The sequence below is a fragment of the Plutella xylostella genome, chromosome 14 (genome assembly GCF_932276165.1).
Source record: "Plutella xylostella chromosome 14, ilPluXylo3.1, whole genome shotgun sequence".
In the NCBI taxonomy this organism is placed as follows: domain Eukaryota; kingdom Metazoa; phylum Arthropoda; class Insecta; order Lepidoptera; family Plutellidae; genus Plutella; species Plutella xylostella.
Window position 1 is genome coordinate 8,803,177 of NC_063994.1, and position 72,089 is coordinate 8,875,265.

At 37.0% G+C, this 72,089-nt stretch overlaps 4 protein-coding genes and 5 long non-coding RNA genes across 9 annotated transcripts; 5 read left to right on the forward strand and 4 right to left on the reverse strand.

Annotated features, from left to right (window-relative positions):
• Positions 1 to 2,874: 2,874 nt before the first annotated feature.
• Positions 2,875 to 11,410, reverse strand: LOC105389223. The gene is made up of 6 exons (XM_048625572.1): positions 11,393 to 11,410; positions 11,036 to 11,096; positions 10,409 to 10,563; positions 7,697 to 7,874; positions 3,764 to 3,847; positions 2,875 to 3,266 (listed from the first exon to the last, which is right to left on the reverse strand). Exons 1-6 carry the CDS (start codon positions 11,408 to 11,410, stop codon positions 3,061 to 3,063), a joined length of 702 nt encoding a protein of 233 aa, XP_048481529.1. The 3' UTR covers positions 2,875 to 3,060.
• Positions 11,411 to 19,614: 8,204 nt separating this feature from the next.
• LOC105390306 (protein ALP1-like) lies at positions 19,615 to 21,997 on the reverse strand. The gene is made up of 2 exons (XM_048625503.1): positions 21,495 to 21,997; positions 19,615 to 20,535 (listed from the first exon to the last, which is right to left on the reverse strand). The coding sequence occupies exons 1-2, from the start codon at positions 21,809 to 21,811 to the stop codon at positions 19,659 to 19,661; spliced, it is 1,194 nt and encodes a 397-aa protein (XP_048481460.1). The 5' UTR covers positions 21,812 to 21,997; the 3' UTR covers positions 19,615 to 19,658.
• A 2,565-nt stretch (positions 21,998 to 24,562) lies between these two features.
• Positions 24,563 to 25,609, forward strand: LOC125489451. Its single transcript, XR_007267007.1, has 2 exons — positions 24,563 to 24,923; positions 25,575 to 25,609. It is a non-coding gene; the product is annotated as an uncharacterized LOC125489451 (long non-coding RNA).
• Positions 25,610 to 25,686: 77 nt separating this feature from the next.
• On the forward strand, positions 25,687 to 30,811 carry LOC125489450. The gene is made up of 2 exons (XR_007267006.1): positions 25,687 to 26,008; positions 30,767 to 30,811. It is a non-coding gene; the product is annotated as an uncharacterized LOC125489450 (long non-coding RNA).
• An 827-nt stretch (positions 30,812 to 31,638) lies between these two features.
• LOC125489449 lies at positions 31,639 to 32,873 on the forward strand. Its single transcript, XR_007267005.1, has 2 exons — positions 31,639 to 31,777; positions 32,275 to 32,873. It is a non-coding gene; the product is annotated as an uncharacterized LOC125489449 (long non-coding RNA).
• An 8,839-nt stretch (positions 32,874 to 41,712) lies between these two features.
• LOC119691726 lies at positions 41,713 to 44,989 on the reverse strand. The gene is made up of 3 exons (XM_048625505.1): positions 43,661 to 44,989; positions 42,630 to 43,566; positions 41,713 to 41,976 (listed from the first exon to the last, which is right to left on the reverse strand). Exons 2-3 carry the CDS (start codon positions 43,555 to 43,557, stop codon positions 41,957 to 41,959), a joined length of 948 nt encoding a protein of 315 aa, XP_048481462.1. The 5' UTR covers positions 43,558 to 43,566; positions 43,661 to 44,989; the 3' UTR covers positions 41,713 to 41,956.
• A 32-nt stretch (positions 44,990 to 45,021) lies between these two features.
• Positions 45,022 to 46,335, forward strand: LOC125489505. The gene is made up of 3 exons (XR_007267052.1): positions 45,022 to 45,077; positions 45,244 to 45,345; positions 45,618 to 46,335. It is a non-coding gene; the product is annotated as an uncharacterized LOC125489505 (long non-coding RNA).
• Positions 46,336 to 46,812: 477 nt separating this feature from the next.
• Positions 46,813 to 49,055, forward strand: LOC105390071. Its single transcript, XM_048625573.1, has 6 exons — positions 46,813 to 47,035; positions 47,229 to 47,415; positions 47,859 to 47,948; positions 48,077 to 48,179; positions 48,458 to 48,511; positions 48,871 to 49,055. Exons 1-6 carry the CDS (start codon positions 46,947 to 46,949, stop codon positions 49,011 to 49,013), a joined length of 666 nt encoding a protein of 221 aa, XP_048481530.1. The 5' UTR covers positions 46,813 to 46,946; the 3' UTR covers positions 49,014 to 49,055.
• Positions 49,056 to 55,717: 6,662 nt separating this feature from the next.
• Positions 55,718 to 56,855, reverse strand: LOC125489499. Its single transcript, XR_007267047.1, has 3 exons — positions 56,693 to 56,855; positions 56,362 to 56,501; positions 55,718 to 56,275 (listed from the first exon to the last, which is right to left on the reverse strand). It is a non-coding gene; the product is annotated as an uncharacterized LOC125489499 (long non-coding RNA).
• Positions 56,856 to 72,089: the final 15,234 nt, after the last annotated feature.

Here is a 72,089-nt window from a genome sequence, read left to right on the forward strand (position 1 = left end):
CTGCTCGGTACGCGAACTGCTGGTCGCACAGGATGCGTGACTCACTCAGGAACTCAGTCAGTCTAGCGCTAATTCCATTCTCTAATACCTTTGCGGGAGTGGGTATGATGGCTACAGGACGGTAGTCATTTCCATCTTCTTTTTTACCTTTCCCTTTGTATACGGGAGATATTTTCACGCGCTTGATGCTTGTTGGGAAAATACCTTCCCGTATGCATCGGTTATAAAGAATGGACAGCGCGGGACTGACCGAGTCCGCTACAAGACTCAGCAACTCACATGACATCTCATAAATGTCTTTACTCTTTTTGCGAGGTATTTTTTTTGTGATGATGTTGAGTACCTCTCGAGCGCTGAAGTGTTTGAATCTAAAAGATTGGTCAAGAGAAGGGCACAGCAACCCCAGCCTGGCCCCGGAGGCCGGCAGGTCCGCGCGGGGTGCGCCGCACGTCGTCGCCGCCCCAACAAAACGCTCATTCATAGCGTCCAGCAGATCTCGCTTCGAAGCATACACTGATCCGTCAGGTGATTTTACTAAATCAGTAAAATCGAGTGAGCTGCGAGTTGCGCGGCCTAGTTCTGCGTTTACAACGCTCCACATTGCCTTACACTTATTGTCACTGCCATTGATTTTGGTCGATAGGTGTTTCGTGCGCTCCTGCGATAACATACGGTCGTATCTGTCCATAGTCATACTCACCATCCTTTGCAGGTCTGGATCGTCAATATTAGAATTTATGTCAAGTAAGTTAAATAACAATCTTTTCATATTAAGTACATCCTGGGATATCCAGTTGTCATATTTAAATTTAATTGTCTTATGTTTCATCGGAAAACAACTTATATACTTTTTATGGAGTATATCAACTATACAACTTGCAAGGTCGTCTATGTTTTCACGAGGTTTGGTGTAGACGGCCTCCCAGTCGATACTTCGTATTCCTGCAACGAATCTCATTTTGTTAGCCCGCGACATATCCCTGGCAGTGACGGTGATCGGCGGGGGGTCGCGCTGTGCGCAGTCCATGCGCGTGCGCACGGCGAGGTGGTCACTGAGGTGCGTGGTGACCGGCGCCGCGAGGGCCGCGCCGCCCGCGCCGCGCCACACCATTACGTGGTCGAGTGAGGTGCAGGATGAGCCAGATATGCGAGTCGGGAAGTCTACAATGTTCACCAAATCGTGAGACGAGAGTACATCGAGCAGTCGTTTGCGATGGTTCGATACTACCATCGTGTCTATATTAAAATCGCCAACTATGGCTAGCTTGGCAAACTTAAAATCAAATATTCTATCGAGCAAGCTCTCAAACACGGGGAAGAACTCATTACAGTGCGTCAAGTTCGACCTATAAATACACACAATTACAAAGTCGATATCAATCAGGCGAACAGCTGATACCTCGCAGACTTGCTCGACTGACATTTTGCATAGAAGGTCAATAGGCTGCGATCTAAAATTATTTTTTACAAAAATACAAGTCCCGCCATGTTCAATATTCGGGCGACAATAATTAGATGTCATCGTGTAATTTGAAATAGTAGTCAATTTTAATTTATCTAATGTCAGCCAGTGTTCACTAATTGCTAGTACGTCACATTTTAAATCCTGTAATAGAAGGGCTTCAAGTCGTTTCGTTTTATTATTTAGCGATCTAACATTTTGATGACTAATAGTAAACATTGGTCGAGTATCGGGGCAGGCGCTAGATGCGCCTCCGGGGTGCTGCGGGGGCGGGAGGCGCGGCGGCGGCGGGGGCAGGGGCGGCCGCGACCGGTCTGGCGGCGGCGGCGGTGGCTCGGCTCCCGTGCGTCGACGATGCGTCACTAGCGGAGGGCGATTCGCAATCGCGGTTGGCGGTAGTATTGGCGGCGGCGCCCCGCTGCTGGCGGGGCCGATATTGAAACCAATCTGCATATCTGACACCTGGAGGCCAAATAGCTGGTGCTTTTAGTTCATCAAATCGGTCCTCATCAATGCCAATCACAAAGGATGCATGTCTGTTTGTATTAATGCTTCGCTTTTCAATGTAGTATTCGTTAGCAGGAATTACTTTCTGTAGAAATGTTCTCAGGTCTTCAGTTGTAGTGGTAGCATCGAACATCCAAGCTTGTATGTACTTTTGTCTTTTAACAGTTTTTAGGCCATAGTTGTTTTGACCAGTCCCTTCAATAATAATCCGTCGTGGATGGATGCTCTGCGGACGTTTCTTTTTTCCCACTGTTTGCCACTCGTTTGCGGCTCCATTGACTTCCTCGTTATGATCATTGCCTGTTGTGGCAGAATTGCCCAACGCTTTGTTCGTTGGTGCGATGGCGATGGGTTTATTCAGCGCTCGGCTGACGTCGGTGGTGTTCGGGGAAGATTCGGCGTCCGGCACGCGTACTGTTGGCGTACTTTTTGAATTTAAAGCGCTTCTTGAAACTAAACATTAGAAACTTACCAGCAGAAAACTGTGCCTTTATGAAGCCCCCCAAACTCAACCCAGAGGTGAGGTCGGCGCTACATGACCTTAATATAATAAAGAAGAATGCCTACTGCGAGAAGAAACAAAATGTCATGGCTAGTTGCCTCTCAGCAATTGGAAAAGCTTCAAATATGACATTAACAGAGAGGCATAGTGATCAAGAACTTATTAAAATACTAAGGCTTCCTGCACACGATGCCGTCTCCGCGCTGCCTACCCTCTGCTGTTTCAGGGAGCTGCTGTAAGTTGGGCTTCAAGAAGACGGTTTACCGTGGCCCTATCGTCCACAGAGGCAGAATACAAATGTCTCTAACTTCTTACACCGTGACCTCGGGTCTAAACAAACGGTGGTCAGTGTGATTGTGGACTGTATCTTCGTAAGGATAGGTTGCTGATATTAAAGAATTTAGACTTTAAACAGAGGTTTATTGTAAGGTCACAATATCGAGCTAGCCACCATGATAGATGTAAATTGAATGAATGAATACATGAATGAACGATTGAATGAATCTACTGAATGAATCTACTGAATGAATATACTAAATTAATTATTAACGAAACACTCCCCGGCGTTGATAAAGTCAAAATCTAATTTTTAGGTAGTAAGCACAAGTTTTGATATGCTCGGCGTAATAGTCCTTTTCGCGTGTTGACTTGGACAATTCTTGCAAGGCCGTCGCTGGATGGTTCGATGGCAGTGACGCGTCCCATGAGCCATAGGAGTGGAGGTTGTGAGGCGTCCTTCAGTAGAACCAGGTCTCCTTCTTGCAGCTGGCCTCTGGAGCTTCTCCATTTGGATCTCTGTTGTAAGGAACATACATATTCGTTAGAGAATCTACGCCAGAAGTGTTGTTTTAGAGCCTCAACCCTTTGGAATCTCTGAAGCCGGCTGATGTTTGCATTGTCGTCAATGACATTGTGCGGTACCGATAACAGTGGCCGTCCAATCAGGAAGTGGGCGGGGGTTAGGCAGGAAAGATCTGATGGATCAGAAGAAATGGGGACTAAAGGTCTCGAATTCAAAATGGCCTCTATTTGGATAAGACATGTGGTCATCTCTTCGTATGTGAGGTGAGCAAGACCAAGGGTACGGCGGAGATGATGTTTGACCGACTTAACGGCAGATTCCCACAGGCCTCCGAAGTGAGGTGAGTAAGGAGGAATAAATTTAAAATCTATACCTTGTTCATTCATTGATGATTGAATTGCGTCTGAATTATTTGATAAAAATGAATTAAGCTCATTAAAACCGCCTACAAAGGTAGTACTATTGTCGGCATGGATACAGCGGGGTTTACCCCGACGAGCCGTGAAGCGAGCCAGCGCAGCCAAGAATGCTTCCTTAGACAGATCGGTGACAAGCTCCAGGTGCACGGCCTTAACTGCAAAACAGACACATATTAAAATATATGATTTCAATAATGTGCATCCTCTACCCTTTCGATTGGCAATCATCACTGGTCCGGCATAGTCAATTCCAGTTGTAATGAAAGGAAATTCTAAGTTTGTCCTATCAGTTGGCAAGTCGGCCATTATAGGCTGGATGTACTTAGGCCTGAATCTAGCGCAACGCATACATTTATGCAATATCTTTTTTGCCAGGTTTCTTCCACCTAGAACCCAATAAGTGTGCCTTATATTTGCCAATAGTAACTGCGGACCACCGTGTAACAATGTTGAGTGATACATTCCAAATATTAAATGAGTGAGATGGTGTTTGGAACAGAGCAGAATGGGGTGTTTTGTATCGAAAGTGTAAAAGGAATTCTTGAGTCGCCCACCGACACGAATTAAGTTGTTTGAATCAAGAAAAGGCGATAGTGATGTTAACCTACCATTTTTTGGTAATGATTGCTTTCTCGTTAACAGGTCATACTCTTTAGGAAACATTTCCATTTGAGCAATATGAATAAGGTTATATTTTGATGTTTGTAAGTCGCTAAATGAAAGATAGCCATGTTTTTTATTAAGTTTATGTCTGGTATTGTAAACAAAACGTTGTATATAACTGTATATACGTATGAGTTTGTTGAATGAGGAAATCTTGTGTATTAGAATAGATATGATGTTTTGTGTTTTATCATTGTTGTTGGTTTGTGTATGTAAAGATATTTCAGGTAATGAATTTTGTTGTAAGTTGGGTATCTGTGGATATTGTATTTCTTTGTGTTGAAGGAACTCTGGACCTGACCACCACAACGAAGAAACATTTAGTTGGTCAGCCCCAACCCCTCTCGAGACGAGGTCCGCTGGGTTTTGTTTAGAGGGCACGTAGCTCCACTGTGAGTTACAGGTAACATCTTGAATCTCTCCAACTCTGTTCCTCACAAACTGCTTTAAGACGCTGGGCGATGTAGACAACCATGCTAGTACGATTGTTGAATCACACCAGTAAAAACAGTTATTTATAGGAATTGTCAGGGAACTTTGAACCTTGCTAGCAAGTCTAGTGCCTAATAAAGCTCCACATAGCTCCAGGCGCGGAATGGTAGCTGCCTTTAATGGAGATATTTTATTTTTTGAAGTTAGAAGACGAACGCAAACCTGCCCCTCTCTGTCCACCGTCCTGACGTACACACACGCGCCGTACGCGCGCTCCGACGAGTCTGAGAATGTATGTAACTGTATGTCAACAGCCGCATCTGAGGATACCCAACGAGGAATGGAAGTTTTATTTAAATGTGACAATGATTTTACAAAGTCTAGAAAAGATTTCTGAATATCAGCTGGTACTATATCATCCCAGCCACATTTATAGATCCATATTTTTTGTATTATCATTTTAGCTGTTACTATGCATGGACCAACCAGTCCTAAGGGATCAAAAATCTGACTAATGACCGACAATATGTGTCGTTTTGTAAGTTTTTTGGGTGCACAAATAGAAACCGAAAAGGTTAAGATGTCTAAATTAGAATTCCAATATAGACCTAATGTCTTAGAAGGTAAGGCTTCCGAAAGATTCATAAAATGATTGTCATCACAATTTAATGAATTTATTAAATTTAAAATTTCTGGGCAATTCGACTGCCACTTACGCAAATTAAATTTAGCGGACATTAATGTTTGAATGACGGACTTGCACATATCGACTACTTCCGGTATGCTGTCACCACCGCTTATAAAATCGTCTATATAAAAATCATGCTGTATAGCACGCGCACCATCGGTATTATCACACTGATCGGCGAGGGAAACTAAACACCTCGTAGCTAGGTACGGATGACGTACCATATGAAATTGTATTCAAGGTGTAATTTTGAATCGGTTCGTTTGAGTTGAATCGAAATAAAATTTGTTGTAATGAACGTTGTGACGGAGTAACAAATACCGCCCTATACATTTTTTCAATGTCACTTGAAACTGCATATTTATGTTGACGAAACCTAAGAAGTATTGAAAAGAGGTCGTCTTGTACAGTCGGTCCAACTATTTGTATGTCATTAAACGATTTTCCGGTTGATGTTACGGCAGAGGCATCAAAGACCACTCGTAACTTTGTTGTAAGGCTGGACTCTTTAATTATTCCGTGATGCGGAATGTAGTTATTATTATTGGAATAATTATGTTGAACTGGGGTCATGTGACCTAATGAAATATATTCATTTATGAACTGACAGTACTTCTTTTTGTAGTCTGGATCTCGCTCGAACCTGCGCTCCAAGCCTAAAAAACGACATTTAGCTGTTGAGTATGAATCTCCTAACACGTCTGGTGATTCTGATAGCGGTATTGTGACGACAAAACGACCGTCGTCATCACGCACAGTATTTTTTATAAAGTGTGACTCACACGCCCTTTCGTCGGCGGACAAACTGTACTTAGGAGACACTGAGTCTAACTCCCAAAAACGGGTTAAGTTTTGTTCTTCGTTGGAGGTGAAGTAGCAAGAGGCTGTAGCTGCCGGACTACTAGAGTATATGCATCCAGATAACAACCAACCTAACTTTGATTCATGTAGCTTAACATGTTTATTTAAGTCCATTACATTGGAACCAATGACGTTGACAGACAGCTGTTTATTACGGGGAGTATATGACAATTTATGCTCGTCTTGTAATTACCAGAGTGAGATTCAATCACAAGATCACAACATTCTGATGCAAAGGATGTTTGACCATTGATACCTGTCACAGTGGAGCTGACGTGACGTCCATCCAGTTCCAGCTTACTAAACAAGTCTTGTGTCACGTAGTTGGTGGTGCTACCATTATCAAGTAACACACGGGCAGTGCGCAAGCTTCCATCACGCGCAGTCACCTTCACCATGGCTGTGGATAGCAACACATGTTTGTGTGAGTTTGATGTACTGGCAGGCTCAATGTTAGTCGAGAGGGATACAGTATGATCGCTAGGAATGTCAGATGAATGGTTGTGAAGAAGTGTGTTGTGTTTTAATTTGCAATATTTGCAATGAGTAAGAGTGCAATTACTGTCCGCGTGACCCGGCCGTAAACAATTTTTACACATTGGGTACTGGCTTACGCGCTGAATGCGGTCAATGACCGATAGGTTACGAAACTGTTGACAGGTGAAAAGGTAATGATTGTTTTTACACATTGGGCAAATCATTGAATTAGGTTGTGATTTCTGAATGTAGTTATTTTTCTGAATGTGCTTTGTAGGTATAGTTTTGTTCTGAAAGGTTATTGTGTTATTATTAGTTTTATTAGTATGTAAGGTATCTAACAAATCAGCTCGATCACTAATGAATTTTAAAAACAGCTATAATGATGGAAAACTATTCATTGTGTTCTTTTGTTCTTCCCACTGACGCATTGTGTTGGAGTCTAATTTGTTAGACATGATATGAATAATTAAAGTATCCCAGTGATCCGTCGGTTGACCTAGGGACGCTAAGGCACGTAAATTCTTATTGGTAGAATCAATGATATTGCGTAAAGCTGAGCTAGATTCTGAGGCAATAGGCTTAACGTTAAATAAGTCGTTAAGATGATTGTTTATGAGCAAACGTTCGTTATCATAACGATCTGATAAAAGCTGCCAGGCAATTGCATAATTTTCGGCACGAAAATCAAGGCTCTGAATGATAAGAGCAGCTGTGTTTTTTAATGACGCTCTGAGATAATGAAACTTGTTAATATCATTAATGCTGTTGTTATTATGTATCAAAGATAAATACGTATCTCGAAATTCCAGCCATTGATTGATTGACCCATCGAAATATGGTAGGTTTATTTTCGGCAGTCGGACAAAGTCGTGCTTGTAACCGTGTGGTGCACTGGAGCCTGCCTCCGACCCCTCCTCAGCAGGCGGCGGCAGCGCGGGCAGGCTGCTGCGCTTGAGCAGGCTGCGCGCCTCCGCCACCAGCTGGTAGTACAGCTGCTCGAACTGCTCGCGCTCGCCGAACGCCTCGTCGGGTACCTCCGACAGAGTCTCCAGATCCGTCTGCAACACATCGTAATCACTGTATAAGGAGTCTATTTTATGTAAACGGCACTCGAGTTCGTACACTTGTGGCTCACTAAGCGATTCACAACTTTTAACTAGGTTTAGGTATTGATTAAATTGTGTTACCTTAGCTTTTATGCTACCACGTTTTCTGGTAAGCAATTTTATACGATCGTCACTATTACTCATTATGTTTTTTATGAAAATACGACTGACTGATTAGTGAACCTGCCGCCGTGCAGTGGTTCGTGGCACTAAGAATGTACTCGATAAACCAGTTACGTGATGTGTAAACTGCGTCTTTGTAACTTTGTACTTATGTATACTTGTTTACTGATAGCTGCATTAAGTTATAAGACAGCGTGAGAAAAAGGGATTAGCTAGGTATATACCTATGTAGATGTAAGTAAGTGATGATGATTTGATGATATAAGTAATAAGTACCTACACCAATTATGATAAGAGATCACGATGTTTGATCCAAATAGGTGCAATTCTGAATTGGGAAACGATTTAGAAATGGAAATAGGAATTGAAGATGAGGAATTGGAACGGACTCACTGTTACGGCTTGTTTTTGAAGACCTCTCTCCGGGTGATGATGTGATTGTGCGGAGAATCTGGAAACTGTGAGATGAAGTCGCTCCTCGTGGTATCTTCTAACCACTGCGGCACCTCCGTCTGGTGAACTTGAAGGACTGTTCGAAGACCGTCTGGAGATGAAGACCCGCAGTTTTGAAGGATTGTAGTGAAGATGCTCGCTTGTTGTGAAGACGAAGACGTGAGATACGTCGCAGCCGCCGGTGGAATCGATGAAGAGACCCACGTGGCACGTGGCGCAGTATCTTCCCAGGGTGTCTTCGCTGGTCTAAGATTCTTTTCTTCGGGAGAAGGACCAAATTGGTCAGTGTGATTGTGGACTGTATCTTCGTAAGGATAGGTTGCTGATATTAATGAATTTAGACTTTAAACAGAGGTTTATTGTAAGGTCACAATATCGAGCTAGCCACCATGATAGATGTAAATTGAATGAATGAATACATGAATGAACGATTGAATGAATCTACTGAATGAATCTACTGAATGAATATACTAAATTAATTATTAACGAAACAAACGGACCAGCCATTTATCATGTATTGTGATAATCAAAGTACAATTTAGCTTTCAGGTAGTGATGTTTACCATGCCCGCAGTAAGCATATTGATGTGAGGTACCACTTTATCCGAGAGAAGGTATCCAGTCGGGAGATACAAGTCCACTACAAAAGTACTGACGAGATGGCTGCTGACGTCCTCACATAAGGACTTCACCGAACAAAACATGAGTTTTGCTGTAAAGCCATGGATTGCGATCAGGAGAGGATGATAAAAGAATGAAATGCAACGCACCATGAAACGTCATGCGCGTCAAGCTTTTCCAATTGCTGAGAGGCAACTAGCCATGACATTTTGTTTATTCTCGCAGTAGGTATCCTTCTTTATTATATTAAGGTCATGTAGCGCCGACCTCACCTCTGGGTTGAGTTTGGGATCATACGGAGACACAGCCCCTGCCCTTCGCGGGCTACTCTATGCGTATCCTTGTGCGCCCGGGGCCTGGGACTATGATTCTTTCGACAGGAGATTCATCAGGAGACAAAAAGACTCAACGAGGTCTAGTCGGACGGTGCACATACATCAGCTTGCACAAGCAGAGCGCACCGTGGTGTCCGTGGCTGCCGTGACCCTGCCCGCACTCGCGTGCCATATAAAAAACCTTAACCCTCTGATGTCAGCCGCTGGGGCCGTGCCACTCGTGTCCATGGATACAGATTGGACAATAGTCCCCATAGAGTCGGGGCTAGTGGGGCAGCCCTGGCTTCTTAAATATCTTCTATGCTTCACCGACACATCCCTTTGGGCCGGGAAAGTCTCGATGTGACACCCATATTTGATTAACTGTAAAACTTAGTATTTCATGAGTTTTTATCAAATATTTAATCTTATTCCACAATATTATTGTAATAAACAATTATTAAATGAAAAATTAAAAATAAATAGTAGATAAAAAAATGAACTTATTTTAAGTATCTAATCGTAAAAGAAGAAAATTTAAAACGAAATGTCATTGTTTGACCTTACATAAATATAACATCAAAATCTCTTATATAATATAACATCAAAATTAGCATCCAAGTTTATTTTCTCTATGATTGCATCTAAAGCAATTGTAGATTGTGGTCCATTCCCTCCTACAATGAAAGTAATGGCTAGTTTACACAGTGCGAGCTAGCGTACGAGTCAGACTTCAGCTGGACTGCAGTAACTCGCACTGTTTGGACGTAACTTACGAGTAACTCGTACGTGCGAGTTGGTCAGTAGCTCGCATCAGCTCGTTGACACAGTGCGAGCTAGCGTACGAGTCAGCCTTCCGAGTAGCTACACTGCAGTAACCCGCACTGTTTGGACGTTACTTACGAGTAACTCGTACGTGCGAGTTGGTCAGTAGCTCGCATGCGAGTTACTTCAACATTTTTTGTTTTCACTCGCCTCGCCCGACAGCAACTCGCCCATGACAGCGGCTCGGTCGTCGCTCGCATCGTTTGGACCCGTGGCAGTAGCTCGCCAGTGCCAGCCGGACAGTTGTTTAATAGGATTTGAAAAAAAATCCTTTTTAACGGCTTTTTTCTCATGAATGCCTTGCACTGATTGGATTTTACAAATTTTACATGAGACAAAAAAAAACTGTTTATATTGTATACTTCTACTTAGGATACCTCCTTATGTTTTTTTATTACTAAAAATGTGGTTGCAAATTCAACGGAGTTATGAAAAATTTGCTTGAAAAATTTGCTATTTTTATCGTTTTGTATATAAAATGGACTTACGATCTTTTCCCAATCTCTATGTGAATACTATTATTGGAGATTCGTGTTTTTCCTGCAAATGCGAGTTTTTCGGACTACGATTATGCAAAATATTTTTCTCTTTGATGGACTTACTCTATTCAAATATAGATAAATCTCCCTGCCTTTTCCTATTACTTCGAACGTAGAGTGAAAATGTTTTTTTTTTATGAAAATTTAGTATATTAGTATTATTGATGTACTTAATCAAATGATTATATAATCAGCAATCATCTTTATAAGCAGTAGAAAACATAAATCAGTACTAGACCTGCGTCCATGCTCCCGCCGTAGCCGTTGAAACCCTGGTGGTGGTACGCTGTGATCATCATCTGACGAGCAAGAAGTGATGGATTGAGAGTTGGAACGGGGCGCAAAAGACTGTTATGTCATGTAGTTAAGTGCTGACTCCAACCAAAATATACAAAATAATTTGTTTGGGATATACGCGTAACTTTTAATTTAATAACATAATATTGCTAAAAATCTGCAAAATTTAACTATAATAAATAAATAAGAATGTATTGTACAAGGTATAAATTGATCAATAAGAATGTTAAGTACTATAATTTATTTATGTAGTAGGTAATAAAAAAAGTCAAATCATAGTTTTATTGCAAAAACGTACGTTCACTTCCACCTCCATCGCTCGTTGTATGGTGGTAGGAAGAGTTACGAGGTTTTATTGTTTAAAAATCACGACTTCGAGTTAGGAGGAAAACGAAAATTTAATTTGCTCAGAGCTCAGTTTTTTTATCGATTTACGAGTAATACGAAAAGATGCGCCTTGAAAAGTCGCTTCTAATGATACCAAAAAGTCGTTTTCGCCAAAAAGTGGAGTTAGGCGGTTTACGATTTAAGGTGAAGATTTTTTTATCGCCATTGTTATTTAAAATTTACTTAAAATGTTTAATATTTTCGATTCTATTAAAAAACGATTATATTGACTCGAGAACTCATTGCATGCACTGGCTGTACGTAAAGTATACTCTACATTTAAAAAGAAAAAAATATTCAAGTAAAACAACTGAATTCCGTGTTTTTTGTGTGCTACGCCTACGTACGAAATCGAGTTCAGTTCGAAATGGCTGCGGATATATGGTCTTCTGACAATAATATTTCATACATGAAACTCTACAAAGAACAAGAAAACCTATGGAATTGTTTCGATAAAAACTATCGAAATAGAGATATGAGAAAAGCATCTTTGGAACATATCGCAAAAGAAATGCACCTAGACAGCACCAGTGAGGTAACAAAGAAAATAAAAAAATTACGATCTACCTACAATCAAGAAATGAATAAAATCGAAAAAAGCAAGAAGAGTGGCGCTGGCGCAGACGATGTGTACAAACCATCCATAAAATGGTTCTATTCTATTCTATTCTCATAGGGGGTGAAGTTCCTGTACGTGGCTCTCTCGAGTGGAACCTTTGTACATATCCCCTTGATTTCAGCTCAGCCAGCCTAGCTCCCGGGTAAACTGGAGTAGCAGGCCTGGGTGTTGTAATAGCTGAGGTAGGCGCTCTGTTGGTCCAAGAATAGATAATCTTGTTTCTGTAGTAGGTGGACAAGCTAACAGAATATGTTCAACCGTCTCATCTACTTCCTTACATGTCCTACATAAGGGACTAGTTGAGTTACCTATGGTATATAAGTGTTTATTCACGCAACAATGTCCTGTTATTAATCCTACCATTAATGATATATTACTACGGGACAGGTTGAGTAAGTAGCGTGTAAGTTTGTGGTTGTGTGATACAATAAACGCTTTAGTTTGTCTGCAATCTACACGATTTTTCCACTCCTGATTGTGTTCAGATAGTGTTTTATCGGTGAGACATCGCCTTATTGCCTTTGATGACAGACTAATAAATGGTTCTGGCCCTATTGGTAGGGTATTTGATCCCATTCTTGCTAGTCGGTCAGCCTCGCAATTTCCTATGTTGTCGTTATGACTTTTAATCCACTGTACTGTTACATTATTTGAAATGCTTAGGTTTTCCAGTGTATTCAAAATGGTTTGATATAATGGATTATATAATGAAAACAATTTATTTAAAAGAAAAGAAAACAACATCCAATCTGGTAAGTACCTAATTGAAAAGGTTAACTTTTTTTCGGTATTGATATTATATTTATTCGCGAACGGGCGATACTCGGTAACGCATTTATTTCTGATCTCCACGTTCCAAGGTTGACAGTGAAATTTGAAATATCTTCATAATCTACACTACCAGGAGGAGTGTAGAATCTACACTGTAGATGTGTGGTGAAGTTTTTCGTAACCAGTTGTGTAGTACGCATGTAGTTCGAATAATTTTTATTATGGTGTCCTCTTGCAACTGGATAGGTTTTCCCAAAACACGAAAGCGAGATGCTAAAATACCGAATCCATTTTCTACTATGCGTCTTGCTCTAGAGATTCTGTAATTGTAAGTTTTTTCAGCTGTCGTGGTCTCATTAGGATAGCGTTGTACGTCTTAAGAGGAAAAGCATCATCTCCCACTATAAATCCGCCTTCTGGCAATAATGTTCCATTTTCCAATACTGGATATAATGAAGAAGCTTGGAAAACACCACCGTCAGAATTTCGCCCATATGACCCTATGTCCACATATTTAAAGTAGTAATCATGATCCACGATCGCTAGGAGCACCAAGCTGTTAGTTCCTTTATAATTGTAGTACTCACTACCACAATTAGGGGGAGCTTGAATCACCACATGTTTGCCATGGATGGCTCCACAACATCCTGGAAAGTTCCACCTGTGGTGAAATCCTACTTTGGTACCTGAAAAATATATTAATTTTGTATTCTAATTATTGCAGAAAGATAACACACCGGTGGATTTGGAAAATGCTGTTATTCAAGACATGAATGATAACACTGATGAAAATATCGATAAAACGGGTGATAGAAATCTAGATAAATCTGATGATAGATCAATCAACTCCAGTGACAGCACATTGACAAAGAAAAAAACCCGGGTAAAACAAAAAAAAACACATAATACTGCCAAAAAATGGAGCGGAACTGCAGCAGCTATTAATGAGCTGAAACAACTAAACAGTACTATAGAATTTTCCAGCTCTTCTCGACAAGAAGACGAGTATGATGTTGTTGGAAAACACGTTGCTATTCAATTGAGACAGCTCCCATTACTGGATTTTTTAGATGCCAAAGATGAAATTCAACAAGTACTTTCACGATACCGAAAAAGAGCTTTATACACCCGGAATTCTACCCTTGCCTCATACAGTGCTTCGTCACCACAGTCCTACATATACTGTCACCATCACTCAACTCAGAAACAGTTCTACCACAACAATCATCAAGTATGCAGCAGCCAGTTCAACCAGAAGAATCATCAAGTGCGTCATACAACATTATTGACTTTAATGATCCAATAGTCAGAGCGTTGATAAATGCTAATGTAAACAACATGCAATAATGTTATTAGTTATGGTTTAATTTGTTTTTGAAAAATAAATGAACGAGTCACACGTCTTGTATTATTGAATTACTTAACTTGTACTTACTTGAAAATGATCGTCCAAAGCTTCAGAAATAGCATCACAAACTTCTGGTATAAATTTTGATATAGAAGCTTTAGAAATACTGATAGCAGTCTGAATGATATTCCCGAGCTTAGGAAACACAGGGTTACTTCCAAGTTGACCCTTGCTGCTATGGCATCTCTCATCAATGTGTCTTGACGTTATATCTTTGTTTTTATCAAATTTAAAAGTCTTTCGACTTGTTCAGGTGTCACTCTCATGACTGCTTTATATTCTCGGGGGTCTTCATGGTAAAGCTCGTTGAGAATCATACTTGTCGCCCCTAAAGATCTTCTAGCCATCCAATCTCTAATCCAAATCCTTTTCTTTCGCTCTTTTTTTTATTATATATATTGGCTATGGTTATAGATTTTTTCCAATTCCTGAGATAATATTGTTGTAATAGAGCGTATCACCGTTTTTTTATTAATACAAGTTCACCCGACATCGCGACTCGACTCGCACTGGGACTGGGTGTCGTGTAGACAGCAGAGGCGAGCCGAGCTACTGGCGTATGAGTACACAAACCGAGTAGCTGTCTACTGGCCAGGCAGTAGCTCGCACTGTGTCAACGAGCCTTAAGTACAAGTGGGACGCAATTCAATTTGATGATTGAATTTATGGAACGGTAAGTAATGTTTTTCTCAGTTATTTTCATAATATTATTATGGTTATAAATGACCTACCTAATGTGATCAAAAGTGTTGCGATTTAATAAACAAAACTATCTCTCATTTTAAAGGAATGGTGATCTATCCAAGCCGGCCACCCACATACAGCATGGCCGGCCGTGGGTGACCAAAAAGTGGCAGGAGCTCGCTGCCCTTTTGAACAGTGACCCTTCAGCAAGCGAGAAGTCGGAGGAAAAGTGGAGGAAAGTAAGTAATTAAACATTTATTTACTTATAGATTGTTTGGGAAATTGTATGTTGCCTATGCTGTGCTATTCGTCATTACTTTATTAACTAAAAAAGGCACTATAATCCTTTTAATAGCACTGTTTTAGCATAATAGTTTGAATGCATGGCATGTTTTTATTTTTGCATTCCTTTAATTTTAGGTTTGGAGCGATTTTAAAAACAGCTGCAAAAAAAGGTGCCTCGCATTAATAAGTCTATTAATGGGACTGGTGGTGGCCCTGCTCTTACCTCCCATTTAACAGATGCGGAACAGCGAGTGGTGGCGATGGTTGGGATCCAGGCAGCCATTGGGCTTGATGTTGAAGAAGTAGGCTTTGGACAGGTTACTTAACATTTGGTCTTATAGAAGGCATGTTTTAGAAGAAGTAGGAAGGTAGCTATTTACTTAAAGCTCAGCGTGTTTTCTAGAATTTCAGTATGGTATAAAATGTAATGCAATCCCTGACGCGGAAGGAGAAAGTGCATTGCTGCATTACATTATTTTGTAACCCCCCACGCTAAAGAGGGGTGTCGTATTATGTTATGTTTATACTTTAACTAACTCTGCCATCATGCTCGTGGGTGCAGAAATATGTACCTATATATAAAGTGTAATTGTTTAGCTTGAAATTTATTTCATATTTAAATATTACAAGTAGAAACGCACATTAATGACACTCAACCTCCAACAACGACTTGTGAACCTGCACTACCTGGCAAGTGAAATATGTTTGCTTTATCTTTGGGTTTTGGGTTATTTCATCATCTATTCTCCTTGGGGGTACCCTCCCTGCCCCTGGCTCACTCAAGTGGAACCTTTGTGCATATCCATATATATGTTATCCTTCACCGTAGAACGATGGTATACAAATACATGGTACATAAATTCTGAGCTACCACCGCTCCTAATTCATCATCATTTGTCACTATTTATTATGAGTCATATATAATTCATTACAGATCCGGAAGATTGGAACATGCCTGGGACCAGCCAACCGCCACCACACTTTCCTGGGGAGGTTGAGTTAGAGCCACCACCAGTCCCGGAGGAGAAGGCATGGGAGCCACCAAAAAAAAAAAGAAAAAAAAAAGAAGACATTGCTGATTTATATATTCAATGAGAAGGATGCCAGAGAGCGTGAAAGGGAACGGGATGATAGAGTTTATGAAATAGAGAGAGAAAGGATACGGCAGAGGGACATTGAGCTGCAGCAGAGGGACAGGGAGCTCGCGCTGCAAGCTCAATGGCTCCAGTTTATGAGAGATGGGATGAGTTTGCTAGAGAGATTTTTGCATGAGAGATCATGAATGAAAGAGAATGTTCTTGTGAGGTAATAAAAGTTTTAGTTTAATTTAATAGATAGATAGATAAAGCGTTTATTTGATCCACTTTCTTACATAATACGAAACACTTGAAATAAAAAAAAACACTAGGCAAATGTTACAATAACAACTTGCTTAACTTATTGTTTCAAAGCCGCCTAATAAACAATCTGCCGAAATGTCAAATATGTTTACAATGAGGCGTTTGTTAAAAAAAAAAAAGTTCCTTTTTGGAGAAATAGATGGCATTGTCTAGGGTTGTTCCAACTGTCAAACCCTCAGAACACACTCAGATCACATGTTATTCTGTGAGGCTAACGAAATGTGAAAGTGACGTAGGTAGGTAGTATTGTAGTATTATTTTCTCTATGATGATAATATATCATGTTATGTAACAATGGTTAATTTACATTACCGCGAATGATTTAACTTACTTACCTGAATGAAAATCACTTGGTATGAAATGATCCGAACACAACCATGATTCTTTTCGCAGTTTCCAATCAATTTTTCGCACATTTATCCGAGTCGCCTTAATCCATTGTTGGGCCTGGCTTTCATCATTTGGAAATTTATGATGTCCTTTATTTTTACAAGTTGCGACGGCACACATTCTCATCTTGTCTTGTAAGTATTTCTTTGGGATCTTATTTAGGATCATACAATAAATAAAAATAGAAAATAAGTTCTCGCACGCAGCACCCGTTCAAACGGCGCGGGTAGAACTATTCACAGAATACGTAGCACTATACCAAGCCACATGCAGTCTGAGCCTCGGAAGGATGGCTCGCGCTACCACCCGACATTTAATCACAACTAGTGAGTTCTTATTCTGAGTTTAGTACTCTTTGCTCTCTATGTAATTTTTGACAGTTGGTACACTGCGTTTTCACGCCATCTATCGGCATACCCAAAAGCTCAACTGACAGCTGTCAAGGAAAACGGCTCATTAATACTATGATCCGTAGGGTTATGTAGTCGTATAGAAACGTCTAACCGTTTTTTGGGGTTCCGCGGAGCTATCGAGTTTCTAAGTTCGCATAAGAATGTTTGGCATATAGACTTAAATAAATTTAATTAAAAAATTATTTCATATGACATTTTTTGTGCAATTTAGCTTAAAAACATTGTCAACTTATAAGCTTTCAAATAAGATATTTCAATATCAAATCGATGTTGGTATCACCAAGATATGGCCATAACTTCCATCCATCCGTCCATTTTTTCTTGAAGATCCGGAGAAGCAAGGTTATGTTTGGGCAGATGATGACTGCCTGCCTGCCTGCCTGTGCTGGATGCGTACTTCCAATGAAAATTCTCCAGTTTGCTGCTGTTATAATATTTAAGTTTCTTGAAATCCTTACAATGTGTGTTGTTTGACGTAAAGAGAAAAAGGAAGGCTAAATGAAGCTAGTTCTGATTAAATTAAAAAAAAATTAGGATAAAATTATACATAAACAGGCTAGATTCCATATTCTCCCATTCAAAATTATGATCAATCATCGATACTATTAACGCGGCGACTTAATACCAACATAACATTTTGAGGTGAATCTCCTCTCCTTGAAATGAATGAAATTTGGAGTGAAAATGAGTAAACGAATGCGTTTTGATCATGCAAAAATCATAAAGTTTGGCATAAATTTACTATAATCAAAGAAATTCTACTTTCTTCTGAGATTTGATTCAGCTGCAACGAAACGCAAAATGAAAAGTCAACAAATAACAATCAACAAACAATACCACCACATCGTTTTTCTTTATAATAATTATCTTTATCTTAATTACAATTTCATTTTACCTAATCAAGTACATTACTACTGCAAAATTATGCCGATACTTTAAGATAAACAAGTAATAAATGCAGGTGTGACCTGAAATAAACTGCGGATGAAAACGCGTTATTCGTTACTGTTTAACTGGTATGTTAGATGCTGATACGACACTACCTTTGCAACTGAGACCAAAACGTAGTGTTCTTTTCTCTATGACTGAGACTATCATTATTACAGCAAAGCCAAAATGTGCTACCATTTGAATAGAATTTCTTCCTATGATATCTACGACCATTGGTCAGCAATGATCTCCCACCTCTCTTTGTAGAAATGAACTCCAATTCTGTATCGTTCATATTCTTTCAAAGTTTTCAATGTTATTTTATTTAATTTCACAAATAAAATTATTACAACAATACGTCAATGCAATAACAACTTTTGTCTTTATTCAATGTCATAATGATAAAGAAACATAAACTATAAACTGACATGACAGTGTAATCAACCAGGTACGTACAGTGCCACAAACTTATCTGTTCCGGTGAGAGCTCACGTAAATGATAATATTTCTTAATTCTGTAAGATTTTTTGTTTGGCAGTGGTGGAAATTCGCCCTTGCGGTATTAATAAACCCATATAATATTTAACAATATATAATTGATTTTTAGGTAATGAGATATGGATTAATTTAGTTCGCTGTCACCGGAACAGATAAGTTTGTCGCACTATAGGTACCTATCTGAAAAGTTTTTCATGTAAAACGGTTACATATTTGGTTATGAGGATCTATTTAGAGCCCCCGCACACTGGCCACTTAGTGGCGGCCACGCTTCAGCCACTAGTGGCCGCCACAACCTGCGGACGCGTTTCTTCATACATTTTATATAGAATCGGCGCACACTGAGCGCTTGAGTGGCCGCGTCCGAGCCACAAGCTGCGAGAGTCGAGCGCGCTCGCTACTTGTGGCTGCGTTTTGTCGTTCGACTCGTGCGCATACACAGCCACAGTTGCCGGCTTCTTCCCACCCCTGCGCGCCGCTCCCCAATCCCGTCTCCCGGGTCTAGTCTTGTTGTAAGCTGCGTACTGAATGCACGTGCATGATGTCCACGGATCCGATTCCTCATTTTGATGTAGACGCTTTTATTTTCGATGTCGAAGAGCGACCCGCTATTTGGGATTTAAAGTCAGATTTGTATAGCGACAGGGGTAAGAAAACTGAAGCTTGGGAGGAATTGTGCCTAAAATTTATTCCAAATTTTAGTGAAAAAAATGTAGCGGAAAAAAACAAAGCAGGTAAGTTTTTGGACAATTTTATTTTACATTATTATTATATATTTATTATATTTTATTATTTTGCCAAGGTACAGCTCCCTCGTTGCTAATAAAATAATCTTTCAATATATCTCTGGTGTTTAATGAACGACGAGATTGCACGTGGGCGTTATCGATATCGTGAAGTCCTGGTACAGTCAATGTATGATGGAAATTAAATCCATCTCTCTGACGAACAAAGTTGTGTAGTATACAACAGGCCTTCACGATGTCTTCGGCGAAATCTATTGACACATTCAATGGTCGATGTAGTATTCTCCACTTATTCACTAATATCCCAAAGGCACACTCGATATGACGCCTGGCTCGAGAAAGCCTATAGTTGAAAATTCTTTTTTCAATATTCAAGTGTTTTCCTGAATAAGGTCTCAACATGTGTTCTGCAAGACCAAAAGCTTCATCACCAACAAAACAGTAGTTTACAGGACCAGAACTACTAGAAATTGCTTTTGGTGCAGGTAAATTCAGGGATTGGTCTTCCAATTTTTTGAATAATTTCGATTCTTTGTAGATAGTCGAATCTGAAGCTTTCCCATAAGAGCCGACATCAATAAATGTGAACTTATAATTCACGTCACAGATAGCTAGAAGTACGATGGAAAAATAGTGTTTATAATTATAATATAAGGATCCGCTATCTTGAGGCTTAATAATCCTTATATGTTTTCCATCAATTGCACCACAGCAATTTGGAAAGTTAGCATATTCTTCAAACCCCTTAGCTATTTTACTCCACATCTCTTCAGTTGGTTGTGGTACGCAGATATCTTGAAGTGATGCATAGATCAATTTACATGTTTCTTTTACAATCAATCTCGCAGTTGACGCACCACATCGATATACTAATTCAAAATCACCAAATGAACAACCAGTAGCAAGGTACCTGCAACAAAAAGAACAGATTAGAAACCTTTGATTATGTTATTTTTATGTTTCAGCATCCCAGTTGCAGCGAAAAAGGAAAAGCCTTCGTGACTGCTTCAAAAGAGAACACTCTAAACAAATGAGCGTTAAAAGTGGATCTGCATCATCGAGTCGCAAGCCGTATATATATTATCAACAACTATCTTTTTTAAAAAACTTGGCTGACACACGACGTGATCCCAGCCCATTACCGAACGAGGTACACGATGCGACTGAGAGAAAAAGGCCAAAAAAGAACAAGACAAATAATGAAGACATTCAAGCAGAAACTGATATACTTGTTAGTATTTCAGAACAATTACAATCTCGTCATTCTAACTAGCATGAAGAAGACGCTGACCATAACTTTGCTTTGTCCTTGGTCCCGCACTTTAAACAAATACCCAATGAATTTAAATTGGATGCTCAAACCGATGTATTGATGGTACTAAAAAAATATAAACAGTATATGCGAACATCACAGAATCAACAACATGGATATTTCACATCATCATTTCAGGAACCACGCTCATACCATACTATGCAACCATCTACTTCGGGTTATCAACCGACTCCGCGTCCATCTGCTTTGGGATATCAATCGGCTTCGCGTCCACCTTCTATGGGATATCAATCAAATTTTGAGCATGACTTTTCCGTTACCTCGCCATCTGCATCTGATAATACTATGAATTCTGTTTTGTCAGATGATATAAATGAACATCTTTTTGACAACTGACTATGTAAAAGTAAATGTGTATTTGTTATAAAAACTGTATATCTGCGATATGTAACTTGATTTAGTTTGCGATTTTTCAATTCTCATTAATAAATAATTTCTATTTCAATTTGGCTTTTTTAATTGTTTGTTTTACGTTCTAGAATCCACGTGAGTCGCAAACTAATAGAAGCAAAATGATACGAATGAATGATACTTACCTTAAAGTTATAGCCAGCCTTTCTGTTGGAGAGATGCTTTTTCTCATGCGTGTATCTTGATGTTTGAGGTCATCGTGCAAAACGCTAAGTAATTCATTGAATGAGTTCACGCTCATTCTAAAATACTTGAAGAACTTATCTGGATAACATTTTAACTCTTCGAACAGCAATTTGTGCTGTCCATTTTTATTGCGTGATGTCAGAATTGGATGTACCCAGTGACGCCGATGAATTGGTCGTCGATGGTTCTGAATTCGGCGCCGTTTTCTACGTTTTAGAATAATAAGCAACAATAGCGAAATCAAGAGTGCGTCCATTCTTGGGCAACACACGTCTACCTCTGTCGAGATACTTGCAGCTAGTGTCTGACGCAAGTGGCAGCCACTGGTGGCTTGATGCGGCCACTAGTGGCTGCCACTGGTGGCGGCGTGTAGTGGTCTAGCCGAACTACTGGTGGTCGCGTTTAGTGGCGGCGACTGGTGGCCGTAATGTGCGAGGGCTCTTAAAGGTTACGCATGAAGAAAATAAAGTACCATAGCGTAATTCATTAGATTAGGAATTTCTTATGTCGAAACCAGTATCGTGTAAATAAAAAAACCTATTGTTTCGTAACTAGTATCGTAAAAAGAAGTTTTTTTCTTCTACCGCAACTGGTTACGAACCCCCGGTTTCGAACGCGGCCGAAGGGGACCAGAGTCACAAAAGTTCAATATTAAACAAAGAGTACAATATTAAACATTAAAAATACGTGGATAAAGGCTGAAATAATTAGTGAAAGTTTTAAAACTTCCCTGGATATGTACAATATCATATACCTACGGACGATTGGTTGCAGATGGGGATTCGGCAACTTACAAAAGAATTTTAGACACTAATCCATATGAAAACTATACAGTGGAAAAAATTTAGTTCCGAAAACACGTTTTACGTAATTTTTGTATCAAATGCGAGCAACAGCAAAGGAAACAAAATATTTATTTATTTATTTAATTCTTTATTCATTCTATATATTAATTGCAGCATCGGAAAAAACTAACTAATAAACGCATAAATCGCATGATAGCTATGCGGAAGGCGATTATCAATTCCATAAAACATAATAAGGAGGAAACAGATACAAATTAAAAACATGAAAAAATTTATATCTTATATAAAGATATTGTATATTCATTGGCTCACTGTTGCCGCGTGGAGGCACGTCTGCATGCGCTCTCGCTGCCGGCGCAAAGTATGAGAATTTATCGATGAAATGCGCGCCGATACAAAAGTTGTTCAGAGTGCCAAAGTGTTCTGAGTCACACACAGATTAATCTTGAGCCCCAAAAGGTGTGCTTGCTGTTCCAGTCGCCGCCGCTGATAAATCTGGGGCCCAATGATTTAAAATAGCAAGCCCACATTCCCTCACTCACAGTGTGTTTGGGAAGGCAGTACACAGCGCTGACATTGATGGCTCCACTTCTACCTTCCACTGTAACAGTGGTAGCTTGTATATACTCTTCTTGGAATGTACTATGAAGGTGATGTTTTATACTGCTCCTTATTAGGACTGCTGAGCCACCTTGTGAAGTGCCTTTAGGGTTATTACTAACGTAAATATTATAGCCATCCAAATTAAACTCCTTGTGGTCATTTAAGTGGGTTTCCGATATAAGCATTATGTCAATTTTATTTATTTCGAGTTTTACTGATAGTTCATTTTTGCTTGACGTAAGTCCGTTTATATTGTATGTTCCAATTCTCAAGTTATTCATGGTAGTTTCTGCACAAGCGCTGTTAAAAGGTTCATAAGAATGACCATGTTGTTCAGAAGGAGTTCTATTTTTTCAGCTTATTTATTCATTGTATTCATTAGTATTGAGTAGATATTGTTGCCGTCATCATGGTTTTGATGTATTTGGATGTTTGGCTGCGGTCTGGTTGAATCAACAGCTGGTGATGATGATGATGATAGTGGATTTGTTTCTTTAGCAGGTTTGTTTATCGTAGCATCTCTGTAGGACATGGTAGTTGTGTTCTTGTTTTGTTCCATGGAGACAGGTACGCTGCTTCTAGATACAATTTCCTTTACTTTGTCCGCTGTATGCTTCAAAGTGTTACGTTTGGTTTTGTAGACGAAATAAGAATATTTTTTTAAAAAACGAAACGAAGTTTGGTTTCAAGATTCAAGGCGATCTATTCACAACAGAAAGGCAATCACAGGAACATGTTGCTGGTAGCACCCGTGAAGCATGTCCGAACAACAAAGAATTTTGACTCGTCATGCGAAAGAACTAAAAGAAGGCGCACCGAGAGCTTGGTTCTGAGCCATAGTCCTGGAGAACTGGCCTTATATATCAAATATACGACCCTTGCCGAAACGAAATAAAAAAAATATAAAAAATAAACACGCACTCACGCCTTGTACTAATGTACTCCCTTGCGGGGTAGGCAGAGGTGCATTGCTGCACCCACTTTTCGCCAGAGTGTTATGTTAGTCCCAATGTAATAGGGGGCGGGCCTATTGCCATTTTACGGGCACATCCAAGACCCGAGAACAAATATCTGTGTTTAAACAAATATCTGCCCCAGCCGGGAATCGAACCCGGGACCATCGGCTCAGTAGTCAGGTCACTAACCACTACGCCATTCGGTCGTCTTCACTAACCACTACGCCATTCGGTCGCCGAAACGAAATATAAAGGAAATACCACAAGAAGTAATGAGTCTGATAACAATTCCAGTGGTTGAGACACAGACTGAGAACCAGGAACCCGAGTCTTCACACAGTGTGCATGACATTCATTCAGATGACGAACAAGAGTCAACACTAGTAAAGGTGTTTGGAAACAACGGACAAGAAGTGCACATAAAGTGAATACGAGACTCAGGCTCACAAGTTTCTCTCATCAATGCAGAGGCCGTTGAGGTTTTACTCCTTAGCGAAATGATATTAACCTCATCGGGGACTGAAATCCAGAATAGCTATTGCATTGATGCATTCCGTTGCAAGTTCATTATTTGATCCCAATTTAGTACTCTGATGAACTGTCCATGTGGTTGACAAGATTACATGCAGACTCGCCAGTGTTAGCGTTTAAATTTACCAATGCTATTCTTTACTAATATCAAGCTACTTATTTCATCATAGGTCCGGCCGGATTACTAGATGTAGCTAGGAGTTGTTCTTTAGTTCATTTAGTTTCTATATTGTCTGTGATTCGCATTGACTGGCCGGTCACTGGATTCATGCGGATTCATTCAATTCAAGATGGCAGAAAAAACAAGAATAACTTTTAAAAGACTTCTGTTTGTTATTAGATTCCTTTTTGAATAGTTTGTGTTCCTTATAAAAGTATTTTACTTCAAACTTCCTGAGTGTCTTATTTTCAGCATCTTCTATAGTACCAAGCTAACATTTCAGAATTGAGATGAGTAAGTCTACGCCCACCGGTAAGTGAATTTATTTCTGTGCTTAGTTATGAAAATTGTTATGGATATAACAATATGCAGTTTCTATGATTACTGAAAAGAAATTTACGTATTATTAACCACTATCTTAAGAAATTAATATCACGTAAAGTCCAAATAAGGTTATAAAAGGTAAAAACGCGATCATCACGCTATATTTGGCGAAAATTTTATCATTGTGATTAATTTCATTATCGAAAAGTGCAAAACACAGCTTTATAAGGTAGATTTGTATTAAAACTGTTGTCTTGCAAACAGCAACAGTGAATGCAAAGTACTTTACTTTACTTTATTTGAAATATCGCGTGCGTATTAGGCCTAAATGCAAAATGGAGAATTCGCAATTCCTCCCATTATTGTGAATTAGCAGTAGCAACTGTAGCAAGTCAATAATTAATAATCATAAAGTTTATTTCTCTTTGATTTAATTGATCAAGTAATAACTGAATTTTTAGCATGAACTGACGATGTAATATCCTACAGAAAAAAATCTTAATACCGCGATGTAATATCCACCATGGAATGCCAACCCTACTTTAGAGTATTGTACTCTATATCATTTAAGCGTGATCTATAATCTATAACACTAATAGAGTACGCTAAAATAGCCTTTTTTTTACACATTTTTACTAGTCATATAATATTACGCAAAAACACATAATCAAAACCAAAAAAGTCGACTATTTACTTTGGACGATCTTGAACGCAGCCACTTATTATGTCAAACGTCAAATGTCACATGTGACAAGTTATTTTGAGAAGTTTTTGAGGTTTGTTTTGTTTGTGACTTTGGTTTTGATTGTTTGGAATACTTTTATCCATTCGTTATAACGTGATTGATGAACATTGATAACGCCGATCAAGCATCCTGTACTGATAATAATAACGCAAGTACCCCATCTAAAAATCGAAAAGTTTTGACGAAGAAAAAAAAGGACACAGAAGTACACACAACTTTGGGAAAATGAGTTTTCATGGCTAAGAAAAGACTCAGAAAGTGATACAAATGCAAAATCCATAATCTGTGGCGAAGTTTTCTCTCTATTCCATCAGCTGGAGTTGTACACGTACGTAAGAGTGTTTGATTTTTCTTCTGTATGCTATCTGTTGACGAAAATGTTTTGTGTGTGTGTATGCTTTAGTGAAGGTGCCGACCGAATGGCGTAGTGGTTAGTGACCCTGACTACTGAGCCGAAGGTCCCGGGTTCGATTCCCGGCTGGGGCAGATATTTGTTTAAAGACAGATATTTGTACTCGGGTCTTGGGTGTTGATATTTATATTTAGTGTCTATCTATCTATGTATTTGTGTAGATATATCAGCTGTCCGACACCCATAACACAGGTTCTGCCTAGCTTGGGGTCGGATAGCCGTGTGTGAGATGTCCCCACATATTTATTTATTTATTTATATTTATCTATTTAAAATCTTTTCAGATATATCATTTCATTATACCCGCATGCTTACATTATTTTCTGTCATTTTGTTTTCTTATTTTCGAATCAATTATAAAAAAAAATACAACATATGAATTAAAACTATACATTGAATGCCTCACCATTGAGACAATAGATAAACAATACTCCAATATACCTATTAGTTATCATACCACCCAGGCGGTTCAACCTGGCTCACAAACTGTAAAATTTTGTTGAACTTCTTTCTTTAGGAAAAACTTTTAACAGGAAAGATAAAGATGTCCTAGTTAATAATATAAGTTATCTATATGAAAGTCAAATACAGAGATTAGTCGAGAACATTAAATTACCATTTAGTACCTATTTAATCATGACCTGTAACAGCTGTATTGCATTTTAACGTTACATTCATTTATTATTGTAAAGGTTTAGCATTACATTACTAACTTTCTTGCTTCCGAATATTATTGTGGATAGTAAGTACCTACCTGTATTTTAAACAAGTCAGGATATAAACAATGTCCAAAAGGATCAAATAGCACAGTCTATTCTGTGTAATTCATAGATATTCACATCGCAACAGGCAGGTCAAATCAGAAGTATTAATTAATACTATTAGTAATATCTGCAAAATCCAAGACGTATAATGTATTTTTTCTTGCTTGGCGCGGATCTTGAGCGGCCTTGGAGTGTCTTTTTATTTGAATTAATTTCAAAACAAATTTATGAAATGAAACATAAATACACATGAAATGCATAGAATGATTGATTTCGTAATTAAACCATTTATTCAATTCTTTATTTGTGAACATAGGTAATGTATGAATAACAGGTGTTCAGCAGAATATTGAGATCTGAGAGTACAAATCATGCACACATGCTATTTCCATAATTTAAACATTAGGTACAATAAATAATGACTTAACGAATTGTGTTAATACAAGTACAATAATGCCTCAATTAATAAATATCAATGTTGAATAACATTATTAATTTTATAATGTCATAGTGTATCATCAGTCAAATATTTATGTATAATAATGAGCATTTTCCTACTAGTAACTCATATAATTCCTTTTGAAACAAATCATAACTTAAACTGTGGACCTCCACAGTACCTAATTGGGAATTTCATTAAAACTAATTTTGGTCTCATACACAATATGTTATTTCTTCATCAATGCTGTTTTTACGACGGAAAATTTACGTTATTAATATATTGTGAACTACCTTATTAATCTGTTAAGAGTCTGGGAGACTTTGACAAACAAACATTTGTTTTACAAAAACCGCAACTTCATATATGTATAAAGATGGAAAAGTAAGTATTTTGGCTGTAGTTAATTTGTTTAATTGTATTTTTATTAAAAAGGACACACAAAGATTGTTTACCAAAAGGTAAACAGTGCAGGCACAAAAGTGCTGAGTGAGAGTGAATGTACATGCAATCACCCATTTTATGACATATTATTATCCGTATTAGTTTCAATATGGGTCTTTTCCAACACCTTTAAGAAGGCTGGACGTCTCAGACAACTTTTAAATCTGATAACATTATTTCCGTAGTTTAAAAACATTAAGTATAAATACATGTTATTATTCTGTTAGTAAATACCACTAGGTCCCTAAGTTTTGAATACTTTATTCATGATCTGCTAAATAAATATAAATTACCATAGGTATATTACAACTTTAATGTTTATGAAGTGTTATATTTTGTATTTTTTCAGGTCTATTTACAAAAATGTTTGTTAAATTATTAGTAAGTGACTGTTTGTTTCCTGAATAAAATAAATAAATAAATAAAATAAAATAAATAAGTATTTTTAAGTACCTACTGCTTTGTTGAGTTTTAAGGAAAAGTCGTTATATCGTATAGGAGACTATGATAATGGAAATTATATGTATTTACTTAGAATTAAAACTAATGTAACACCAACATAGTTGCAATGATAATAATTTATATTATGATTATAAGCAATTTTAGAAAACAATATTTGTATTCCTAGACTTAGCAAAAGCCTTCATCTTTATTAGATAAACTTAAACGGGATTATATCCCATGCATTATTATGATACTATCTTACAAATGTCTAACAACAAACAAATTGCGGAACCTGGAATATTCTCTCTCTTCTTAATTGGTTTTCCATGACTTGTTAATACTAAATATAAATAAAACTAACTATTGACCAGTTTCCATACATAACAATGCTCAGCCTCACATTGATTTCAATCTAAAAATGCTTACATTTTGTGAACTTTAAAACTCAAACTACAGTGTGAAAATATCAATTATGCTCTGTCCATTATATTATTGGTTTTTGGACAGTTGAAATCCCATACATTTTTGACGACTAAAAGGAAAACCAACTTTACTTACCAGACATAAGGAAGCGTCATAAAAAAAACAAAAACATAGTGGAAGCTATATAAGTCTCTCGAGTTGATAATCACCTTGGTGTGAATCACATAACGTCAACAACACAGATATAATTAAAAACTATACCATAGGTACTATTTGTTTATTTATTTATTAATTTATTTAAATAAGGAACACGACTACTGACCACATATACAGTCTAACTATAGTCATGGAAGTAAAGAGTGCGAATTTGTGGAAACTTTATGTCATTGCCTGTTGAATACTTACAGTTACAGTTAATTATATTAGGAAATAAAATAGCAATTGACTATATCGTTTAACGGATTGGTGCTTAGATGAAGGTAATAGATCAATTTAATACGGTATTTTACAATTAGTTCGGATCAATTTCAGTTCTGGACTTTATAAATAGACTGTAAAGCTTTTGCACAGTCAATCATCACATCAGTTACTTTAAATATCCCTGTAGGAACTGCCAAGAACCCATCTCATACTATTTGGGCATAGAGCAGTAATTAAAACAAAATATTTCAAATCTATTTTATTTCCTACATTTCAAATATATATTTTATTTGTGACGCCGCTGGCTTGCTGACGTAGAGGTTCAGAATTAATTATACATGATCTTACTTTGCTGGCTTTATTTACAAAAGGAGAAGTCAAACAAAGTGACATTATCCTATATATAATCAAATATTCTATATTCAAAACTCGTAATAAGCCCACGTCCTCATAATATGGCGAGGTTGACATAGTACCTACATACAAATTTCATTCCATTGGGCCTATCATATATAAAGATAAAAATTCAATAAAACAAAATTAAAAAATAAACACCCTTTACATAAAAACGTAGAAATGATTTGATGAAACCTACTTTCAAATACAATTAACCTAACAGTCCTCCACTATTCATAACAAGGTGAATGAAATACTCTAGATCAATCTGAAGGCAATGACGGAAACAATAAAAAAAAAAAAAAAAAAAAACGAAGTACTTATAAAGAAATGTTTTTAAGAGTCTTTATTGTACTTATCTACAAATAAAAATAGTAGGTTAAATTAATGCACTGTACTTTCTTTGAATATGCTGACATCGATGAAATTTATAATGAGATAGGATATTTAATCAATATTTTGCACATATTAAAAAAAAAATTAAGTATACAGTAGCGATAGCGGTCACCAAACTAAGCTTGGTCTGTATCTTGAGGTACCATTGGTATCTAAGTATTTTCTAGTTTTAATTATGCCGACACTGAAAAGGCTGTTAATTAAAGGTAGCTATAAGCACCTACTTGTATTTACCTCTACATATTTTTATTTTATTTAATCCTTTATTGCACAAATATAAAAATAAGTGTACAAAGGGTGGACTTAATGCTACAAGCATTTTCTACCAGTCAACCCACTTGCCTTGTTTACCTACTTGCTGAATGCTTGATTGTAAATTCTTATCATGGCATGCTAATTATTACCATGCACCATGTAATATGCACAAATATTGTCATGTTATGTAATGATACTCTCAAATATTTATACTCTTGATTTTGCAACTCATATGCATACTAACTCTAATTATATTATATTCATTTGATAGAAAACTTAAAACTTAAGATACGGTCAATTTAAAATAATTAATATAAAATTCCACGAAACTTTAACTAATTATAATATAATCATGTTACAATATAATAGGAATGCCATTACATCAACTAATTTATATATGAATAATTCATAATTAATTCGTGGCAACTGTAACACTTAACTTTTATCCGTGTCTCAAGCAATTAAAAACTTGTAATTGGCTATCATTATTTCAAAATTCTTATAATAAATTATTCGTTAATTTTCCTGTAAATAGATAAAGGTAATAAGAACTATTTATGATAAAAGTACATAATATAATATTATACCTTACTTAACTAGGTTCATTATTAAGCTGTGGATGTAACTTATTACTTGCGACTAATATGCAATTTATTTCTCACTTTTCTATTCTAATTCCTGTTCTTGTTTTAGGATAGGAATATTTACATATTGTATGATGAATATGATGATGATAAAGAAAACGATGATTTAAATATGAAGATATAATTGGAATAATCATAAAATGAGAATATGCATATAAAAATCTACATAATGAGAATGGCTGAGGGTCAGCATTGATCTATTAAATCAAGATCGTTAAAACAATTTAATATAATTACAAAGAAAAGGCCGATTTAATATGGAGACACAAGAATATAAGACATAAAATGAAAGGATTGGAATACCTACATTATGAGAATATGGAAAGAAAATACTTACATTTTATACACATAATACAAGAATGTATTGGAAATATTGGAATATTAAGAGAACAGAGAGAGAGATGGTTAACACACTTTAATAAAATTACAAAGAAAATGTTGATTTAATATGAAGACACAAGAATATTAGAATTAAAATATAATAATTTGAATACATTATGAGAACATGGAAAGAAACTTACATTTTATATACATATATTATGAGAATGGCTGTCTGAACAGTATTGTCCTAATAAATCAAAATGTTTAACACACTGTTGTTATTATAATAAATGATGATTTAAATATAAAAATACAAGAATATTATATATAAAATAGAAGAATTGGAATATATTTTGATACTAAGATACCTGCATTATAAATATATTATGAGAATGGATGACCGAACAGTATTGTTCCGATAAATGAAGTTGAATGGTATGCTGAAGTGCAAGCGGTGCTCACACAAGGATGTGATTGGTATGCCGAAGCACAAGCGGTACTCACTGAATGATAATACACACACTTTAATATTGTTATAATAAAAGGTGAATGGTATGCCGAAGTGCAAGCGGTGCTCACACAGGGTTGTGAATGGTATGCCGAAGCACAAGCGGTGCTCACGTAATGATAATTAGTATATAGTGGCTGGTATGCCGAAGTGCAAGCGGTGCTCACACTGGGTTGTGAATGGTATGCCGAAGCACAAGCGGTACCCACTATACTATTTATCTGATAAAGAGTAAGTATGTTGTCCGAGTATATGTGGCTGGTATGCCGATGTGCAAGCGGTACTCACACTGGGTTGTGACTGGTATGCCGAAGCACAAGCGGTACCCACAATACTAGTGACATTTTATATGTAAACTAAGCCTATATTTCTTATAATACTCTTATTAAGTATAATAATACTTTCTTTCACTTTAATGTTACTCAAAATAAATAAAGATTATGTTTAAATTTTAAAAATTATATCAGAAACAAAATCATATCAATATTCAAATAATCACTATTTAATTTACCTACTCGTACGAATTAATTTGATTTATTCTGCTACGAGGCCATTGTCCAGCAGTAGAAGACTAATAAGGAGGCCATTGTCCAGCAGTAGAACACTAATAAGAAGGCCATTGTCCAGCAGTAGAACACTAATAAGGAGGCCACTGTCCAGCAGTAGAACAATAAACAAAAAAAAAAAAAAAACAACTAATTAATATATAATTTGTGTACCTATTTCAGATTCTGAGGAACAATGAACATACAGTGTAGCCGACCAAAAATTCACCTAGCAACGTTGCAGCGTAGCAGACCAGCGTCAGACCAGCATTAAGTACATCAATAAGAACAGCCGGAATATGGTTTACTAATTACTTATAGTCTCTTTGAGTTTTGTTTTAATTATGATTGCTAAGTGCATTTAATATCACCGCATAGATATAATAACTTTATTAATTTTGCTAATTCATTCAGTTTGTTAACATAAATTTAGAACTTGTTAGTTAGCGTTCGAATGGCCGACAGGGAATGGGGACATTCCCAATAACAGGACGGCCGACTGTTAGCGTTTAAATTTACCAATGCTATTCTTTACTAATATCAAGCTACTTATTTCATCATAGGTCCGGCCGGATTACTAGATGTAGCTAGGAGTTGTTCTTTAGTTCATTTAGTTTCTATATTGTCTGTGATTCGCATTGACTGGCCGGTCACTGGATTCATGCGGATTCATTCAATTCAAGATGGCAGAAAAAACAAGAATAACTTTTAAAAGACTTCTGTTTGTTATTAGATTCCTTTTTGAATAGTTTGTGTTCCTTATAAAAGTATTTTACTTCAAACTTCCTGAGTGTCTTATTTTCAGCATCTTCTATAGTACCAAGCTAACACCAGTGAGGTACCAAGCAATTTGCAAATAAACATAGTAGATTTATAAAGTAATATCACGCTTAAAATGGCACTTAAGGAAAGCACTGACTAAATACAGCTCTACGGAGCTTTGAATTCTGAAATCTCCGATGAAATGAAAAAGTTAGATCGGTAGATAATAACTTTACTATGTTTGGTTGTACATATTATTTGTGTGAGCACTTAAAATCCCCACGTACAGTTCAAGACAAAGACACAGGCCCAATTATCAGGCGAATTCGGTGGAAGAGTACTTTCAGAAATTCATATAATTATATACCGCTATCGCAATTGGATAATGTCATCAATGATTTGGCACACAGATTGTCTTCGGAAGCATTAGACGAAACAAGCAGAGTACGAAACCAATGATGCGAATGCAGGTTACTCTGGTTATCAAACAGCGACACGTACCGATGAATAGTTATATTGTGTAATTGTCACAATATATAATTTGTTGTTTTTGTCTTACCTATAATATTAAACATTATAATAATAATTATGTTGTTTTCTTACCTATACTTTACTATGATTAAACATAATGATAAAATTAATAATTATCACCCTAACCATCCCCATCCCCATCATACGAGCACCATGACCTCCAAAGAATCCAACACAAATGTACCAACCTTCACTAAGTGTGATATGAACCTACCTACGGAATCCTGTGAATACAGCAATCTGGGGTATGACGAAGCTCTCCTGGCCAGCCATCCAGCTGCATCATCTGCAGCTCAAACCCCAACCCCAGCCAAGAAAGCAAAGCAGGCGAAGGCACCCAAAGAGAGCCCCCTCTCCATATTTCAAAGAAGCTGGGTTGAAATGAGGATCAACTGTGCCGATCCTAAAACCTCCTTGAATCTGGTCAAAACCATGAAGGCCGAAGTATTGAGTGCACTCATCAACTCCAATCTGCTCTCGATAGAGATAACTGACAAGTTAGAGTTACAGTGGGATCTCCTCGGCCCTGACCAGATCACCATATTCTTAAACCTATTTTTAACAAAGAGGGATGATCGTGACGCTATAATCAATGGTGGAGCAGGTTTCTTCCTCGACGGGATGATAGCTGCAACTCAAACTCACACCAAAATTCAGCTATTGGAGGCAGCAGAGTCCATGGCGTTGATCAAAACCGATATGGATCTCACAACAAAATCACTCGCCGCAACCAAACTTGCTCTATCTGATTCAGAGGACACCTGGAGGGGGCAATCCTCCTTAATATCAAAGTACACTTGTCAATTAGAGGGTATGTTGAAGACAGCTGTCTCAGACTTAGAGAACTACAAGCTAAAAGCCAGCCAAGAGGTGCCCACCACTACTCTGCAGACCTCCCAAACTACTCACGGCAGGATGACATACGTTAAAACTAAAGAAAAAGTGACGATCTATACACTCCCAGACACTCCTCCCGATGAAACAGTTGCTGCAAGACAAATTCAGCATTTTCTGGACCGGATGATAAATCCTGAAGATTTAATGCCTTTTGACCCCAATTTCCTAATGGAGGAATTCAGGACAACTTACAAAGCCCAAAAAGTCACAGCTGTCAAGGCCTTTAATATGGTGCTCTCAAACCTAGGTGTGAAGACACTTATTCCCGAGAGAAAGTAATGATAAAACAAATAAATCTGTTTTTTTCTTACCTTAAAGTCACCATCAGTCGTTCAATCGGTTGTATAGGCACACGTCTTAGGGTCAGCGCACACCAATAGCAGAGCAGAGCAGAGCATATTGTGAAATCATTGAAAAAATAATCTTATGATAATTCCATACATTTCAAAATTGAATACACGTCCCAACTTGATGCTCGACCATGCTCGAGCTTTCTAGTAAATGTTCGAGTATGCGTTCTACATGCGCGAGCGTGCTCGAGCTGCCGCCGGCGCGCGTTGCCGCCGCGTATCGCCCGCGCTCAGTGTGCCGCAGCGAGAAGACTGTGTTGGACGTGCGTTTACTACTTCGCGCCGGCGTCAGTTGGAAATCATGGACGAAGAAAAGTTAATCAGTTTGGTGCAGCGTTTTTATTTATTTTATTTTTTTATTTTATTATTGTTAAGGAAACATACAGAGCAGATGGATGCATTAAAGTTAAATACATAAGTAGTACTTTTTCCAATAAAGTTTCCATTAATATTTAAAGACATTTTAGTTTTAAAAATCCACAATACACACTAAAAACTTAACACACACAAAAACATGGTTACACAGAGCAATTATACTTAAAAATTAACAGAAAAATTACAAAGGTCACAGAGACTATGCAAAATTTAAGATACTACAAGGCTCAATATAATATATGTTTTGAATGTTTGTACAATATATCGAGCCCAACATACAGCGATCGGATGTTAAAAGTCAATGCTTGGGAAAAAGTTTCTCAAGAAATGGGGAAACCAGGTAAGTTTGATGTGTTATTGAAAATAGATTTAACCCCTTTTTGCACAAATACCTACGGCTGCTTTTCAACCGCCTTCACAGAAAGGAGGAGGTTATCAGATCCAGCTTCTGAATTAAAATATTCTTTGAATTTATCTCGAATCCCCATACTTGTGGTTATACTTGATGATAAGTTGTTTCATCCAGTGATTGAAACTGTTCCAAAATAATATCTTGCGGGAGTGGCAGGGGGCTAGTGTTATGCGAAAGTATTCGTTGTGATGCTGAGGGAATCTGGTCTTTATCGATGAGAAAATTATGCAAACAAGTACAAGCCAAAATAATCATATCAAGGTGATGAGGATGCACTTTTTGCAGTCTTTGAAAAATTTCAAATTTCTGTACAAATGTACATAATGTCCCAAATGTACATTCTAACATTTGTCGAGCTCTGCTAAGTCTATAATTATATATTTTTTTCTCTCGATCACCCCTAATATCATTTCCAGGATAAGGCCGCATTATATTTTTGCATAAAGGAAATGCTTCATCGGCCACAAATACGTGTGGCATTTCTTGATTTGTACCTGGTAAGCACTTGTTCGGGGGTATATTGAGCGTCCCATTATGAATTTTGTTCCCTAACTGAGAATTTGAGAATATACCGCCATCGCTATTGCGCCCGTATGCACCGACATCAACCACAACGAATTTGTAGTTTGCATCTACAACTGCCAATAATACGGTACTAAATGTCTTTTTATAATTGAAATATAGGCTTCCGCTATTGTGTGGTGCCCGTATAGTTACATATTTTCCGTCAATGGCACCGATGCAATTAGGGAAGTTCCAAATATTTTTGAAACCTTCTTCGATTTGTGACCAGGATTCCGAAGTTGGCTTTGGCATCACTAAAGGCTGCAATACTTTCCAAATCACAGCGCACGTTTCATGAACTATTTTACGGATTGTACTGAAACCCATGCGAAAATTAAAAGCCAATGATTTAAAACTACTGCCGACAGTGAAAAATCTGAAAGAAAAAAGCTTACGTTAAATAAATGTTCATATATTTATTATATACATATTATATTTATAGATATTTTTTATTAGTTTCAGATTGTCAAAGATGCTGGAAGTTACTTCGAGATAATTTTAGAAGGGCTATAAATACAAGAAAATTCAAAAGTGGTTCTGCTGGTGGTAGGCGTCGCCCAATAAAATATGAACAGTTAATGGAGTTTTTGAAACCACATCTTCAGCACAGACAACAAATGTCAAATTTAGACTCATCATCAGAAGACACACAATCTTCAAATTTACAGTTAACATCAGACACTGATGAGACACGACAAAATGAATCTCCTAGGCCATCATCCCAAATGTCCAATTATTCGCAGCCTAAGCCAGGACGGGCTTCGGAGATTCTTGAAAAATACATCCAGAGTAAGGAACATGAGCATCCTGTAGATAGCTTTTTTAAAACAATGGCATCAACTGTGAAAAATCTCCCCGAGAGGATGCAAGCACGTATAAAAAGGGATGTATTCAAAATTATAAACGATGCTGAAATCGAATATTACGATGAACATGTTAGAGAACGTGCTTCAAATCAATTAATCCAAACGTCTATGACGTAGACGATAGTGAAGACAGCAACTTTTCTCCGTACATACCATCAAAACAGACCTCTAATATATCGGTTCCTCAGTATACATACACGCCATCAGCAATCACTCCTAGCACATCCCAATTTAATTCCAGTCCACAAGTGAAGTTTTGTGCAGTTTCCGATCAAACAAAAAATTACATTTCCAAAGAAACAACTCAAACATTCACGCCAACAGCAATCACTCCTAACACATTCAAATTTAAGCCCAGTCCACAAGTGGAATTTGTTACAATTTCCGATCAAACAAAAAAATATACTTCTAAGGAAATAACTGATACATTCACGCCATCAACAATTACTCCTAATCTGTACACTTCAAATTTTTAACAAAGTAACTAAACCGTACATTTAACATTACAACTCAAAATCAGTCTATTTTTTCCTAATTATTTTATAATAAAAATATATATTTGATTAAATAAAAAAAACACTGTGACTTAATAAATAATAACTATGTAAATTAAGAGTTTTTTTACTAACCTTAAACATATGGTAAGTCGTTCCTCAACAGAAATGCTAGGTCGATAATTCGTATTGTGTTTTTGGATATGCGGGCGTAACAAATTAACTAAAATTTCAATTTTTTCGTAGTTTAACTTATAATAGTCATAAAAGTGAATACCTCTTAATGGTAAATTCTTACACAATGTTTAATATTCGCCTAAGGTACATCTTTCTTGCCACGTTTCTTCTACCCACACTGTTCTTCTTATTTTATGACGTCTTATTTTATTTAGATATTCTTCATCTTCCTCTTCCTCTGCCAAAAGGGCAATAATTACTAAATCCCAATCGATCATTTTGAACACGTCTGCCAACGTCGGATTTTGGCATCAAACTGGTCATACACGCCCGCCTGGCAACCCAGAGCATTTTTAACGGAGCTTGCTCACGGATGGGCGAGCATGCCGCCTGCATGGTCGAGCAATCAAAAGTTTGCTCGACCATGCGCGAGCATTTTGCAGTTCGGTGTGCGCTGACGCTAACACAGAAAAAACAATTGTCTACTAACTTGATTCACATAACTTCATAGTATAGATAACTATAACAGTGGACTGTATGAATTTATAGGTTTTAAACATTTTTATAATAATAAATGTATGTGCTACAAGTTACAACTGAATTATGTACTTCTTCTTCTTCTATCGTGTAAAATGCACTAAGCTAACTTCCTCCATTATGTACTGTACAGTTAATAGTTTCCTTATTGTTGTATTAATTAAAATAAGTTTACTTTTATGAATAAACTTTTAAACAATGTCTCTGCCTTTGCTTATCTAATTTTTATAACTTAACATGAGTTGTTACATATTTAAATACAAAATAAATCATGAAATACATAAGCTTAAAGTTGAGTTGTTATAACTAAACATGAGTTTTTACATATTTAAAGTACCTACTTACATATTAGTAACTTTATTCTTATTATTTTATAAAAGTAAGTTAGACAGAGTATAACAAACTTAAGACACTTATCTAATATTCTATTGGCAAAATACATATTTTTGATATAGAGGTAGTATGACACCTACCATTAGCTTTCCTAACTTCTAATGCTCGCACGTTGCCATCTTTACCAGGAAAAATTTTAGTGACTCTGGCCATAGGCCACACCATGGGAGCTGTATCTAACTAACAAGAGACCCTACTTTTACATTTGGTAAAGTATCTTTCCACTTAGGACGATTTTGTAACATATTTAAATACTGTTTCGACCAATACTTCCAAAATCTTTGTTACAAGGCAGTACATTTATGCCAAAACTTAATTTGGTTATCAGGTGTGTTCGTGAGATCTTGATCAGGTATACAAGTTAAAGGTGCTCCGGTTAAGAAATGACCAGGAGTCAAAAAAGAAAGATCTTCGACATCGGACGACATTGGAGTTATTGGTCGTGAATTCAAAATTCCTTCTATTTGTACCAATAATGTATACAATTGTTCGTAAGTAAATATTTGAGAACCTAGAATTCTTTTAAGATGTTTCACACTTTTTACAGCAGCCTCCCAAAGACCAGCAAACACTGGGGAATAACTAGGAATAAAATGGAAATTGATTCCTAACTTAGCAGTTTGAGCTTGTACCTGAGACTGGTGTATTGTTAAATTATTTAATTTATAGAGTTCAGTTAATTTTGTCTTAGCCGACTTAAACGTACCGGCATTATCACAGTACACTTCGCTTGGACAGTTCCTTCTAGAAGAAAAACGCTTAAATGATGCCAAAAAGGTGTCAGTCGTGAGGTCCGAAACCAATTCTAAATGAACAGCTTTTGTCACAAAACACACATAAACAGCGATGTAGCCTTTAGTCGTGATTACGCTTCTAACCCGAGACTGTTTAATCATTATAGGTCCTGCAAATTCTATCCCTACCTTCTCAAAAGGCCTGCTAGCATGAAGCCTGTCAGCCGGTAGTGACCCCATTAACTGTTTTGCTGTCATTCCTTTAAACCGAAAACATGTTACACATCTATAAATATACCTTTTTACTATTCTTATGCCATTTATTATCCAATAACGCATATTTAAAGAAGATAATACATGTTTTTGGCCTGCATGAAGCAACTTTTTATGTTCATTTTCAACGATTAGTTGGAACTATTTTTGAATTTTTTGGTAAAATTATTTGATGTTGTTGGCTATAAGGTAATGCAGAGTTTTGTAATCTTCCACCTACCCTTAAAATACCTCTTACATCAAGAAACGGGTTCAGTCCTTTTAATTCAGATGAGACTGATCTATTTGCCCGTAATGCAGCAATATCATCTTTGAAATAAATTTCTTGTTCATTTTTTATCAATAACAGCAAAGCATTATTTCTTTCTGCATAAGTTATAAAATTATTTGTAATTTTATGAGAGCCTAGCTTTATATTTTCACAAAATCTTATTACATAAGCCAGAACTTCTATGACCTTATTAATATTAGAGTATTTCTCTAACAAATTAGAAAATATCGTACCCTGTTTTTGTGATGCTACACAAACCGCTTCACGACACTTTGGATTCTTAATTTTTAACTCAGGTAAATCGTTCTTAAGGACATCAGAACCACAATCGTCAAAACTGTAATTAGTATTGTATACACATGCTGGGCCTGAAAACCATAGCTCATGGTTTTGGAGTTCACTAGGCTTGACTCCCCTACTTAAACAATCAGCCGGGTTCTGATCTGTCCTTATGTATGACCACTGACAGTCGTTTGTATACTGTTGAATTAATTTTACTCGATTGGCTACATAAGCATTTAACCTTGTTGGATCAGTTTTCAGCCAGGCCAATACTACTTGTGAATCGCTAACTAAATGCACATTTTGGTTTGGATTGTAATTTTATTACTTAAGGTATTATATACTCTCTTCATTACCTTAGACATAAGTAATGCTGCATTCAATTCTAAGCGTGGTATTGACAACTTACTATCTTTTGGTGCAATTCTCGACTTAGAGCAAAGAAGAGACATGCTTACTTTACCATGTTTATCCACTACTCTTAAATAGATAGCACATCCATAGGCAATGACTGATGAATCTGAGAAACCAATTAATTGTACTTGTTCTTGGTCATCTGTGCATACATTTCTTTTGACTTTGATTGGTGGCATATTAATTAAATCATCATAAAATTGTAGCCATTCTTTTTTTTAAAGTGGTGGGGGAACAGAATCCCAGTCCACACTTGATTGCCACAGTTTTTGTATAATGACTTTGGCCTGAACGAAAACTGGACCAGCTATGCCCAATGGATCATAAAACTGACTAATGAAACTTAAAATCTGTCTCTTTGTCTGAGGGACTTGATCAGGAACTTGACATGATAATATGAAAGAATCTCCTTCAATATCTAACTTTAAACCTAAGGTTTTAATATCATGTTTTAACTCTTTCTCCCCAAAAATGTGCTGTTCCATAGGTATATCAGCTAAGATATCTTTATCGTTACTAGACCATTTATGCAATTCAAAACTCCCTTTTGAAAGTAACTGAATCAATTGAGCATTTGTTTTAACAATGCTATCCTTATCATTGTCTGTATATAAAATATCATAAACAAATGTTGAATTTAAAAGAACAGAAGTAGCTTTTGGATACTGCTCTTTAAATCGGTGTGCCAGTTCATTTAAGCATCTTGTCGCGAGATATGGACTATTCTTTAGACCATATGTGAGAGTCTTCAATTGAAGGCAGCGAATAGGTTCACCTGGACTGTCCCGCCAGAGGATATTTTGCAGAGATCTTTGCTCTTTGTCCAGAAGCACATTGCGGAACATACGTCTAATATCGCAGACAAAGAAGTACTTATTAACTCTGAATGTCAACAGAATGTCAAATAATTCTGGTTGAACTACAGGTCCATTTAATAAAATATCATTTAATGAAACCTTATTGCTTCCTTTCATAGCCCCGTCAAAGACGGTTCTTAATTTGGTGGTTATAGCCTCCTCTCTAATCACCGGGTGATGCGGTAGAAAAAAAACGGCATCTTTTGTTAGATCATAGTCAGATATATCAACATAAGAAGCATGACCTAGGTCAATGTACTCATGAATAAATTTCTGGTATTCTTGAAATAATTCATGATTATTTTGAAACCTTTTTTCAAGATTTAAAAACCTTTTCAGTGCTAGACCAAGTGAATCTCCTAATACATTGTTCACATCATAAATTGGTACCTTGAGGGGCATTGACACTTCAAACCGGTGATCATTTAACTTAATGGTTTCCTCAAAATACTTTTCACAATATAGTTGCTCAGACGTATGTTCTGCAAATATTTCAGGCACAGATTCAGTTTTCCAAAAGCCACTTACTGTTTTACCAATGTCAGTTTCACATTCTTGGCAAAATAATGAAACAGCAGTTCCTTGTTGAGTTGAGCTCGGGAGACTACCTCCTACTACATATCCAAAGTGTGTGTGTACGAAGCAGGGTTGTGTAGCATCACGTTGTTGGAGCTTCTCAGGCTGCGGCAGAAGCACCTGGAAAAAGATATCGGCAGCAAGTAAAATATCTATCTGGCTATTTGTGTGAAAGGAGTCATCGGCCAGCCTTATTCCACTTGGTATTTTTATACCGTCGATGTCAAAAGACTTTTGTGGCAGGTTTGTGGTGATATTATCCACCACTAAACAGTTTGTTTGTACTTTGTAGGGGTAAGCACATGAATATATATCCAAGTTGACGGAATGTCTTACATCCTTTTCAGTGTTTGCTATTCCGACAATATTAATTGTGTTTGGAATGAGTTGTTTCCCTATTGTTTGTGCTAATTTTGTAGTGATAAAGGAAGATTGGCTACCAGAGTCCAATAAAGCCTTGACAATGATCTCTTTGCCGTTTTTGCAAACTAACTTTACCTTAGCGGTGGGCAACAAAACTTGTGATTTGTTGTTCATGCCAGACATGAGTGAGACATTGTTTGTTTCCTTTAGGGTATCTTGATCACTAACATGGTGCAGTAGGGAATTACGGCCTTGTTTACAGTTTTGGCACTTGAAATGAAACTTACATCTGCCCTTGTGTGAGTTCAGACATATTTTGCAAAGACTATTTCTATTTACAAACTTGAGTCTTTCATCTATAGTGGCCAGCATAAAGGCTGGGCATGCAAAAACTTTATGTTTTAACTTACCACAGTACAGGCATTTTGCTTCCTTCACAACCACGTTGGACACCTGAAGTTTCCTCGGCATAGAAACACTTTGTGTTTCTCTTTTACCTTCCATGCTCTCGAGGGCAAAGGCCCGTTGCTCTAGAAATGTTAGAAATTCGCTCAATGTAGGCTTTGCATTGTTATTATGTTGCAAATAATAAGCTTTACTACTCTCAGAGTCAATTTTCCTAATAAGCAAGCAAACCATCACATTATCCCACTGATCGACGGCCTCCCCTAAGTTCTTTAATGCAGCAATGTTCTGCTTAACTTGTGAGATTAGCTGTCTTAAACTGGAGGCATTAGAATAGCCCTCCATGCCGGCCAAATCAAATAAGCAGAAGATGTGCTCATAAATAATCCTGCATGTGTTATCATAACGATTTTTTAGAATTGTTAGTGCTTCTACATAGCTTGTGCCTACCACTGGTAAGTTTTTAATGAAATCGTAAGGTTCACCCTTAAGGTAGCTGCGCAGATAAAATAGTTTTTGTACATCATCAGTCATTGTGTCATTGTGGATAAGAGCTGTGAACATTTCAATGAAAGGACGATATTCTAGGTAATTCCCATCGAAGGGTTTTATTTGAACATCAGGTAGCTTTACCTTAGAACTTGTGATGTTTGTCCTAACTTGTCCCTCCCCTACACGGTTCCTATCAGAAATTTCACAACGAATTAATTCGATGCAATGGAAGAAACACTCCTCGGTTTCTGTTGGGTCTTCGTCATCCCCAATTACTGAGTTTAATTGTTCGTACTCACCGAAATAAGTTCTTATTCTTTCCTCCATTAAAGATAGCATTTGTGATGAACATTCCTTGATGTAATCTGGCGTTAATTTATTTTTCATCCTTGTGAGGGTTCCCTTGCATGTCCCCCTCTTGTGAATGTTTACCTTTTCCATTGTGAGATGCTATTAAAAAACAAATACACGCAAAATAAAGTAAAATGAAAAGCAACAATACACCAGCCTAAGTCACAAGTTTACAAAGCCTAGCAACACTTACGTTTATGTTGTTACTTGTTAACTTAATTTATAATACTTGTTAGTTTATGTTACAATTGTAAGCAAGAAATAGGTATTAGTAACTTTTCTTTCTCAATAGCAGAAATTATTACAAATTCGGAAACAATATGGCGAGTGAACAAATTGATTTCTTAATTTTAACGTAAACCCGTAGGCGTATGAGCGTCAGTGTGAAGTTAGTTGTAGACCATAGACCTCGTAGACAGTAGACACTGCGCTGTGATTGGTTAGCAAACGCCCGACAGTAGCGCCAAGTTTGCACCAAAATTGCAACTAGCGGTGATGATAGGAACTTCCTCCATGGTTTTGACTCGTCGTAGATGATGTGAAGTTAGCGCCTTTTCTGCTAACGTGGCGCCCTCTGCTGACAATCGTGTAGCAACCTCCTTAGGCGGGAAATTGAAATGATGTCTTGTTTGGAAAGACGTCAATGGCAAGATGGCGCCACAATGAAACGCAAACGCAATTTGTTTTGCAGCAATATTTTCACAATCACTTGTACGTGCTTGTACGTATAGACGTATAGACGAATATTGATGCACAGAGCAATATTAGGTTCGATTGCACTGTACACTTTGCTCCTTACAATGCACCCAAATAATAATTATATTAAAGTAGGTGCTTATGACTCCGTCACACACGCGGCACTCGCAGTTTACATTTGCAACAATAAAAATTCTTGAAGAATGACTTTTACACCACACTTTTTTTTGAAATTTTTGCGTTGTTATTATCACTTTAACCGGTGATGGACCATGAACAAATTACTGGTAAGTTATTTGGTGATAATAGGGCGTAAACTAAAACCCGTGTATGCACTTGAGGAGATTTATTGTAGAAGAACAAAAGGAAACGGATACAGATTAACCATAGACACAAAACATACGTTTAGAAACTTTATGTTCTTAACACGCTCTGGCACGCTCGTGGCGGCCCCGCCCCGCACGTCCCCCGCAGTGCACAGCGGTAATGGTCACACTATAGTAGTAGCAAGTATAATATAATTATAAAGTATGCACCGAAGGAAAACTAAAGTACCTTAGAAACCTGTTTTTTAATCTCCGATACTAAGTTAAGGTGACATATCGTTCGTTCGGTGACATATCGGCGGGACAATCGGCTGTTGATGACCCGTTCAGAATTTGAATCATTGATGAACCGTCAATTCAGTATCTGAGATTTAAAAAAAAAATAGTTGTAGCAATAGTTTTTAGCAAAAGACTTACGTTAGATAGAACAAACCTATTATTTTGATTACATTTTAGAACAAATCTATTATTATAATCTTAATTAAAAAAAACTATTTCTAATTTTAGATGGTAACGACACTAATGGCTCGTGTGGTTCTAACTCGCAGAGAGAGTTAGATAATGTTAACATATCCGCAGCAACAGACAGTTAGTAGTTCACTACATTTTTTTTAGGTATTGCCAATTTCAAAGAGCTTTGTTTCGAAAATCCTTGTTTCGGAATTCTACATTCTACCTCTGTCGAATTGACCAATTTATTTCTTCTCAAAAAGAGAGATTTAACTCTATTAGTTCTGAAAATCACTGTTTTCAGTTTCAGGGACCATTCCTGATTATATCACGACCGCAGAATGTACAGTTCGTATTCCGGAAGTCATATCTCCTAGCTTTTCAAGAAGGTCCAATCTGACATTAGGTAAGCGTACGACGTAGAGTGATTTAAGTTTTTATGCACTTTTTATCCCAGAAGCGAAGCTCGCGGAGAAGTTAGTGTATTATATTTATTTATTAGAAAAAAACACTCCCCAATTTAATCAAAAATACTCTTTCAATTTAAGGTCCAGGTAGGGTATCGTTTTTAGCTATAAAACCTCCTATTATTGTCTAGTTCTCAGTTCAAATAATACTATCTAAAGGTTTTTATTATTTTAAGTAAAATACTAAAATATTTTATTTTCTACTTTTCAGAAACCAAGACGGCAAGGAAAAGACTTATAAAAAGTGTACAACAATTAACCCCCAGATGCAAGAAAATGTACCAAAAATGCTCGACTATACTGAAATCCCGTCGCCGTATAGTTCAGTCATACCAGGAGCGAATAGAAAAAGCTGAAAAACTCAATCAGAATAAATCTTTTTCTGAGCTTGTAGAGAAACTGACTCCTCAAGCCAAGACATTCCTTAAAATGCAGGTCACGCTCGCCAATAGACATATAAAAAGACGGAGGTTCACAACTGAACAGAAACTCTTGGCTCTATCACTCCAAAAGCAAAGTCCGAAAGGATATAAATTGCTGCACAAGATATTTATCTTGCCTAGCAGGCGCACTCTAAGAAAATTTACTCATCATATTTCTCTTGCGCCGGGAATAAATGAAAACATATTTACACAACTAAAGGAGTCAGTTCGGAATTGGGATGACAAAAAAAGTGCTGTTCCATTGTATTTTATGAAGTGGCGTTGACACCTCATTTGACATTCTTAGAATCTCAAGATCGCATTGACGGTTTTGTGAATTTTGGCGCCGAAGTGGAAAGGAAACTATGCGATCATGCCCTTGTTTTTATGGTTCGAGGTATATGCACTTCATGGAGACAGCCCATAGCTTATTATTTATGTGAAGGAACAACTCCAACTATTAAGTTGAAAAACATTTTAAAGGTAGTTACTTATTTATTTTGAAGTTTAATCTTAAGTATTTTTTATTGAATTAGTAAGGTTAAGTGTGAGTAAAATAGCTGTACCTTTAGGTGGGTTGGACATTAACCAGCATATGTATATATATTCTAAAAGGAAATTTAAAAATCTACAACTTCTTTTCTATTCATTTTTTTCATTTATCAATAGGTTTAGACAATATGATACAATTTTTATGAATGTTTTGACATGAATACATTTTTCTTGTAAATTTCAACTTTTTCCGAGGGTAATAGCTCGAAAACGGTTAGGAATTAGAAAAAAATATATGATATAAAAGTTTTAGATAATTTTAAGAACTTTATTTCATTAGTTAAAAATATTTCTCTCTGATGCACCGTTTTCGAGATATAAGCTAAAAACCAAAAATTCGTACCTTTATCCCCCCCTCCTCCCCCCCCGCTCATCACCTAGGAGTCAGGACTTTTGGTATGTTAACAACCTAAGCCCCCTGAACAAGTTTCTGAAGGAATCGCTTAGTTACCTGCTCACGCACTCTACACCTATTTTTGACTCATTTATTGACTGGACTATAGAGTTTTTTTTTTCCTCAATGGCGGTTCCTTTGAATTGAATATTTTCAGCGGTTCTATTGAAAAATGTCTAGGGAGAAAGAGTTTGGAAAACGTGGCCGTGGTGCCAATTACACAGCTGAAGAAAAAACATTATTGTCCGAGCTGGTGATGAAGTAAGTAGTACAAGTTGATAGATTCCCAATGAAATCATAACTAGGTAGGTACTTTTAATTGTTTTCCTATATATGCATCCGGAATACCAAGCACCATCCAACAAGAAATCATGCCATAACATCGCTATCGCTAGTGCGAGTCCCTACCCATAGCTTATAAGCTATGAGGACTTATTACTATATTCAATTATAGGTACAAATACATCGTTGAAGACAAACGGAGCGGTGGAATTTTCATAAAAAGAAAGAGAGATGCATGGGTGGAAATTGCTCAAAAATACAACGCCAACTGCACTTCGGGCCGTAGGGAGTTGGATCAGCTGAAATCATTATACGACAACATGAAGCAGAAGGCTCGAAAAAATCTAGGCGAAAGCAATGTGAGTTATTTTATTACTTAAATAGTGTAAAAATATACTTATTTTCCTCTTTTGCAGTGTATCTCTTTCAATAATAATCATTAATAATTGTTTGTTTTGGATGGATTTTTACGCAGCAGCTTTGCATTAGTTATAATGCAAAGCTGCTGCAAACTAGTCTTAAGAACAAAATCGTTTTAGTTATTAAGTAGATATTAGAATGTAGTGTTGTAAACGGTGTTTTTATATGGACAAATTGTCTGAAATAAATAAATTATTATTATAATATATTTCATTAGCTTTATGATTGGTACTTATTATTATGTTACATTATACTTGTACTTCTTTCTTTCTTGTACTTGTTAACTTTTACTTTAAACTGTGTAATTTGTGTATACATACAATAAAGTGTTTAAATAAATAAATAAATAATTATACTTAAATCTTATTTTCTCTCTTTATAGAAAATTGAATATATAGCAAGAATGGAAGAGAAAACTTTAATTACACAAGAGGATGTAGCAAGAGCCTTGCAAAATATAAAAGATGACAAGGTAAGTAAAGAATAACTTGGAAGTTGAACTGCTGCTGGGGCACGGGTCTAGGGAAATAAATAATAAAATATGATAATTACATACACATGACTAACTGCTAACCAACCTTGTTACCATTATTTCCTTAGGTGCAGATGAATAAAACAGGGGGAGGAGTTTATAAAGCCAAAACAACAGAAACCGATGAAAAAATATTGGCAATAAGCAGCAGCAGTGCTATATATTTTAAATGTAAATTATTTTTATACTTATTACTTCCTTATTGTTAGTCCACCCACCTTTGTTACCACACATACACCTATACTTAAGCAGGATGTATTCTTTCCTTTCAGATGTGGAGCATTGCAATGATGCACCAGAAATTCAAAATTTTTGCGAATTAGGTAGGTACTTACCTATTTTATGATTTTTGTTACACACTGCGATGGACCAACTTAACTACTACCTATTATATTACTGTACGATAATTTTGATAACTTACTTAAATACCTATTTGTTTTTTCTCACAGACATGCCATCAACATCAGCTGTGGACGTGATTGATATTGAAGATGGTGGAAAAGGTACATCATTGTTTTTAACTCCTATTACTATGCAGTTAGATACATATGTAGTAATTAAAATAATAAAATATATATTTTTACTTTATTTCAGAATCGACTGTAAAACCAAAGAAAATAAAAAGAAAAATGGTGGCAAAGAAAGGTTTTTACTACCTACATAATTATATTGACAGAATTAGAGTATGGCCAGGCAGATCTCTTTAAACAAAATATTTGTTCTTGAGCCTATAAATATATCAGTTATTGATAGACATTAAATTACATTAGACGGTATAAAAGCTGAGCTAATATTATAATACTCTTTCACCTGCACCAATTATAAAAAAGAAGAGTACAGCAGAAAATTCCTTTATTACTTTAAAAAAAATGTGAAAATGCTTACCTGGAGAAGAAATATTTGATGATAGGCATTCTTAACAGAAAAAGAGAACATGCTCTGCACATGCTTCAAATGAAAGAGGAGCATAAGTTGAACATGGAAATTTTAAGAAAACAGTTGTAAAATTGTACCTTTAAACAGAGAAAACGTTTTTATACTTACTCCTTAACTAATGGCTTAGGAGGCAAGTCGCCCACAAAATATTTAGTCCGCGGGCGAGTTTACACTTTTTAATTTAAGTTGTAGGTAACTGGCCTGAAGGTTTCACAAAATAGGGCCAGTAAACACACGAAGACAATTATTTGTGGTAAATTGGTCCGAACTGAATAAGTATTCATTTTTTGTACTTACTCGATTGTTCGTATCATACATAAAGTAACATAACCACTCACACCTGTTATAGAATCATTTATTTACGTTCAGTGTTGGTTTTTTTTTATGTAGCCTGTTTCGTGTCCCACGTTCAGTGTTGGTTTTTTTTTTTTTTATGTAGCCTGTATCGTGTTCCACGTTAAGTGTTGGTTTTTTTTTTAAGTAGGCTGTATCGTGTCCCACGTTCAGTGTTGGTACAAAATTTTAACTTTTTTTTTATAATGTTGATTGTTCAAATTTTAAATTGATGCCTGTATAAATTACTTTATTATTATTTTTATATCTAAAATATAAACTAAATGTAGGTGACTAGAACGGTTCACATTCAAGTGAAACTAAAAATATTATTAATATGAAGTATTACCTATTTAAAACATAATATATATTATACCTACACATGGTTACTTAAATCAAGAAATTAAAAGTTTATAAATGATTAGTATTTTTAATTTGTTAGCAGGTACTTAAGTTTTACATTGGTTAAAATAAAAGTTATTATTAATACATATTATTGATTTAATTGAATGATTCAAACATTTAATTTGAAGGCTAATTTACTCCTAATATTTTATTCCGAGAAAACTGGCCCGCTTTCATGAAAACCTTAGAGCCAGTTACCTACAACTTAAATTAAAAAGTGTAAACTCGCCCGCGGACTAAATATTTTGTGGGCGACTTGCCTCCTAAGCCATTTTAATATGGTTCATATATCCTAACTATCCTCAATATTATAAATGCAAAGCTTGCTGAAACAGCTAGTATATTATAAGTTAAACTTGGAAATTTGAAGAAATGTTAAACTAGTTTTAATTTTTAGTGCCTATTGTTATTTCAATAAAAAACATAAATAAACCATGCAACATTTTTATTTACATAAATAATCACACACACAAAAATTATAGTTATTAGGTACTATTTTAAAGAACATTAGTGCAACTTGACAACATTTTTACAACATTCACAATGTAAAAGTAGCACACTGAAGTAGGTACCTACTATTGTATTCAATCGCGGAATGATTTCCAGCCAGACAATCATCAAAACATTCCCAACATAAAAATGTACATTATCAAGGAGGCAAACCTACCACCACCCTTCTTAACACAATATTCTTATAATAGATAGCTATTATGAGAATATTGTGTTAATGAGAGTTCTTCGCTTTACTGTGTGTTCATTTGCTTTTTCTATGTTTATGTTTGGAATGATCTGATGATCCTCGTCTGGCTGGAAGTCATTCGGCGGTTCTACCTCATTCAATTCAATACAAATATTATGTAACACTGTACATGCTACAATAACTTGGAGGATCGTCGAAGTTTTGCGCAGTGTGACTCCCTTTTCTAGGCAGGGGCAACGCCGCTTCCACACTCCAAAGAACCTCTCTACTGTATTTCTGGTAGTGATATGGGTTTTATTGTACGCTTCTTCTGAATTATTTTCCAGTAAATGGTAGTGCCCATACCTGCCAGCTTCAAAGTCTGCACACAAGTGTGAATTATTAAATATGGTACAGTCATGGACTGATCCGGGCCAGCGGGCAATAATGTCCCGGATTTTTAAGTTTGCATCACAAACTGCCTGCGCATTAATAGAAAAGTATCCTTTCCTGCACATAAACTTCTGCCAATTCCCCGCCTCTGCTGATGATTTTAACGTGTGTGCAGTCGATGGCTCCAGCAACACAAGGAAACCCGTCTATTTCAAAGAATTCTTCGGCCACTTTCCTCAACTCTTCCCTGCCGGGCATTGCAAATTGCAAATTTCTTGGATACACGTTGCATCACTCTGCACACAGTAGATTTGTGCACATTCACAAGATCGCCCATCACTTGTTGGAATGCTCCCGTAGCGAAGAAACGCAAGCAAATGAGTAGCTGTGTGATGCCGTCCACTGCTTTATTTCTATGTGTCAACGGTTCCAGGTCAAGCATGTCGACAATCTTAATTGAAAAGTACTTTCGGCTAACGTGTTATCGGACAAGCGTTATTTCGGTGAAGCAACCTTGTCGCCGATCTGTGCTTTTGAGGAACCGCTCTATCGGAGAACAATAATTATTAAACGGTTCGGAGCTCTACAAAGTCCAGTTATAGGACATTTTACCTTAAAATTGGAACAAAATCTTGTTCGTTTCCCTACTGAGATTTGTCCACCTATGTGGTTGTTTTTGCTATATCTTGGTCATACCTTAATCGATTTTAGATTTAAATATGTCATTTTAAAGCTTATTAATTGACTATGTTTTTAACTTGTAGAGCCTGATTTTTTTTTCAGATAAAATTCTTTTTTAATTAAGCATTTTTGATTTCACCTTTTGAAACATTTTCTTAATGTTTCATTTATTTTGGAGCACTGTGTCTAAATTAAGTTGAATATTTCGCATTTATTTATTACTAGCTGTCCCCGCGCGCTTCGCTTCGCCTTAAAAAGTTTTCCCGTGGGAATTCCGGGATAAAAAGTAGCCTATGTTCTTTCCCAGGGTCTAGACCGTATGTATACCAAATTTCATTCAAATCCGTTCAGTAGTTTTGGCGTGAAAGAGTAACAGACAGACAGACAGACAGACAGACAGACAGAAACAGTTACTTTCGCATTTATAATATTAGTTAGGATTAGGATTAGGATAATTAGTTGACTCGGATGTCACTGATGCAAAACAATCAAAAAAGTATTAATAAAATGGTTAGTTTTTTAAATATTAGGCTTTTAAACATAAATTTTGGCAAAATTATATAAAAAAATTAAAACTTAAATAACTCAGAAATGGTTGACTTTCGGATAATGCATTATGGGGTTCAATCGACTGGAAATGCCTTCGACTATAACCCATTTAAAGGAATACATCGACTTACCAATCACCCTGTATACATATGCTGGTCAATGTCCAACCAGCCTAAAGTTACAGCTATTTTAAACTTGAATTTTGCTTAACTCACTGACATAGCTCACCGAGTTAGTAAGCTTAAGTGTAAGTAAAATAGCTGTAACTTTAGGCGGGTTGGACATTAACCAGGATATCTATATATATTCTAAAAGGGAATTTAAAAATCTACAACTTCTTTCCTATAAATTTTTTTCGTTTATGAATCGGTTTAGACAATATGATGCAATGTTTATGAATGTTTTGAATGGAATACATTTTTCTTGTAAATTTAAACTTTTTCCGAGGGTAATAGATCGAAAACGGTAGGAATTAGAAAAAAACTTATGATACAAAAGTTTTAGATAATTTTAGAGAACAGAAACAAACTCTGATGACGAAGATGATGTTTTTTATAATTATTTTCCTACAAATGAAGTAGATTTGGACACTGAGTACGCAAGTATCATAAAAAAGTCAGAAAGTTAGTAAAACTTTTTAAGAATTCACCCACAAAAAATGACCTCCTGCAAGTTTACATTTATCAAGAATTTGACAAAAACTTACAGCTACATCTTGATTGCAAGACTCGGTGGTCCAGCCTTGCTGACATGATATCGACATTCAATATAGTCAAACTATGTGTAAGTAAGGCTTTAATTGCGCCGCGGAGCCACCTCGGCCGACCTCAGCCAGTCCTCAGCGCCGCGCCCCTTCTACGTCAACGAGAGGCTCACCAAGTACAACCGCCAACTGTACTACCAAACGCGGGAGGTCGGGCGACGTCTGTCCTGGAGGTTTCTCTGGACCAAGAAGGGACGCATATACGCCCGCCAGGGACAGGACACACCTCGACACTGGATACGGTCAGCTGATGACATTAGCCGGGTATTCGGAGTCGCTTCTTAAACTGCCGGTTGATCTTAATGGTGTAAAAAACCACACCCATACAACCTTATTATACTGGGTGATGATATTTTTATGCCTATTTATGTCTTTGTTCTGTGTTACATGTACTACGTGCATATATAGCTTTGTTGATGTCTATCATTTATCTTGTACTTGTTATTATTCTCTAGTTATTGCTTTAACTGTGTTGCTACCCGGAGATCAAACTGTGCCCCAGCTCACTAATAACTTAGTGGCATTTAATCATAGTAGTATAATATTTACAATATTTATAATCTATACCTATCACTTTCTATTTCCCCCACTACCATGCCCAAGCTCGAATGCAAACTTACGCCATTTCAAAACTGTCCCCACGCATACATCATACATACATACATATCCTATATACAAATTATATAACACCTTATACCCTATATACATCATAATATTTATACAAATTACCTACACCTTCATAAGTACAAAATGACTGGTAAAAACAAGTCATTATTAGTTGGACTCTTTAACGCGGGATCATTGGGCACAGGGCATGATGAACTCATAGCCACTGTACTACGCTATGATGTTGACATAATGGCTATTAACGAAACCTGGCTCAGGGAGGGGGAGATAGACCGCGCGCCCGTCATACCCGGCTACAAACTGCGCCACACGCCGAGACCCCCAGGTAAGCGCATGCGAGGTGGAGGCGTAGGAATGTATGTGAAAACGGGTCTAAAGGTAAGATTTCGCACACATCCCGCCGCGGCCGGCGTCGAACAAATGTGGTTAAGCTGTACCGTTAACACAATAAAACTGCTTATCGGAACAGCCTATAGACCGCCGTGGCAAGACTGTAGTATTTTCTTTGATGCATTAACGGACAGTATAACATCTTTCACTAATTACGACCAGATGATTGTGCTTGGTGACTTCAACATTAATCTTTTACCTAATAGTACTGACTACAAAAGGCGTCATTTTGATGATTTTGTACAAACGGTTGATTTAAAACAGTACGTAACCGAACCTACGCACTTCACTAGCAGTAGCGAAACTTTAATAGATGTCGTTTGCTCAGACTTGGATATTAAATGTATAAATGTCGACTACATACCTACCCTAGGACATCATGCATTCATAACAGTAGGACTGAATGTTAAAAAACCTAAACCTTTGCCCCGATGGATTACATACCGGCCATTAAAAAATATTATTTTGGAACAATTTAACCTTGACCTTAACTTAATTAATTGGGAACATATTAAAAGTTTTGATGATGTCAATCAAATGGTAGCCACATTTACTGATTACATGATAAAATTATTTGATCTACATGCTCCCGAGCGCACTGTCCGTGTGAAGGGCGCCGACTACCCGTGGATCACTGATAACGTGAAGTACATGATGAGTTTGAGAGACGCAGCCCATAAACGGTTTCGTATCACTAACTCCGCTTCAGACAACAATTATTATAAGGACCTGAAACATTTAGTAAATGCAGCTTTACACAATGAAAAGCGAGCATATTTTCAGTCCAACATTAATAACAATATTAAAAACTCGGCGAAATTATGGCAGAATCTTAAGAACACTGTACTCCGTAAACATAAAACTGACTACCTACCTGATAGCTTTAATGACCCCGATATGATTAACAAACACTTCCTTGACATTCCCGGTAACAATAAGATAAATTTATCAGATATAATTTATTATGAATCTAACAGACATGGCACATACACATTTAATATTTCACCTATCGACGAGCTAATGGTTGGCAAAATTATCAACAAACTTAAATCGAATGCACTCGGGTGCGATGGCATATCATTGGCTATGATTATCCTGACGCTACCGCGAACCTTAGATATTATCACTTTTATAATTAATTACTCTATTAAAACTTCTACATTTCCGGACCCGTGGAAAATTGCTCTGGTTAGTCCTATACCTAAAATACCTACTCCAAGTCAATACAAGGACCTACGTCCGATTAGTTTGCTGTCATGTATGTCAAAGATTCTGGAAAAAGCTGTGTATAACCAAATGTCGCACTACCTGGAGGTTAATGGTATTCTGCCTGATGTACAGTCCGGTTTTCGTCGAGGCCGCAGCACCTCTACTGCCCTAATTGACGTGGTAGATAATATACTGGCTTCCGCGGATAAGGGTATGTCTACCATTCTCACTTTGTTGGATTTTTCCCGCGCATTTGACACTATTAATGTTCCGCTACTGATCGCAAAGTTGACATTTTATGGTTTTGATGCTAGTACGGTCAAATGGTTTTACAGCTATCTAGATCAACGCTCACAAATAGTTAAGCTGAGAAAATGTGATGGCAATACAGTTGCTTCTGCTGAGTATCCAGTATCTAGAGGAGTCCCGCAAGGATCCACCCTAGGACCATTGTTATTTATCCTTTACGCTAGCGATATCACCAATGAGATTGTAAATTGCAAATACCATGTCTATGCTGATGACTTACAATTATATCTATCAGGATCCCCATCTGACGTTAACAATACTTGTGATCTTATAAACCAGGACTTAGATCGTATTGCGACCTGGGCTAATAAGCATATTTTAAAGCTAAATCCCGATAAGTCGAAGTTTATTATTATTGGCACAAGGAAACAAGTTCAAATTACTAATACAAATAACCCTACCATAAAACTAGCAGGAGTAGATATTCAACAGGTAACCGAAGCTCGTAACCTAGGCCTAACATTCGACAATTATTTACGGTTTGAAAAACACGCAATTGAAATGGTCAAAAACTGCTTCTTCAGACTCAAGACTCTTTATAAAATTAGACGGTACATTGATGTTGACCTGCGATTACAGTTATGTGAGTCGCTTGTTCTGTCTAAACTAAATTATGCGGACACTGTATATGGCCCATGTCTTTTACGGAAAACGGAAAAGCTACTGCAAAGGGTACAAAACGCCTGTATTAGATTCTGTATGGATATCCCTCCCCGCTCCCATGTTACCCCTTATCTCAACTCTTGCGGGCTACTGAAGGTAGCCGCCAGACAGCGGCTGCACCTTGCCGCGCTCCTGTTTGGCGTTATAAAGTTCAAATCACCCCAGTACCTTTACAATAAACTTGAATGGTCTCGTAACCATCATACAATAAATACTAGGGCGTCCACTTATCTTATGGTCACTCCGAAGCACAAAACCGCACTGTTTCGCAACTCGTTCCGTTATGCAGCCAGCTTCATATGGAACACCTTGAGACCACCCCTCCGTGACCTGAAATCAATATCGACTTTTAAATTTCATTACAAAATGATCCTACTTGATGATCAAAGAAAAGGGCTTTAAGAAGTTATACCTACTTCGAATGTATTCACGCGCAGTATTGGCTCCGTGTCCCGTGGTTGGCTGCATGGTGCGGGCTGCACGCTGTAGTACATTATAATCCATCACCTCAACATCTTAAACTCTGGTGCGTGCAGCCATGCTGCTTAATTTGTCCCTGAAACAAAATATAATGTATAGTTATAGTTTATTCACTTAATTATTATAAATTTGATAACCTGTAATAACGGTATTACATATCTATTGTCCCACCCATAGTCGTCCACACGTACCTAGTTAATATACTTTATAATATCTTTGTATGTTTTTTATCGCAGTAGAAATATAATAATAAGAAAAAACACTTACCTTTTTTTTATCGTAATGCTGACTTTGTAACAATACGAACATTATGCATCACTTTTGCTGCTGATAGTGGTTGTTATTGTGATCACTGCACGCATTGTACGAACTAGGTGTTCGTGGGGTGCTTCATTTCGTATCCGGGCGTGGGTGTGCGGGCGCCGCCTCGTCCCGTTATCTATGAATGGCTTGCGGGATGACGCGGGTACACTGGACGGATCGCGCCCGGTTACTGAAATTTATTTTAATGTTATTTTAGGCTGCAGGTTGTGGGTGCGTTCGCCGTTTCATTATGGCTACCCACTACTTTTTCGCATCGCACTATTACTATATTTATTTTGCTCTGTATTTAGTATTTATGTTACTGATACCTTTTGTAATATTTATGTATTATTAATGGAATTAGTATATATATTATTATTATTTTTTAACAAGTACTATTTATTTTTTACAGAATTTACACACACATACCTATATATTTTTAATGTAAGCTGCATTATTTATTTACTTACCATACACACTCATAACAGTAATTCACACAACACACACGTCCCATATACCTATACTTATATATTATTATTTTTTTTATTTTTTTTGTTTGTACATAGTTAAGTAGGTACTCGTGTACGTGACTGAGGTCACTTAAAAGGGCCAGCTGAAAATCAGCGCTGTGGCCTTACTGTCCACAGCTCATGCTGAGCTGGTGCCGGTTCGACACTCCGGACAGCAACCCGTTGTGTTATTGTTTTATATTTTGCCTGTTATTGTTTTATATTTTGCCTGTATTTTTGTTTTTTTGCCTCATGTTAAATTTTTATTATTATTTTTTTGGCCTTGTTATCTTGTATATGTATTTCTTTTCTTTAAGTCTGTATTTTTCTTTTTGTTGTTGTTGCTGTCTATGTGTCGAATAAATGTTTCTTTATCTTTATCTTTATCTTTTAATTGACTTGGGTCTTGATACCAATTCAGAATACTCTTTCGAGTGCAGAAGAGTGTACAGTTTTGACGAACTTAGAGCGAATTTTCGAGCCTGTCAAACTCGCCGTTGAAGTCTTATGTCACCGAGATTCTGACCTAGTTACTGCTGAAACTACTTTGAGATTCGTGATACGTGAATTGGAAGAACAGTTGACGCCACTGGCAAAAAAGCTGGCCGAATCCTTAAGAAATTCAAATTCAAATGGTTTAATCGACGTAAAATTTTACAATTATTTGTCGATAGTCATCAACCACCATTTCACAAAGGCCCCGTCATTGAGAAGGAAAGAAATGGCGAAAGAAACTCCTCGAGCATCTTTTCAACTTTTTCCTTATAATCTATTACAATTTTTACTTATATCTAGTACCTACAATTTTACTTAAGTACCTATATCCATTTCATTTTTTCAATAGCCTTAGCTGAGGTGGACAAGACCACGCGTTTTTGTCGTTTAAATAATCATTTATACTATAGTAAGCTTTACTACATAATGTAGCTTTAACATAATTCTTAAATTTTTGGTCAGTAAGGTTTATTGCTTCATTTGATAATTTATTATAAAAGCGTATACAGTTCCCCATGAATGATGTGTTTGTTTTCGAAAGTCTGAGTGTGGGGAAAAGCAACTTATTTTTGTTTCTGGTCTCAACACCGTGAGTGGCTCCTACTTTACTAAATGAATTTAAGTTTTTACGAACATACATAATATTTTCATAGATATATTGGCATGGAACAGTTAGTATACCTATTTCCTTAAACGTATCTCTTAATGAAATTCTAGACCCTAATACATATATGGCTCGAATAGCTCGTTTTTGCAGAACAAAGATTTGATTAATGTCAGCCGCTCGTCCCCACAATAGAATTCCGTAAGACATAACACTATGAAAATAACTAAAATACACAAGCCTGGCTGTATCTACATCTGTTAACTGTCTAATGGTTCTAACCGCATAAGCTGCAGAACTCAATCTACCGGCTATCCTCTCAATATGGGGTCCCCATTGCAACTTTGAGTCAATTGTAATACCCAGGAATACCGTTTCATTTACTAACTCTAGCTTATCGTTATTCAATGTCAAATATGTCTCTACTTGTCTTACATTAGGCAAAGTGAATTTAATACATTTTGTTTTCTTGGAGTTAAGAGCTAAATTATTTACAGTGAACCAATTAGCAACTATGGAAAGAGTACTGTTTGCATCGTCAAAATTGACTTCTTGTCGCTTCAACTTAAATATAAGTGAAGTATCATCAGCAAACAGTACTATCTCACATAATTTATCTACCAAAAACGGTAAATCGTTAACATATACAAGAAACAAGAATGGTCCTAAAATCGAGCCTTGGGGAACACCCATACTGACAGGACAGCCAGCCGAACGCACTCCATTTATGTCAACTAGTTGAGTTCTGTTGCTCAAGTATGATTCCAATAATGTAAGAGCTTTGCCAGTTAGCCCATAATATTTAAGTTTCATAAGTAGAGTGGCATGATCCACACAATCAAATGCTTTCGATAGATCGCAAAATACACCAACAGCATCAAGACGTTCCTCCCAAGCACTAAATATGTGTTTGACCAACGCGACACCAGCGTCAGTTGTAGATCGACCTTTGGTGAAACCGAACTGTTGGTTATGGAGAAGGCCGTGAATACTAAAGTGCGAAAGCATTTGATGCAGCATAATTTTTTCAAATATTTTACTCAGTACTGGCAAAACTGATACAGGCCTAAAATTATTGGGATCATTTTTCTCACCAGATATAAAAAGCGGTATTAGTTTACTAAGTTTCATCAAATCGGGGAATACACCGACCTCAATGCATCTGTTAAAAAGATTAGCCAAGTGGGGTGCTAGGATATCAATAACATGACTAATAACTTTAACGGACATGCCCCATAAATCTTCTGTCATTTTTAAATTTAATTCTTTATAAGTGGTAATTATGGTCTGTGTATTTATACCATGAAATTGAAAGTCGAGATCGCAAGGCGGTGCATTCCCTCTTAGCAAACGTTCAGCTTCAGCGCAAGATGAATCAAGGTTCTCAGTTGTAGCTAACGGTATACTACGGAAAAAATCTTCAAAGACGGAAGCCACTTCTTCACTAGATGAAACAATTTTATCATTAATTTTAAGTTCAAAATTTAAATCACGTGGTTTATTCTTCCCGGTTTCAGTATTAATGATATTCCATACGGTTTTAATCTTGTTATTAGAGTTTTTAATCTTTCTATTTATATAATCTGATTTAGCTTGGTGGCAAACGGCTTTGAATATCTTTGTATATTTCTTTACATAATCTCTAAAGTTATCGTCATGAGTAAATGTACGCTGTTCATAGAGATCATATAATTTACGTCTGCTCTTATAAATTCCCGATGTTGCCCAGTCATTAAGACTTAGTTTACAATTAACATCTACTTCTTTCTTAGTGAACACGTTTTCAAATTCTTGAGACAAACCTTGAAATATTTCCTTAAAGGCATCATTGGGATTTCTTTCAGAGCTTCTACAGTAGCCAAGTTTACTGTTCAATCGAGATTTAAACTTATAAATTCTGTATGATGTTACTGGTCTGAACTTGAAAGTGGCTGACTTACGTTCAAAAGTACAAGGAAACGTAATAATTTGCCCACTGTGGTCGGATGGTAAACAATTGATTACAGAATGATTAGTAAAATCACAATTACAGTAAATATTGTCAATACAAGTGGCTGAGGTGGGAGTAATTCTGGTAGGTTCCAGGAAGACATTACTTAAATTATATGACTTGAACAAATTAATTATACAACATTTCATAGTAGTCTCAACTAATAAATCAATATTAAAATCTCCCACCACGACCACTTGTTTTGAGCTCTTAGATAAGATGGTAAGACTATCCTCCATCACTTTCTCAAATACTTTATAGTCAGAAGAGGGGGGCCTGTACACGCTTAAAATTATATACTTGTCCATCTCAACACAAGCTAGTTCAGCTATTCTTTCGACCGATAATTTTACAATGTCTTTCCTATCCTTACATTTTAAATTTTTCTTTACAAATATTAATGATCCTCCTTTGTCTAACGATTTCCTATTAAATGAGCTAATAACATTGTAATTTTTTACATTTAAATTCATGTCATCATTTTTAAGGTGATGCTCAGTAATACAAATTATGTCTATGTCGTATTGTTCTAAAAATAACTCTAGCATTAGAAGTTTGCGAGAAAGCCCCTGAATGTTCTGGTGTACAACTCTCAGTTGCTCATCTCTTGTCGTGCATGGCAGTTTAAATTTACATTAGTATTACTACTAACTATCGTATCAGTTGGTCCTACTTCTGTTATACTACTTATAACAGGGTCATAAATATTGTAAGCTAACAATTTAGCTATCTGTCGCTTATAAAACTTAGGTACAAATAATGTACTCTTAGTCAAAATAAAATTATGAATAAATTTATTTGTATCGAAATACATCATTCTTTCTCTGTCACCAAAGGTCATGTTAAATAATAACATATTTAAATCACCTATGTAATTATTCTGCTTTGTAGTCCGTGAGGCGGAGTAAGGGAAAGCACAAATAATGGTTTTCCTAACATTAATAGAAGAAAGTGCGTCATAACATTGAATTATGTCCTCTTTCTCTACTTCTATGCTATTTCCTACTAGTAATACTATTGTAGTATTCAAGCTGTATTGCCCTGACACTATCCTATCTACAATTTGCTTAAATGAGGCACCTGGCATACATATATTAACTACTTTTTGCCTGAGATAGTCGTTCAGCATATAGCCCATTTTACTACCTAACTTATCAGAAAAAACAATTGTCTCATAAGGAGAACAACTGTAGCTACTCGATGGGGCTTCTTCTTGCAGACTGGTACATGAAGACGAGGCTGGGGTCACTGCGGGCTGCTTTGACATTGGAGTATAGAGTGATGGCGTGGCGGGCTCGTCGTTGCAGAATCCATCTGGCCGGAACTCATCTGGAGTGCACGTGGTGGAGGCCGGGGTGGACTGCTGCAGCTGCTTGGCAATGTCACTGGTATGAGTGCCCAGTGAAGTATTGGTAGCAGGCTGGATAGGTGATGCATCTTGGGTGGCCTCTGATAGAGCCAGAGCCGCTGACATCTGGGAGCTGGTGGCATGCTATGTCAACTCAGTACAAACGATCGTAAATGTTTCATTACCAGCAGCGCCGGCTGTGAATTAAACATGAAACTTTTTTGACAGTTTAGACATATGTCACATGTCGCAAACGTCAAATTTTGAGTTTGAATTTTGGCAGTTTAGACATATGTCACAAACGTCAAGTTTTAAGTTTGAAATTTTTTCACAACCGTCTCTGTTGCGTTGTTTATTTCTGGTTTGCGATACTTTTGGACTTTTATTTGACTTTGCTGCTCTTACGGATTCTGTTTTGCCCACGATTGGACTTTCTTACGGATATCTTAATAAACGACAACTATTGCGCTTTCCCACGGACTCTGTTTTATGCTCAAGTTTTGGTGTGAACATGTCCAGGCTGAAATGCTGTGTACCTGGCTGTGATGTCGTTGCAGGAAGTGGTAAGTTAGTTTGTATACTTCATGATTGAAAAGGTTTCCAAGACAATCACATTTTAAGTTATGATAAGTTATCCAAGCAAACTTTTTTCCAGTGTTACTTATAGGTTATAGTATAGACTCCTACAAGTATTAACTGAACCTATAGGTAGCTGGAGGTCTTTCGGTTAAATTGTCCCTTCCAGTAGCTTAACGTGTCCGAGAGTATACAACAAATTTCTTCCAACCTAACAGTAGGGAAGGATTTCTTTATTAATTATTGTTTTTGTTCAAGTTCTATATTCATTTTATCATTGGCTTTAAGCTTTACTTGATAAGAACATTGAATATTTTCAGGTACTCTCCTACACACGTTTCCAGATCCTAAGAAGAACAATAAGTTGTTTGAGATTTGGATAACGAGAATTGGTGGTGACCTCAATGAGTTAAATGTGGATTATGTTTACAAGAACAGAAGAGTTTGTCGAAAAACGTGTGCGTACCGCTTTCTGAGCACTTTCTGCATATTGCCCAAACGAACAACCCTGCAGAATCTTTTGCGATCCGTACCGTTAACTACTGGAATCAATGAAAAAAACATAGTGGAGTTAAGAAAAAGAGTAAAGAAACTACCAAAACGCCACAGAATTTGCGCTCTTCTATTTGACGAAATGGCCCTGGCACCTGGAGTAACCTATGACAGAAATAGGGATGAAATCATAGGCTTTAATGATGATGGGAAAAAAAAGAAGGAGTAATTTGTGACCATGCCTTGGTTTTTATGGTAAGAGGAATTATTAAAAAGTTTAAACAGCCAGTAAGCTACACTTTTTGTCGCAGCTCTACAAAAACAATGAGTTTAAAAGAGCAAATAAAAGAGGTCATTGGAGAAATTCAAAAAACTGGTTTGCGTGTTGTGGCCACTGTTTGTGATCAGGGAGCAACTAACAGAGCTGCCATAAACAGTCTTCTAGAAGACACAAGAACCACATGCATCAAAGAGGATAAAGAGTGGTCGGGTGGTTAGTTCCAACTGGGTAACAGTAAAATATACCCAATTTACGATCCTCCACATTTATTAAAAGGGATCAGGAATAATTTACTCAATAAGGATCTCATATTTGAAATTGATGGAGAAAAAGGGGTGGCAAAATGGAGCCATATTGAAGAGCTCTATACCCGTAAACCTGGCTTCGATGGCCTACGATTGGTGCCAAAGTTGACTGCTGAGCACGTGAAACCAAAGTTTATTCCAAAAATGAGGGTGAAGCATTGTGCGCAAGTATTTAGCAGAACGACATCAGTTGCATTGGGATTTTTGGCAGGTAACAATTTTTTTCATTCATACAGGGTGTAGGTAAATGACATTCTCCCGCAAAACTAAATCAATTGTTAGTTTGACCAGTACATAATATGGTAAAATTTACCGGGAGCATGTCATTTACACTTGTATTGTATATTACACTTATAATATATCTCTGTGGCTTTGTTCGGCCATATAATATGAGATGATTATATGTAACTTTTCTTATATTTCAGAATGTGGAAAATTACCAGATGAATGTAAACACACTGCAAGGTTACTTCGTCTTTTTGACGACCTGTTCGATTCAGTTAATGGCAGTTATCACCAGGTAATGAATGGAAAAGTGTACAGGGCGGCAGTTACGCCAAAATCACCACACCACGCACTCTGGAGACGAAGCCTCAAAGTTTTAAAATCAATGAAGTTTTGTGACAAAGCCGGCCGTACTGTATCCGTACCTTCCGTACAGAGTTGGATTAAAACAATAGAAAGAATAGAAAAATTGTATCAGCTCTTAAAATCAATGGGTATAGACTCAATTTTACTGAGAAATGTAAACCAAGACCCATTGGAAAACTTTTTTGGAGCTATTCGGTCACATGGCCAAAGCAACACAATGCCCAATGCTTTCGCATTTGAAGCCGCCTATAAGTCTTTATTGATAAATAATTTAAGTTCTGCCCATTCTGTTGGGGCGAACTGTGAAAGCGACGGAGTGCAGTGCCTACAGTCATTAAAATATTTAATAGAAAAACAAAACAATAAAGATACCACAAGTAGTTTTGAAATCAATGCGGAGCATATTAGCATTGATGAACTGAATACAGATGAAATGACAGTAGGCACTAGTCGTACCGAGGTGGAAAGGACGGCAGCGATTGCTTATTGCAGTGGGTGGCTAGTGACCAGGGTCCAAAAATGTTGTTTTAAGAGCTGTCCAACATGTAAAAAAGATTTTGTAAGTAAAGAAAGACAATATTTTCACAAAAACATTGAATGCAGGGAATATGAGAACAAAGGCTGGCTTTGTTACCCCACAAGAGAGGTGTTTGATTGTTTTTTACAGCTGGAAAACATTATTAACATTGTGCTGTCAGATAAATGTGATAATTGAAACCAATGTTGATTTTAATTTCATTTCTTGTGGGGAACACAAAACAATTAACATTGATTTTATAATAAATAAATCAATTAAATTTTTCATTCATACCTGGTGTACCACCGTTAACCAGATTTTAACAGGCAAACTGTCCTGTTTTAACGAAAACGATAAAATTAAGAAAAGTGCTTTCGAGTATTATTTAAAAAATAAAAGACGTAAAAATTACATATTGTTTTATTTATTCATAAAAATCATTTTTTCAGTTTGTTATCTGAAATAAGACTGCATAATTAATGTCTGTTTTATGTTCAATCTGCTAGATTATATTATTTTCTCCTTCTGGTAAGGAAATCTGTCAGCAGATTGAATAAAAAACAGGCATTGATAGAACAGCTATACAATACAGGTTACCTACCTACCTATACGTATAGTATGGTATGATTAGTTCCATGTTTGATTTCTAGATGGCGCTCATCTGCGATACGGATTCTGACCTTGAGTCAACAGTCTTATTCCGATTATACTATAGTAGTCTTTGGCTGGTGGTGTTTTCCTCAGTAGATGGTACCCTTGGAGTGTTTAAGACTAACTTCAAGTTATTTAGTCTTTGTTGTAGCATCGCCATATTTATCTCGTACTGTTCGTTGCAGTCTGAGAGCTCCTGGTTTTGTTTAGAAATTTCTTTCTCGTATTTTTGGACCAGTGTTCCAAGTCTCACCTTTTCTGTTTTTAAAGGTTGGTGTGGGATGGTCTTATATTTCTTGATTGTTTTCTTAGTTCTACTTATAAATCTATTTATTCTACAATATTTCTTTAGTTTATTTGCACCTATTATCTTGATTTTCTTTTCACAACAATCATCATATTGCAGTTCCTTACAAGGTGTGGTTAGGTCTATTGTAGGCACAGTTTTTGAGTGGGAGCTAACTAGTTCGTCATACAAGGCCATTGTTTCATTATTTGCATCATGCTGTTTCTTCTCATTCAGTCTGTGGATTTCAGCATTTGACTCTGCCAGCTGTTGTTCAAGGCTGTGAATCTGAGACAGGGTGACTTCGTGTATATCTTGGCATTGCTGGTATGAGTGTAACAAGTTACTCAACTCGTCACATTTGCCTTGCAAGTCCTGACATTGGATATCTAACTCGGTCACAACATTCTTCAGGGATGTGTTCTTTTTCAAGAGACATTCAAATTCCTTCTCATTTTCTTCCCGTTCTTTCATCAGTTGATCAGACAGGTCTCGAGATGCTTTAAGGTCTTCGAGTGTGTTCCTCAGCTGGAGCTCCAGGTCACGGGTTTGTGCTTTCCCACGGGTCATCATCTTTGGTAGTTTCCTGAAACCACACGGGGGAGTACGGTAGTATATCGATAGATAATGAAGATTGGTAGTTAAACTAGTGAGATATGAAATTGTTTATCACTGTTACAATGATTACAGGACAACAAGGTGTTAAAAGATATTAAAAATAAGAAAATATATATATTTATGTAATTATGTAAGCATAAAAAGTACCTAGTTTACTTATTTGGTAGCTAAGCTAGTCTAAGGAAGTGAATGTTAGTTATCTATGTAACAAGTATAGGCATTCAAATTCACTTCCACATATTAGTCAAGTGAAACGAGCACACGAGTCATAGAAGGATTTATGTCCCTAAAGTACCTAAACCAAGACTACAGGGATGGGGACAAGGTTATGTTAGTACTTATGAAAAAAAATAAAACCTACAACACAAGTTTTAAAAAATATAATATATAAATTCTATACTGCAACTTGTTCTTCTAACTATATTGTGATTAAATTGAAATGAAATAGAAAGTATAACAATGAAACATAGGGAGACTACAGTTATTGATAGATAGGAATACTAAAGTGAAAATACTAAATTATAGTAGCAAATTACTAATGAAAAAAAAGGGGAGGAAATACAAAATTAACGGAAAAGAACGTGGTAATAGGTGGTTATATAGAATTAGACAAGATATTAAGACTAAGGGGAGAAAATACTTAATAATTATAGATAATTTTACACAATACTCGCCTGATATTTCGTTGCAAATTCGAAATTTGACAGGTCACCGGTGAGTCCAATTTCCAAGCTCACCAATTAGGTTATAACTATGTTGTGAGGCACAAAACTCACTTTAGTTACTTGAATTAGCACTAGATTTTTACTATTTCAATGATTTTAAGCTTATTAACTAGTTTTTAATGAATAAAATTAATTTAATTTTAAGCAGCTGTTTCATTGACAGCTATTCGCCAGGGTTGCCAGGCGAAAAAAAAAAGAATCCGTATATCTGAGCGCCGCACATGTTTGACATCAGTATTGCTATATTTAAGGAATTTTACCCAATACGAAAATGATTTCGAAGAATATGCGCAAGATGAAACATTCATTATATCCCACAAGACCATAGAAAGAAAAGACTTATAGAAAGATTGCAGTGTAAAACTGTTATGTTATTGTTATTGATATATAAACTGTTATAATTTGGCACATGCACACAAAACAACTCAAAAAACTTTTTTCACATGGCAGTACTTGGTCGACTAGGCCTAAACCCTTCCTTCATTGGAAGGAAACCCGTACCCCAGCAGTGAGGACGTGATGGGCTATGATGATGAAGATGACAATAGGAGTCATAATCTTAGTTCATAAGTATAACTAAAATCTAATGAAACATTTTTTTTTGTTACAGAACATTGAAATTGGCTCGTAGGCAAGACGGAAGATGGTCAAAACCGGTCAGAAAATGATGGCCTAGACACGGTTGGTGAGCTCTTGTTGGCAGAAACCACCTGAAGATGGTCAGATGACATCAGCAACCTTGTGGTGATACAATGAACCGGAGCGGCACCGAACTGAAAAAGTTGAAAAACTTGGCATACATACTATGAGACCCATTTGATGACTGATATAAGCCAAGTTCAGACTGATTATTGTGAAAGTTGATAACTAAGAATACCTAATATGCTTTTATGGTGTGTGAAATAGTATACTTTTTATAATTTATTAATTAAAAGTTTAATAAATGTTTTACTTACCTAAAGAAAATATTATATTTTATAACCATTTAATTTAGTTGTACATGCTAGCATACCCACTTATTTTGTATAGTTAGTGTGTTGTTGATAAATAATAAAGCCTGACTAGGGTTTGTCACTGTGGTGAAAGGATTAGTCGCTGACCGCTGACCACCCGGTGTGCGGATTAGAATCAGTCGCTGACTGCCAAATATTGTATGATTGGAATTGGTGTGCCGGATGTATTCAATGTACAGTTTATATGATTTGCATTTCGTGAACTCCACATTTAGCATTCAAACTATTCAATTAGTCACTTCATTACCTACATACTTTGACGTAAATAGGCAAACTTAAAGTATGTGGGAGACAACTGAAAATCAGTGGTTTGTTCCTAAGGGCAAACATACGCGCTGAGTTGCTTCCCTTTTGGTCTGCTTCAACACACACACTCTTAATTTAACTGTACAAATGTTTAAGTGGAACAAATTAATGTCTATCTATCTAACTTATTAGCACATGTCAGCGACAGGATTTGAATCCACATCTCTTCCGTGAGGGGCGGGCGCTTACCCGTCTGAGCTAACACCGCTGCATATAAGTAATATAATATATAATTTTAGTCAAATAAAAAAGAGGATGTGTGTTTTGACAAATGTTGTTTTTAAAGCATTTTCAACGGGTTATTAGAGTCCCGGATCATCCTCCCTATAAGTATTATTGTAATTTTCCTTTCCTGCATCTCTTCTTGTAGAGCAAGGATGAAATTAACAAAAACTAAACAAATAATAATTTGTGTCACATGCTATCACCACGTTCGAACTTGAGTGATAAAATGCTACCTAAACAAATGTCAAACTGAGACATGTGTGGACAAATTGGTACACCCCAAGGACTTTGTATATATAGCTGTATATACAAACTTTGTATATAGCTATATATACAAAGTCCTTGGTACACCCATGTTAGGAAATAAGACAAAACTTCAAATCTCGCTGTCAAAATTGGAACTCACATCTTGTAGTGATTATTTCGTGTTGGCCACGTTAGCGTTTGTGAGGACAACTGGTATCACACAATTTGTTGCAACTAGCTGTGATTTATATCTTGTCACAGCCATACTGTGCTACGCGTGTAGGAATAATATAATTTTAATTCAGCAAATCTGTCATTTCGCGAGCACATAGCGAACGTATGTAAGAAAGCTTAGAAGACTCTTGGGTTTGTCCTTAGATCTTAGATCTGCTCAATTTTTCCAAAGCAGCAAGGCGATAAAAAGCTTATATAATTCGTTGGTGCGGAGCCAATTAGAATGCAGTGCTGTCGTTTGGGCTTCCCATGAGGCTAAGTACATTCAGATGCTGGAAAGGGTACAAAATAAGTTCACAAGATACTTATTCAAAAAACAATACGGGGTATATCCAAAATTCCCACTTATGTATCCAACATTATTTGTGTTGGGCATGGTGGGCTACAACAGATTGGAAGTACGTAGGGATCTAGCTTTGACCTCGTATTTGTTTAAAATATGGAAAGGAAAGATCACCAATGCTGTACTCCTAAAAGTATTTGCACTAAGGGTCCCAAGAGACTTTTTGAGGTTGTGTAAGTGCCGCTTGTTCGAGGAGCCAGCAGGGAAGACCAACCTGGTAAAGAAGGCACCCCTCACTCGGGCGTTGCAGCTGCTCAACCGCGTGGACAATGAAATAGACATATTTACGTGTTCTCTGAACGAATTCACAAAGATAGCATTTTATATATTGTGTTATAGTATGTATGTTACTAGTATATTTTATCTGATAATGACTGTTTTTTTTTTTTTGCTGTGTGTGTTAAATGATAATTAGTTATTACTTACCTTTTTATTATGTATACCTTACGCTATTGTATTGGGAGAAATCCTGTAATGATAGTGTTAAGTGGATTACCTAAATAAATAAATTTTAATGTCAATTCATGATTTATTTCGTACAAATATAAATAGTTAGGTAGTCATTTAAAATTATCAGCAAGAAAATCATTGATATTATAATAACAACCCTTTACTAATAAGTTAAAAAGTTTATTTTTGAATTTTTTTATGTCACATTCTATCAGTGCTCTTGGTAATTTATTGTAAAACTGTGGCGCCATACATAAAATGCCTTTTCGCAGAAGAGCAGTGTTTCCTTTATGTGCCCACATTATGGTCCTTCGAGCCGGATTAATCGATTGGATCAGGGCTCAGTTTAGATCAGAGTGTGGCTCATCTAACAATACATTGCATTGGCCGTGCTAACGCCATTTTTTACACCGCCGGTACATCGGACTCTCGGACGTTTTTGCGGTTGTGCGGAGCACCGGTCTCTTACACTAACTTTTACAAGTGCCGTCAATCGTGGACAGTGTTACAAAATTACCAAAGACTTTATGTGATCTTGCGGAGTGTTTGCTGCAAGTGCACTGCTATAAGTGTTTTCACCGGACTTTGGACTTAACATTACATTACAAGTTGGTTGCTGCTATAAGCAATCGACGCCAGTTTGCCCTTGTTGCTGCTGGAAATCATCGGGTCTCGTGGCTATATTATTTTCTGCGAGTGCACTTCCATAAGTGTCACCGAGGTTTGGACTATACATACAAGTGGATTGCTGCTATAAGCAATCGTTTGCATATTTCCCTTGTTGCTGCTGAAATCATTCCGCGCCGTTCGTTCAAGCCTAACACACGCCTCTCGCTGCGCGTCGATCTGCGATTACGTGTTACTCAAATTTTTGTAAACATGCCGGTTTGTGGAAGTTGTGAGGAAGACGTCACCGATGCAATCCTTTGCACCGTATGTGATAAGCATTACGACTTCGGCTGTGCCGGAATAACAGAAGCTAAATACCGGAGATTAGGCGAGCGTAAGAAGAAAGAGTGGAGCTGCCACACCTGTAACTTCAATGCGCCCACCACAGACGCCCCGCTGCCCTCAACTTCTTCAACATCGACTCCGCCTACCTTGGAGATGGTCATGCAGCGTCTCGACAGTCTATCACTGCAACTGGCCCCGCTCAAGAGTCTCGAGGTCATCAAGAGTGATATATCTAAGTTGAAGACATCGACGAATAATATAGCGAAGCGAATTGACTCCCTTGAAGCTCGTGTCACCAAAGTCGAAGATACACAGCCGGAAACAGGTCTGTTGAACAACAAGATTCTCCAACTTGAATCCGCCTTAGAGTTGAAGGACCAGTGGCTGCGCGCTAACAATTGCGAAATAAAAGGAATCCCACAAAAGCATGGTGAGAATCTTTTCGATTTCCTATTCAAAGTTGGGCAAACCATATCATATCCCGTGAGCAAGGAGAAGATAAATTTCATAGCCCGAGTTCCAGCTCGTGACGGCGGTAAGACGTCTGTTAAGCCAATTATAGTCTCGTTCACGAACAGATATGACAAAGAGAACTTTGTAGCTGCTGGACGAGCCATGAAAGGACTTAATCTGTCATCCATAGGGCTGCAAGGATCGAACACCATCTACATTAATGACCACCTCACAGCGCAGCAAAAGCAGCTACTTGGATCCGCGAAGTCCTTAGCAAAGGAAAAGGATTTTCAGTTCATCTGGGTGAGCCACGGAAAAATCCTTGCCCGCCGGAATCCTGCATCCCCGGTTATTCAGATCAAGACTCAAAACGATCTAACCAAAATAAACTAATATTATATTATGACGTAGCATCTAGTTACCTTAACTTAACTGTCGTAGTTACGTCTGTGTGCTTTTGTCTACTTTACATGTTGTTGAACCAGTTTCCAGTTGTAATTGCCGCTTATGAATTGATGCCACTTACTAAACTAAACGTTATTACAATATACACACCGCTTATTTTTCATTATCGCTATTCGATGCTACTGCTGTTGTTTACCTGCCTCGGTATTCATCCTTATCTATATGCCTACTTATTCGCCTCGCAAATTTTTGAGTCATTCGTTGATATATATTTAGCCATGCATTTTTTTATAAACTATACGCTTGAAATAATTAATAACTGCCAGCTTATGTTGTTACTTGTACTTACAAATAGGTATAAGTATAGTGTTTACCCAAGCAGATTATTTAAGTTAATTTCGTTGAACTTAGGTACTTTTCGCGCTTGCGCAGCCACCTATCTATCACTCGTTTATTCGTCACTATATCTGTATACCTATAATAATCCATTTAGATTCGCACAATTAGTTACTATTATTACTCATTCTAATGTCGAACTTTAGAGTGTACTACCAGAACGCCCGCGGACTTAGGACTAAGACAGACACTTTTAAACGTAATGTTGCGCCAAACGATTATGATGTAATTACCATAACTGAGACATGGTTATTGGACGGCATTATGAACAGTGAGCTATTCGATGATCGGTACTGCGTATGGCGTAGGGACAGAGACTATGCTCGTACTAAGCAGTCTCGAGGCGGGG

Excerpts from the sequence above, each read along its gene's own strand:
- LOC105389223 (XM_048625572.1), bottom strand. Across the intron at positions 10,564-11,035 it reads CGGCGGGAGCATGGACGCAG|TGCAAGGCATTCATGAGAAA; the intron begins GTCTAGTACTGA and ends AAATCCAATCAG. Across the intron at positions 7,875-10,408 it reads GCGAGTTGCTGTCGGGCGAG|ACGGATCTGGAGACTCTGTC; the intron begins GCGAGTGAAAAC and ends GATGTGTTGCAG.
- LOC105390306 (XM_048625503.1), bottom strand. The coding sequence starts at position 21,811 with ATGGACGCACTCTTGATTTCGCTATTGTTGCTTATTATTCTAAAACGT. Across the intron at positions 20,536-21,494 it reads AGGCTGGCTATAACTTTAAG|GTACCTTGCTACTGGTTGTT; the intron begins GTAAGTATCATT and ends TTTTTGTTGCAG.
- LOC119691726 (XM_048625505.1), bottom strand. The coding sequence starts at position 43,557 with ATGGAAAAGGTAAACATTCACAAGAGGGGGACATGCAAGGGAACCCTC. Across the intron at positions 41,977-42,629 it reads AGCAAAATGCCTGTACTGTG|GTGCTTCTGCCGCAGCCTGA; the intron begins GTAAGTTAAAAC and ends ATCTTTTTCCAG.
- LOC105390071 (XM_048625573.1), top strand. The coding sequence starts at position 46,947 with ATGTCTAGGGAGAAAGAGTTTGGAAAACGTGGCCGTGGTGCCAATTAC. Across the intron at positions 47,036-47,228 it reads TTGTCCGAGCTGGTGATGAA|GTACAAATACATCGTTGAAG; the intron begins GTAAGTAGTACA and ends ATTCAATTATAG. Across the intron at positions 47,949-48,076 it reads AAAATATAAAAGATGACAAG|GTGCAGATGAATAAAACAGG; the intron begins GTAAGTAAAGAA and ends TTATTTCCTTAG.